Source organism: Microtus oregoni, unplaced genomic scaffold (genome assembly GCF_018167655.1).
Source record: "Microtus oregoni isolate MIOR12 unplaced genomic scaffold, Mior012 000029F_ref0000214, whole genome shotgun sequence".
Lineage (NCBI taxonomy): Eukaryota > Metazoa > Chordata > Mammalia > Rodentia > Cricetidae > Microtus > Microtus oregoni.
The window spans coordinates 14168440-14229387 of record NW_024543088.1 but is presented as its reverse complement, the minus strand read 5'-3'; the positions used below and the strand labels follow the sequence as shown (position 1 = coordinate 14229387).

The following is a 60948-nucleotide window of genomic DNA, read 5'->3' as shown; positions in this document are numbered from 1 at the left end:
AAAGTACTTTGTGTATATTTTAATGATTCCAATAACAAAAATTTTGTAAGATTCTACACAAGGGACATCCATGTAATTGTTTGTTTATTGAGACAAAACTATTTGATTTTTCTTGCACTTTCCTTCCTCCATGTATTTCATTGTATCCCTCTTTATTCTTTTGAAAATTTATTCCTTCTTTTTTCATACATTATTGTTCTATATGTAACATGTATACAAATAATAACAAATTTGATTTATTTTATACTATAATTATCAGTAATATATACCAAAACTCTGAAATATATCAAGGGTATTTCTGATAAGTAGTATTAGAAAAAAGAGGAAGAAATAAAGAGATGAAGTATTATTCTACTATTTATTAGTTGTTTTTTGAATTTTTTGTGGGGGGAGAGGATGTATCAGAGTGCACTAACAGCAGAGTACAGACAATGAGTTTGCTGGTTGGAAACATTAACACCGTGATGGTTGAGGTTAAAAATGATCTTCTATACTTGTCTGGAATGTCCTTACTCATTTCTACATCTTCAGACTTATTGCTACAAGGATGAGAGAGCAGACAAGGTGGTCAAGACAGATGCAAGGTTATTGTGTTTCTGGATAACAGACACTAAAAACTGATATCACCACTTCTTCCTCTTGTGAAACCATTGTATGGAATATTGCAACTGAATGCTTTGTGTGGTCCAGCTATGGCTTTTTCTCACTTTTTCTCATTCTTTTGCTATGGGTCATCCAAAATAGCAATCCAAAACATACAAGCAGAATTTCTGTGACATACAGTTATGTCTCAAGTAATGGTGCTTTCCAAAGTCAACTGTGGTTGATTATGAAATTACAGAGTTGAGGGAATAGGAAAAAAACAAGTATGTTTTTCAAAACATAGAGGGTACAGGTGCAGTGTCCTAGTGCTATGAGATCCCCAGAGCATGAGAGGGAAATATAAGCAAGAAAAGCCAGTGCATTCAGGACAACACTGGTTACATTTAGAGGGGAATCTGAACACTCCAACTTACGCTCAGTTGTCTGGACTTTGTTTCTGTCAGTGCTCATGCCTGGCATGACAACCATAGGCTATGTGCAGCCTGAGAGACTGATGCAACATCGGGAACCATTTGTAGCTAACAGAGTCTTCTGTGATACTGATGAGGTGTTCCATGACCTAAGTCAATAATCTCCTTGGTTCATCCTAACTGCAGGGCATTGTCTCCGTGCAGACCTGACATGTCCATTTCTTTGCTTCTCTTCTTCCTATTCCTGCAGTCTTTGTTTACATTAGCAGAAACATGTCAACGGGACTATTCTGAATACAGGATGTCCAGCACCTTTATGATGGCTGACATAATTCTAGGTGCTTTTATTCCAATTTATTACACAGTAGAACTATTTCGAGAAACCAAGGTATTTTTTGATAGCAAACCGGATCTATTATTCAATATCAATTCGTAAGTACTTGTGTGACTGTGCTGATGGTATTCTGGCTACATGACAGTTCATGCTCCATGTACACATGTAACTCCTTTAAGAATAATGAATTATAAACACAAAAATGTAAAACTCAGTTGCAAATTTTATTCTTTCATTAAGCTACTACAGCCCATTGTATTCCTCTTCTTCATTTTTCTAGTCAGTTAGTGAAAAAAAGAGTGAAATCACTAAATTTTGTGTCTGTCCATGCTGTGATTCTATGGTTAGCTTATATTATTTTTACACACACTGATTCAGATAGGAAAAGGAGAGTTTCCACCCTGTTTACATATATGTAGGGATCTAAATGTCATATGTTTATATGTTTGGTTTTGGTTTTTTTCTACAGACTTGGAGAGTTTCTGTTAAATACCCATGTCTCTAATAGATATCTTAGCATCTCCTATCCCATATGCTCCTATCCCACATGGTTCTATTTAAAGGACATCAGAGTTTGGACACTGTAGTCAGGTTTATTACTTACTAATTTCTCATTAATATTTTAATGCAGTGGTTAGAAAATCACATTCTTCATGCTTGATACTCTGTCTTTTGCTTGGTGAGTTCTACTGGAGTCACTTTCCAGTGTTTTTATTGAAGGTTTTGTAATTTTTATTTCAAGCATTCCTATTTGTTATTCCCTTCTCCAGGAATTTCAATTTCCTATTAGTATTTATATTTTTTTATTTGTCTTCTTGGTACTGAGTGATATACATATATACTGCTTTTTTCCTTTCCCCTCTGACTTTTTCTTCCTGTACAGCATTGTGTTTTGTCTCAATGCCCAGTTGAATTCACTTGCTTGTTTTTATTTTTGTCTAGGTCATTCATCTTTTCACTTTTCGATTTACTCATCTGGCACTTGATCTCTCTGAATACCTTTGACTTCATTTGTTTGTTACCTATGATATTGTGGAGGAGTTATTTAACTTGAGTTTTCAGATTTCCTGTTGTTTTTCCCTGTTGTTCCTATAATTGTTACTCATGTTCTTTTGAACATTGATTCTAAAATAAGAGGGTCCTCTACTGAGAAGTAGTTTCTTGAAAGTTCAAGCCATGTACTTCTCTGTGAGCAGGAATCACCCTTCTAGGCCTCTAGGTATTTGTGGTGTTATAGAGTAAGTGAAAAGAAAATTCTGGAAATGACTGATTTATTTGTCATTGTAAGTACTCTTAGGAATACATTCAGAGCATGGAAACTTTAGTAACCCAGTAAAACAGGAGGTAGAAGGAATGCCAAGACCAGGGGATGTAGAAAGCAAATCCTCAGGAATAGGCAGTAGGCAGAAATGCCTGCACTATTAACTGAAAACAACACTTATCTGGAGTCTGTTTGATCTGTCAGAGGTGGCTAAAAGTCTCCACTCTGAATCTTACATGAATATTTTTAATATTTTCAAGTTCACAGATAGAGATAAAAGTTTTAGATATTTTACCATGACCACTTCCTGTGATCTGCACTGAAATCTTCATTGTAGAAAAAGCAGTTCATCGGTGTCTATGAACAGTTGCAATAGTTTATTCTATATAGCTGTAGGAAAAGCTTAGAACCCAAAGGGGAATACAAACATGAACACTCTTTCCCTGTTTCTTTTGTTCAGACTTTGGATATGAACATCAGAGATTTTTTCACCACAATCAGAACCACTTTTAAATCTACATTCAGAAAACAGTGAAATTAAATTAAAAATGTTGCCCTTTGATATGATGCTTTAGCGAGGCTAGATAAATAAGCTTATCTGATCTCTACTCATTAATATATCTATATTTGTCAAGGATAAATAAATAGCTTATCAGATCTCCATTGATTAATACAATTTCTCCTTTGAAATATTGAAATCTCCTTTTCTCAAGCCTTAAATTACTTCCTCAGACCTTGATGATTTGCATATTTGAAAACTCTCAAAATTTACATCAATGTTAAACCATTTTGCACCATCTCATCTTTTACCAGGGTACATAAATGGTTGATTAATGGAAGCAATAAAAAGAAGTTCTTTTAAATAAAATAATATTAAAAAATTTTTGCTAATAATGTCATGGTAACTTCAGTTTAGTTTTCATTTAAACCTATTTTGTGAGATTGTCTTTCTCAGTGTGATACCTGTCAGCAAGGTAACCCTACCAGTGAGTCTGCCTTCTTGAGCAGATGACCTATTATCTTAAAAAGCAAGACCTGATTTTCAAATATGATATGTACTGACTATGCAGCTACAACCTTGTTGGATTAGCTGAGTAGATCTACCTATTGATGCTAAACTTATAAAGCTACAATTTTTTAGCAACACCATATGAAATCTGAGAAGGATAAATATGAACAGGAAATATAATCTAAGTTGCATTTATATCTGGAAAAATGACAGAGACTTCACCAGATACCTGGGCAGCCAGCCTGGGTTTCTCCATAGTGTTCTCAATGACTTTTTTGGAAGCAGAGGTTGTCACTCTTTGAATATCACTCAAGACACTATTTAAGCTATGGCAGCAAACGGGCAGCATCAGTCTTCAACCATCAGAACTAAGGGGATTTACTATAGAGGAGAAACTTGAGAAAACTAACCTTGTTTGGCCAGGCAGAATATGATGTTCAGTCCAATAGTTCCTACACTCTGGCAAGGACCTGGTGGAGGGTGAAGCATGTGCCAGTTATTAGCCCAGATGTCCAAATTTTCAGAGCTAAGGTAAGATTCAAGTGGAGTCTGTTTCTGCTTTGTTTGTGGATAGTCTCAGCTGCTGATTGTAGAAGCTGGTATTTTTGTCTATCATGGGAAGCCTTTTTCACTGAGTAACTTAAATTCCATTTTCAGCAGATTTCTCTGAGGGCATTGAGGGACATCATATAATTTATTATTTACACCTTGAGATAGACTTTATTTATTATTGGTTATTTGCTTCAGGCTTGCCCTTGATAGAATATCCAGAAGGCTAAAGATTGCCCTCATTTCATTTGTACTCATCATAATGAAGAGCATCACTCTGAGCACATTAAAAAGTTTGATTGTTTATAAAGTGTCCTATCATTAACTTGCATGTCTTTTTTGATTTTTGATTTTTATTAAGCTCTACCATTTTCTCTCTTCCCCTACCTGCCTTTCCCCTTCCTTCAACTTTCTCCCAAGGTCCCCATGCTCCCAATTTACTCAGGAGATCTTGTCTTTTTCTAGTAGCCATGTAGATTAGATCTATGTATGTCTCTTTTAGGGTCCTCATGTTGTTTAGGTTCTCTGGGATTGTGATATGTGGGCTGGTTTTCTTTGCTTTATGTTTAAAAACCACTTATGAGTGAGTACATATGATAATTGTCTTTCTGGGTTGAGGTTATTTCACTCAAAATGATGTTTTCTAGCTCCATCCGTTTGCCTGCAAAATTTAAGATGCCATTATTTTTTTCTGCTGTGTAGTACTCCATTGTGTAAATGTACCACATTTTCCTTATCCATTCTTTTGTCAAAGGGCATTTAGGTTTTGCCAGGTCCTGGCTATGACAAACAATATTAATATGAACATAGCTGAGCACGTGTACTTGTGCCACGACTGAACATCCTTTGGATATATGCCCAAAAGTGATATTACTGGGTCTTGAAGAAGGTTGTTTCCTAATTTTCTGAGAAATCACCACACTGACACCCAAAAGGGCTTTACCAGCTTGCATTTCCACCAGCAATGCAGGAGTGTTCCCTTTGCCCCACAATTTGTCCAGCACAAGTTGTCATCAGTGGTTTTGACCTTGGCCATTCTTATAGGTAAGATGGAATGTCAGAGTTGTTTTGTTTTACATTTCTCTGATGACTAAGGACGTTGAACATTTTCCTAAGTATCTTTCAGTCATTTTAGATTCCTCTGTTAAGAGTTCTCTGTTTAGATCTGTATTTCATATTTTTGTTTGATTGTTTGTTCTTTTGATAACCAATTTCTTGTGTTCTTTGTATATTTAGATCAGACCTCTGTCTGATGTGGGGTTAGTGAAGGTCCTTTTCCCTTTCTGTAGGCTGTCATTTTGTCTTGTTGACTGTGTCCCTTGCTTTACAGAAGCTTTTCAGTTTCAGGAGGTCCCATTTATTAATTGCTTCTCTCAATGTCTGTGATGCTGGAGTTATATTTAGAAAGTGGTCTCCAGTGCCATTGCATTCAAGTGTGCTTTTCACTTTCTCTTCTATAAGGTTCAATGTGGTTGTCTTTATGTTGAGTTCTTTCATACATTTGAACTTGAGTTTTGTGCATGGTGATAGATATGGCTCTATTTTCATTATTATACATGTTGATATCCAGTTATGCAGGCACCATTTGTTAAATATGCTTTCCTTTTTTCATTCGATATTTTTTGCTTCTTTGTCAAAAATCATGTGTTCAAAGGTGTGTGGATTAATATGTAGGTCTTCAATTTGGTTTCATTGGTCCTCCTGCCTGTTTTTATGCCAATACCAGGTTATTTTCTGTATTGTAGCTCTGTAGTAGAGTTTGAAGTAAGGGATTGTAACGTGCATGTCTTAATTATCTTCTATAGTTTACAACTTTGTTTTATTTTTATTTTATTTTTTCATTTTATTTTTATTATAAATTTTCTATTCAGTTTTCATACCAACCACAGATCCCCCTCACTTCCCTCCTCCCACTGCACCTCATCACTACCTCCTCCCGATCCCCCATTCACTCCTCCGGAAAGATAAGTCTTCCTATGCTAAATGTGCTCATATGCAGATTCTAGTTTTGAATTTTCATGTATCTCTACTTAACTGGAGTACACATATATATCAGTCAAATAAAAGGTGCAAAAGAGTTGAGATTTCACTATTTGGGGAATAGAATACATGTGATGCAAAGCAGAAATTGGAAATACTGGAGTAGAAAGTGTTTTGTGAGGAATGATGGGAGAGCCCAGTGGAGAAAGGGTGTTGATGAATAACTAACATTAAGACCTTGCAGAAAACCTAATGGAAATATACGACTGTAGTCTCTTTCCTAAAATATATACACCTAAAACTCATTTAAATGGAGTTATTTTATAGTTGGGGGATAATGCTTCTCCCAGATACCATGGACCATTGAATGCAATGCCTCGTGCTAGGTATGGGTTACCTGTTTTAAATCATTTGTGAATGTTGTCCATGTACACTCAGACACTACAAGCTATTTCCACTATTCTTGGTTACCCTACAGAATTTGACGGTAGGATCTGTTTAATAGAACATCACATAGTCAAGTCATAGGACACGGAGAAATCAAGTTGAGGCTGACGTGAAAACTTTATTTCTACCTGCTAACATTCATGGATGGTGAGAGTTGGTGCATATTTGATAAAAGCACACTCTATGCATGCAAGATAGTCTCATGTAATGAAAACATACCTACTCTACTAAATATAGTGAAGAAAATTTGAATCAAATTTTAAAATACAGAAAGGAAGATGAAGTATAAGAGAAAGGCCTCTCCCTGTTCTCAGTCATTGCAGATTCCAGATGTACATATGGAGGGAGGTCAACTGACAGTGTGGACTCTTCCCTTTTCTTTGGTTGAAGTTGTACCTGAGATTCTATTTTATGGTCTAATGTCGACCAGCCTGTGTTAATAGGACCCATTTTCTCACTTTGAACATCAGAGTTCTGTAGCCATATTGAATTGTGAATTCTGAGTGCTAGATGGATTCTCTCACTCTCTGAGGTAAACCCAGGCCATACTGCTATGGTTGATTTCAGTTGGAGGGTGTCTCCATAGTGGTTTGAGACTGGGAAGATTTGAGAACAGTAAAGGTCCTGACACTTGAAAAGCTTTTGGTTGTTTGTCACCAGACAAGGGGGCTTGTGTGTGGCTCGAAGACAGACCACAGGAAACTCATGGTCATGTGCTTCACTGCAATGACCAACAGATTCACATTTCTGTATTTTTACCTTCCTCCTGGTCTCAGGCTCAGAGGTTTAATTTAAACTCCAGCATAATTCTCTGGTAAGAAGCTTGGTTTGTGGTTGCCCATGGCTGGAATCACTTTCTTATGCCTTCCTAGACTAACTTACCTGCTGCCTGATCCTCTTGTTCATAATTTTCCTGCACTCCTATCCTACGTCCAACTCTATCCTGTCTCCCCAGCTCCATTCCCTCTCGAAGTCATTGTTTTAGAATTATTGCTATGAAGAAAATGCTCATATATATAAATAAATAAATATAACCACCGGAATCAATTGTTTGGTGCTGCACATTTCTTTTGTGCCATAGGAAAAAGATCTCAACCCCTTGCTCAAATAGGAAAAAAGAGAATTTATTCTAGATCCAAATTTGTGTGTCTATGGCAAGTGAACACAAATTTAGTTGATCCCAGATGCCATGTTCTAATGTCGAGGTAGTTTCATGAACTTTTCACTGAAAATTTAAGAAATCTGTCAATCAATTAGTGGAAGCATCAGAGAGGAGGTGACAGGCAAAATGGGAAAAGTTATCTTACAAGTCCAAGATGCTACTTCATCTCAATATTGGCTTTTAGGATGTCAGAAGCCAGTGCTCTACTAAGAGACTAAATTCCAAAAGGGTTTTATTTATTACTTATAGGAGATTTGTTAACCTGCAAAGGTGCCCATAAATGGCTCTTCAGGGTGCTATTATTACCTTGGAATAAGATAACAAGCTTCTAGACCTGCAACATTCCAATCTCCTCAGGTCACTGAAGTTCTAATCAGTCAGTCTGAAGACACAGCACTTTCTAGGAGTTTTCATACCTGCAGTTATGCATAGGTACATGTTTATACACATATGTGCATTTATACACATAGACATTTCTACACTTCAATATATTTACATACATGCATGCATTTTTACTCATGCTTACATTTACACACATATATGCAGCACAAATAACAAAACCCAGAGTCAGATGTTGGAGTTCAACCAGAAAACCAGAAAAGAAAAGCAGCCAAGGCGTTAGAGAATCTTACATCTACCAAGGGTGGGTGACTGCTGACTGAGCACACTAAGCCTCTCTCCTCTCATTTTATATTCCCTCTATTGCTGGATTAAAGGCATATGACTCCCTAGTACTGAGATAAAAGTTGTAGGCCATCTCCACCTGGATTTGTTTCTGCATTGATTATGTATAGACCAGGGTGGCCTTGAACTCACGGAGATCCATCTGCCTCTGTCTAGCAAATCCTGGGCTTAATATTGTGTGCGACCACTGCCTGACCTCTAGTGGTTTAGCTTTGTCTTTCTGATTTTTAGTCTCCATATTTCCTGAATTTGCTAAAGAGTTTTTGAGAATAATGTCCTGAGTGTGCTCATCCTTCTGCTCTTCCTGTTTAGGGAAAGATGGGAGAACTACCAATATTTACTGACCTTTTACTTTGCCATTGAGGAGATCAATAAAGATTCTCACCTGCTTCCCAATGTGACCTTGGGTTTCCACATGTACAACACCTTTGACTCTCACAAAAGAACCTTAGAGGGCTCTCTGATGTGGCTGTCTGAAAGCAGTGAGTTTATTGTGAACTACAAATTCAAAACTCAATACAATGCTCTTGGAATCATTGCAGGAATCAGGCCTGAATTTTCTGCTGCAATTGAAACCCTTTTGGGGCTGTACAAAATTCCACAAGTAAGTTAATATAATTTTGGTGTCCATAGTCAAAGTGGATAACTGATAAAAGAAAATAGAATAGTTGCCTAGGTTTACTACCAGTGATTAACATAGAAATAAATGAATTACCTGTGTCCTGCTATGATCAACAGTAAAGTGTGGCGAAAACATAAACAGTAAATACTGTGGTTTTCTAAGAGGATCACTTAGATCACTTTTGCATTATCTGAAATCATTGTCAAGATGTGTTGTGGCAGCTCAAAGCTGAATGCTGTTCATAAGTCAAAATACATCACAGAAAACAAACTGCCTTAACTGGAGTATAAATATCTCACAGTTCATCCAGTGGCCAATGACTAACAGAAAAAGGAGTAGAAAGTCCAGGACATGTAAATAAATTTGGAACAATTCTCAAGGCCATCACTAGTGAAAATGTTCCAAGAAATTTAATTCTCATTCAAAAAAGTAGATCTCTGAATAGCACTGACAGAAAACAGCTACTTACATAAATATAGACCCACAATTTGCTCTTGCCTGGCACTGCTGAAGCAAAGCAACCATCAGCAGGCACCACTGCAAACAGAGGAAACAGTAGATGAGCCCTATGCTTAGTAATAATCAAGATTAGAAAACCAGACAAAGTAACACTATTATAACTTGGTTAAACAACTCATAAATGCATTGCATCCTAATGTAAGAAAAACAATATACACAATAATTTCCATCTTTCTCAGAGATTTTAATTTTACATTAGTTACTGTGTGATGATTTTGTCATATCTATTATTAGAGAAGGAAGAGGCAACAATACTTGATGATGTTCCTATAGATGCTCTTTTCTAATTGGAGTAGCAAAATCTATGATAAAATTTGTTATTTGCTTTCCTAACACTAGAGGTCCTAGGGTAGATGATGTCATGTGGTCAGAGTGAAGCACTTAGTAATATTTCTGCAGTCTTTCTCTACAGGCAGTACTCTGTTCCATTTCAATTGGAACAATAAAACTCTATCATGTTCTTGAAATACATTGTTAACAGAATACTGTTCATTTCTTAGCTGCTTCATAACTGTTAGTAACTTGGGAGTCCATAGTATTTGACAAAAGCCACATTCCATATTTAAATGAACGAGAGAAGCTATTCACACAGAAGACATTTTCCTAACCAATATTCAGTTCCCTGATTCCCTTATGTGAATATGAACTCATTTCCTTTCTAATGGTGATGATTACAAATACCTACAAATTCAAAATCACTTTTTTTTGTTTTACTTCCTTAGGTCACATATGGAATGTTTGATTCTTTTCTAAGTGACAAAGATACATTCCCATCCCTTTACCAGATATCTCATAAAGACACAGCTCTTACCCAAGGGGTGATTTCTTTATTGCTGCATTTTGGCTGGAAGTGGGTGGGTATCGTTGTGTCTGATGATCTGAAAGGCACAGAGTTCCTCACAGACTTGAAAGCAAAGATGGCATCAAAAGATATTTGTGTGGCCTTTACAGAAAAAATCCCAACTAATTGGAAACCTCAGTTCTCTGAGGTTGGGTTGGTAGATTCCATTCAATATATACAAGTTAATGTAAATGTATTCTATGGTGATATGAATGAATTACAGCTTTTATGCATTGAAAATGGAATCATGTCAATCAGAAGAAAGGTGTGGATCATGGCAAAACCCCATTTGGTTTACTTAGAATCTGGATTCAATAAGCAGAATGAGTTGATGAACTTTTTTGAAGGAAGCTTCTCATTTTCAAAGAAGAGAAATATTCCTGGCTTCAAATACTTTCTTGAGTCACTTACACCATCCCAGTACCCAGGTGATCTTTACTTCCATAAATTCTGGGTTAACACTTTTAATTGCTCACCTCCTCTTTGGCTATCTGGAAATGAAAAACCCTGCCCACTGATTCTATCCCTAAAGAATAAACAAGAGAAAATTGCTGTGATGGTCACTTCTGATCTCAGTTTTTCCATATGGAATGCAGTGTATGCAGTGGCCCATGCTCTCCATAAACTGCTTTTGAAGAAAACAGAAATAGCACCTCACAAAGATGCAAACCAGGACTGGCTTCTGCCTTGGCAGGTAAGCCTACCTACCTAATAAGCAAAAGAAGCATTGGGAACCTACATTGTTAGAAGGTAATTCAGTGAGGTCAAATACACTTAATATTCTCAGTTTATGCTTAAAAGATTAGATAAAATGTAAAGGCGTTCTTTCACAATGGGTGTGTTTGTGTCTGTAACTATGGTGCATCATTTTGGAGTTGGTTGTTTTGAGTTCAAGATACTAAATTTCTACATATTTTAACAATTTTTTTCCTAGTTATGAGGTGAAATTTTGTAAGATATCTAAAAGCAAGTAACATTAAATTTGGCAAGTTTAATAATCAGATTGAAACATAGGGACAATCTCTAACATCAGCTAATTTATATAAATGTAATTTTCATTTAAAGATCCAAGAGTATAGGAAGAAACTCTTATGGGAAATAAAAATAGTCTGCCATAAACTCAAAAGTAGCTGAAAGAGTACTTGCTCTTTGCAGATTATTTACTCTGTTTTGCCTTCTGTGATTATTTTATTTTAATTAGCTCTTTGGGAATTATTCTAAACATTTTCTTTTTAATTTTTTAATCCATTTTACATACCAGCAACAGTTTCCCTTTAACATCTCCAACCCCCAACTCCTACCCACTCCTGAAATAGGGTAAACTGAGGCCACACCTCCATTGCTATTGATAAGTGGATATGGTTGGCTTTAAGACACCCTTATTCAAACTTATGACTCACTTATACTTATGATCCTTGATGTTCACGTTCAAATAGGTTATTAGATAATAACACAACATTAAATGTCAGAATTTGAAGAATTAACCCATTGTGCTAATTTAAATATATAATTAAATCATGTTGAAGGGATGACGCAGTAGTGAGAAGGACTTGCTTTCTCTTCCAGAGAATCCAAATTTGCTTGTTAGCATCCATGATACCTTACAACTATCTGTAATTCCAGAACTAAAAAATATGACACAATCTTTTGTCCTTTTCAGGCATCAGGGATGCAGTTGATATATATAAATGCCTATAGGCATTGCGCAGAAATAAAACTAGAACAAATATAGGGGTCAGAGATGGCTAAGTGGTTAGATATACTTGCTGCAATTAAGAAGACCCAGTTTCAGCTCCTAGTATCTACATAACAGGCTTGCATTATTTCCATTCCTGGAGATCCAGCACCATCTTCTGTCCTCCAGTGCCATCAGTCACATGCATAGTACACATACATATATGAAGTAAGGAAACTCATAAACAAAACTAAACAAAATCTAAAACTACAAAGAAATTATTTTTTTAAATTTAGCTATAGCATGTAACATTTGGATTTTAATTTTGTCTCCATTATTGTTCATATCAAAGTTGAAAGTCAAATGCTGTGGTCCAAATCAAATCAAGGAGGAATGGAGGCAGGCAGGGGGTCTATTTTCTTTTTCCTGAATTATAAAGACACACAAAATTTCTGTACATTTAATATATATATATATATATATATATACATGAACTTGGAGCTTTGCATAAACAGATGCTAATATTATCACATCATGATACTCTTTATACCTACATGGATACTTATATACCCAATCATACATACATATTCAGGTTCAGATGCTCCTACATTAATTTCATGGAGATAAAAGTTCATCTTATTGGAACAACTTGGAGACAATTATTCAAATGAAGCTTCTTCAAACAGAAAGTCAGAGTAGGAAGAGAGAAAGGATTGCTCTTAGGGAACATCAGTGAGAAATTTGTATGCACCATTCATATCCAGATGATTTTTCTCTCCAGATTCATCCATTTCTGAGGAAAATCCAATTTACAAACACTGCAGGAGACCAAATATGCTTTGAAGAGTGCAAGAATCATATGGAAAAGTATGATATACAAAACATTAGGAGAAATGCTAATCATTTTCCATTTCTAGTTAAAGGAGGAGAGTTTGTCTCCAAAAGTCTACAAGATCAAGACTTGTTCATCAATGAAGTTCTGATCAAATGGCCAAGCAACTTCAATCAGGTCTGGCAAAATTTCAGTCATTAATATGTCAAGAAGTATCTGAAGAGTTATGAGATTGGTTGTGTGATGTCTCTTTGAAATTTCAAGTGATGTTTATATTCGAAGTTCTTAGTTCTGCTGTGTACTGTATGAATGTGCTTACATGTTAGTGCATGTGTCTATTGTGGGGACAGTCAGCCCTGATTACCTTCCTCAGTTTTTCTCCATTTTATTATAAACAGAATCTGTAACTGAACTCCCTGATTTCTGACTTAACTGTACTCTGGAGAAATGTGCCCCATGCTTTCTCCCTGTCTTTATGACCTCCATATTGAGATTAGAGCCATAAAGTTCTGTGCCTAAATTTTCTATACTACCCTTCTGTATGATCAAATTCAGGACCTCATACTTATGTGGCAAGCATATTAAATACTGACCCATCTCTTTAGATCTGTTTCATGTCTTTAATTTAGAATTAAATCAGTCTTTTGAGTTTGACCTTGGTATTTATGCATATACTTGTATATGTACCTGTACATAGACATACAAGCACTCACATATTTTTAACTAATTCCTGTAGGTAGAATTAGTTTGAATTGAATTTGAATTTGTGTGTGTTCATTCATGTTGCAATAAATGAATAAGTCACTATTTGTGACTTGCCATTGCCCATGGCAGAGGAGCAGAGAGTTTCAGTTGAAGTTCCAGGGGTCAGTTCACCAGAAATGAATCCTCTGATGGGCCAATCTCATTTAGGCAAGGCCATGGGACTACAGACACTGGAATGATTTTACTTCTGCTATGTATATACACGTTTGCTGCTACTCTCTTTCTCTGGTATCTAGCATGATGTGAGCAGATGTAAGAAATCTCCACTGTCTGTAATATAGTGTGTTTATTTCTTGGAAACCACCTGTTCTAGTGGGCACTTTTACCTGTGGACTGTCAAGAAGATTACCCCTCCCTAAGCTTTACTGCCTAATGTGATGATGATGATGATGATGATGATGATGATGATGATAATAATAACTTATACAGAGTTTTGATGAATGAAAATAAATACAAGGATATGTTTCACAGCCAGGGTCTGTGAATCTCACCTAAGGAGCTGCACAGATTATAGTTCATGTTAATGACTAGCAATTAAGTCCCATTAGCCCAGGTAGTTTAAATAATTTTAATCTTAATATTGGGAGATGTTCATAGGCCTTGAAGTGCATCACAGCTGAAACAAAGCTTTAAAAATAACAAAGTTAGACTAAGATTTTTTTGTTAAATAACTTTGAGGTAAAAACCCCAAGATGACAGTTTAAAGTTTTTGAAAGGCACATACTGGAATAGTTGAATGTGGAACTCTTTAATGTCATGGAGCAAGAACAAAGCAACCCAATTATTACTGGCTGACATACTCTACTTTTTAGGTTTGGTTGATGACCAAAGGTGATGGTTGTGAATTACTTATACACACTTCTGTCCTCAATGTACTGATGTAAAAAAATGATTCCTACATCTTTATATATCCTAAAGATTTTAGGTAAAGCTGACTGATTCTTTTTTATATCTATAAGTTTTCATATCTAATTTCTTTAAGATTTCTTATAAAATTATCTTTCAAGATAAGTAATAAAGTAATTGGCCCTCTATTTGTAACTACAAAATATAGCGTGATAGTAAAAGATCTGACTAAAACACTTTGGTTTCTGCGTGCGCTTAATCTGTAACAAGTTGCTTGAGTATGAATGTATGTGGGTTCTTGGGATGATTTGTTTTTTCTCTGTAATACATAAAATGTTCAATCATGTGAGGGAGATGAAAAGTATGTTTTACTTATAACCATTTACTTAAAAAGTGGAATGTAACTGTTTTGATTCTTGCACTGCCTGGAAGATTCTGTTGGGATATAAGTTCTGTAAAACAACATGAGATAGGAGAGAGAAAATTAAGAGAAACAATAAAGAAGAGAAGGAATAAAGAAGAAAAACACTAAGAGAGCTTGTGAGTGCCTTTTTCTCTAACACCTCTCAGATAGAAAAGGTTAACATCACTGACTCCATGGATTCCTTCAAAGACTTGTGCTTCTTGAAGCTGTTCTCCTAGACAGCAGTAATTGCTATATATAGAAATATGTGTCTGGGTGTTTCTGTGTGAAGTCACACACATGGGCACACAATCATACGCATTTTTATATATGCATGATGATGCTCAATACAGCCCTCTTTTGCTGTTTTTGTTTTCAAAACAGGGTTTCTCTGTAGCTTTGGAGCCAGTTTTGGAACTAGCTCCTGTAGAACAGGCTGATCTGAAACTCACAGAGATCCACTTGCCTCTGTCTCATAAGTGCTGAGATTAAAGACATGTGCCATCACCACCCCATTAAATCCCTCCTTTTAAGATAACATGTCCATAGTTTTCATAAAGAAGAAATTATGGATTTTTTTACAAATCATCTTCATAAGTGATTTTTATGAGCTACCTAATTTGTGCGCTGGGAGCTGAACTCAGGTTTCTCTGTGGAACATATATAAATTCGTAATTGGTGAGCCAAATCTCTACCCCCACATACCTAGATATTTATGAGACAAAAACTGTGTCTAAATCATGGCAAGAAGCATGTCTAAGGGAAGAACAGAAACATATGCTTGAATATACAAAAATTAAAAATATTAATAAACTAAAATTGTGATAGAAGTATAGTGGTTAGTATGATTAATGTGGTTAAATAAGGCAATTGAAGAAAATGCTAAGCAATATTATCACTAACATTTCAAAGAAGAGAACATGGCATTATTCTGAGCATTAGGAGTCAAGGGTGAAAGTCACAGTAATGGATAGTATTTCAGTGTCTATAGAATATCAATATGTGATGGAGCCAGCAGAAGCTGTGACTAGTCATCAATGGCCAAACCCTCTTTCATGGGAAATGTGAATCAGAGTGAATGGTTGTGACCACAAGCTAGGGAAGCAAAAGATAGAAACAGAAGAATTGAGGAAGAGAAGCAGCAGAGCAGATGATTGGAGCAGCTTTTGTTCCTCCCCAAACTGGACTTTTAGTTCATATGTCCACTAGCCAGTGGTTGTGGACAACCATTTCCGTGGTGTAAAGAACTTAATTTCAGTATAAACTGGCCCTGGGCAGCATTGCTGGTGTTGACCCTGAACTGTAGCTGCTGTAATTGTGAATATTAACTGATGTAGTGAAACATGGTTTCCGGTTTTCTGTTGTATTTTTTTTCAAGTGGAAAAGTTAACTAAATGGTTGACACACAAATTGGTGGAGCAATTGTGCATATGCCAATTCTTTTGTTTAAAACCTTTTATTTTGAACTATACTGCTTTTGTGATCTCTTTTCAGAAGAACGGCATGAACAGTCTTCAGCCACAGTTGTGATGGTTGTGAATGTTCACAATTGTGTGTTCCCTGGGGTCTGCAAGTTGTTATCTTAAAACATTCTTTAAAAGGCTGGCTTCTTGTTTGCAAGCCAGCTGATATGGTAGCAACCAAATATTCCAGTGTTTGAGCATTTGATAGACTCTGCCTGCTTACCTGTGCTAGTAATAAAAGCATCTAAAGTGAAGACTTAAGAAAAAAAACAGAGACTACTAGATTATCCTTAGGACTCTGCATTAACTCTATAATGTTCTTGCTACTATAAAAGCCTATTTGTCACAAATTTAGTTACTGTCTTACAACTGAACATGTATGTGTGTTGCTTCGATAAATGTGATCACTGTAAACATCTATATGATCTGGGATTTTGTTTTTATTTGGAAACGGGAGATTATTGTTTACAAGTTCATTAAAAACTAAAAACTGTTAAAAAAAGAGTGACAGGGTATCTTTCTGTTTCTCTGACAATTCAACTGTTGCATAATTCATACAAAGTAGAAGTTCCAGATTGCTGTCTCCCAGGAGAGGGTATATGGTTGTCCTACACATTTTTAAAATGCTAGCATAAGTGAGTCATGGTTTGTCACCTTAAAGAAACTTTGAACATTTACCAATGGGAAGTGTCCAAACTTCAACTCTACACACTATACGCCTATAAGAAAACTACAGAGTACCTCATAAATATGTACAACTGTCATAGTATACTTGCAGTTTAAATTATTTAGCTTAAAAATATTTTAAACCTGTGACTGATATGCAAATTTATGACCAGATTTTCTGTTTTGCCTTTAGAGTCCTCAATCTGTATGTTCACAGAGCTGTGTTCCAGGTTTCTGGAAAATTCTAGAAGAAGAAAGACCGATATGCTGTTTTTCTTGTATGTTTTGTCCAGAAGGGCACATTTCCAACCAGACAGGTAGAAAAATAATCCCTTTCCTCAAACTGCTTAAGTAGAAGAAGAAATAGTCTGGTCATTGATGTGGCTCATAGTTATCATAGAAGAATAGCACTGTTGACTGTCTCCATCATTTGAAAGCTTACATGATGTCTTCTGGAATCTTGAAAGCTAATCCTCAGGGACAGGACATTTATATCAGAGCCACCTCAAGGTTCTCTGGACACTACTTCTGAAGTACATGGTGTCTTCAGCAATAGGGACTCGCTTTTCAACTCTGGATGATAAACAAAGGCAATAGCAATAGGCTGTAGGCTTTGGGTGTCCCTTTATCAACCCTAGCCAACACCTCTAAAGGAAGCTTCCCATGTCTGCTACTGGATTTGTATATGTTGTCTGCTCTTGGAAGGAAAAGCCCAGAAATGAAAAGTTTACTAAAACTACATGTAAGGTGTAAAGAGGATTAACTCTATTCTAGGTGTGATTTTCAGGAAATGGTGATATTATGATTCTTTGTGGGTTATTAGACATCCTTATTGATGTTTTAACACCTCATTCTTCTGTATTTGTGTTTCTTTCACCCCTGCCCCATGTTTCCTTTCTCTCCAGACATCCTTATTGTTATTTCACTCTCTTACTCACTTCAACTGTATTTATCTCCCTCTTCCCTCTATAATTGGAATCTCCATCTTTTGCCTTTCCCGTTTCATGTTATTTGTTCCCTGCAATCTCGTTCTGTTGTTCCTCAAGCTCCTGAAGTTGTCCTGCTCATTTTCCTATCCTCTGCAGTTTCTCCAGTACATGAACTCACACCTGAATATTTGGAACTAGGAGCCTCAGATAAGAAAGTACACCTGACATTTGTCTTTCTGTGCTAGGCTTTCATGACTCAACTTTTCAGGATCTTTTCTGGTTCCACCCACCTTCCCATAAAGTTTATTATTTCATTTACCTTTACAGATAAATGGTATTCAATGGTGTATATGTATCACAATTTTATTACCCTCTTGTCGGAACTAGATACTTAGGTTTTTTTTTTTTCTATTTCCTAAATACAAAAGCAGCATTGCACATGCGAAGCAAATACCTGTGGAGTACAATGGCATGTCATATGGACATATGCCAAGGGGTGGTCATATGACAGAATTAATTTTAGCTTTATAAAATTCCCGATTCTGATTTCCAAGGTGTCTATCTAAACCAGTTACAGTCCCAGCATAAGTTAAATAGTGTTTCCTTTTCCTCTGGGTCAGCTCAAACACTTCTTGATGGCTGTTCTTTGGATCTTTGCTGTATTGGCTCAGGTATGATGAAATCTTAATGTTGTTTTTATTCATGTTTCTATATTGATAAGGTTGGCAACATATTTTGAAATATTTCTTATCCATTTTATTTCAATGAAAATCCACTGTTCAGATCCTAGGATCCTCTCCCCCCCTCCCCCTTCTCTCTCTGGTGTGTCAAGACAGAGTTTCTCTGTACCTGTAGAGCCTGTCCTGGAACTAGTTCTTGTGGACCATACTGACATCGAACTCACAGAGATGTGCTTGCCTCTGTCCCCACCCCCTGAGGGCTGGGATTAAAGGTGTATGTCACTCCAGGGTCATTTTTCTTATGCATTTGACTTTTTAACTCTTTGGGTTTTTTTCAGCTCTCTGTAATTTCAATGTCAGATATATACCTGACAATGAATGTCTCACATTCTGAGGGGTTTCTCTCCACTCGGTAGATTGCTTCTTTGACTGTAACAGAGGCTTTTCGTTTCATGAAGTCCTACTTATCCGTTGTTAGCCTTAATTCTTGGGCAAATGAAGGCTATTTAATAAAGTTTTTTTTTAAATGAAACTAGATCTTAGAGGAATTTGCCTATGTTTTATTCTAAGAGTTTGTTTTAGAGGTTTCAGGCTTAAGACTTTGATCCTTTTGGAGTTAGAATTTGTGAAGGTGATAATCTAGGTTTAACTTCATTGTTCTACTTGTGGACCTCCAGTTTTTCCATCAAAATGTCTTCATAATGCTTTCCATTCTCAAACTTATGCTTTTGGTGTACTTACTGAGTATTAAATGATTGAGCTATCATGTGCTCAAGTTCGGTCTTGGATATGTTTCTGCATTCGTCTACAGATTATTTTCTGCCAATGTCATATAATTTTGTGGTTGTTTATGTGGTTATTATTTAACATTAGCACTGTGATATAACTTTAAATTCAGAATAGTAATCCCTATACTATGGTGCTTTTTCATCCAATATTATTTTGGATTGCCTTGGTGTGTTGAGTGTTGGTATAATATTTTTTTCCTGTCTGCATAGAAAAATATCAGAATTTTTATTGAGTGCCCATTGAATTTATAAATAGATTTTTGTACAATATTTTTCATTAAGTTAATTCTACCCACCTGTAATCTTCAAATGGGATATCTTTTATTTTTTTATGCCTTTCCCAGTTTCTTTGGAGTTTTTATGTTTTCTTGTTAAATTCCTTTGTGTCCTTGCTGAGATTTATTCCTAAATAATGTACTTTATTTCATAGAATTGTGAATGGTAGTGTGTCCAGATTCTCCTTTCTATGTTTGTGCTTTATATATAGAAAGAACATTGATTATGTAGGTTGATTCAGTATTCTGCCACAGAGTTGCATTTGCTGATCACTTGAAGAATTTTTGTGGTAGACTTTTTTGGATCACTAATGCATAGTATTTATAAACTGCAAATAGAGAAAGTTTGAATTCTTTCTCTATTTTTATTCCTTTAATTTACCTGTCTTGACTTACTGCTTCAGCTAAAATTTTGAGCACACTAATGAAAAGGAGTAGTAGTGGTAGATATAGCTGATTAATTCTTCACTTCAGTGGAATTGATTTAAGTTTTTTCTTAATTGAGAATGGTGTTGGCTTGAGTTTCTTATATATAGCGTTTATTGTGCTGGTGTATGTTCCGTCTTTCTGTATATTGTATAGAACATTTATGATAAAGGCAGTTTTATTTTGTCATGCTTTTGTCACATGAACATCTAATGTTTTATACATCCATTTTTGTGGGTTTTACATTTATTGAATTAACTATGTTGAACCACTGCTCTATGTCAAAGAAAAAGCCACTTTAGTCGTTTATACAATAGTTCTGTTGTAAATCTGTATTCTATTTGCAAAAATTTTATTGAGTTTTATGAGCCTACATTTATAAGAAATAATGGTGCATGGTTTTCTTTTTTGTTGTGTCAGTACCTGGTTTTGGTATTAGGATGAAATGGCTTTCTAATGGAACTTGGAAATTATTTTTCTCTTTCTATTATTTTAATATTTTAAGTAGGATTGACTGCACATCTTCTTTGAATCTCTGGTGAAATTCTGCTCTGAATTCATGAGGTCCTAATATTTATATAACTGGAAGACTTTTGTTACTATTTCAATCTCCTGTGTGTTATGGGTTTGTTTAGCTTCTTGACTTAGTGTTTTAATTTTTATGGCATGGCCAAAGGTAGAAATTTATCCATTTCTTGAAGGTTTACACACTTACTGAAATACACATTTTCTTTTCTTTTTTAAAATATTCTCTTACCAAGATCTCCTGGAAAAAAATGGAAACATGGGGATGGGGAAAGAAGGGAAGGCAGAAGAAGAGGAGAGAGGAGAAGGGGAAAGGGGAGAATAATTTGACGTAATAAAATAGTCAGGATGGGGGAAGGACAGAGACAGAAAGCAAGGAAAGAGCTATTTTTATTGAGGGAGTGTTTATGTGGACAGCAAAAAATCTGGCACTAGAGAAATTCCCAGGAATCCACAAGGATGACCCCAGCTAAGACCCTAAGCAATAGTGGAGAGGTCAAGACCATGATGGGGATAGCCACTGAAAAAGTTTACCTAAGCTAATGGGAGCTCACCAACTCCAGATGGACAGTGAAGGAACCAACCTAGGACCAAGCTAGACCCTCAGAATATGGGTTACAGTTGTATAACTGGGGCAGACTATGGGACCACTGTCAGTGGCACTAGGATTTTTTTTTCCTACTGCTCATTCTGGATTTTTGGAACCCATTCTTTTTGAATGGATACCTTGCTCAGCCTGGATATAGTGGGGAGGGCCTTGGTACTTCCTCAGAGTAATATGCCTTACCCTCTCTGGGGAGTGGATGGAGGGTCGGGTGGGAGAGAAGGTAGTAGGAATCAGAGGAGGAGAGGGAGTGGGAACTGGGATTGGTATGTAAAATAAAAAAAATTTGTTTTGCTTTCTTTTTACAAAATAAATAAATAAATATTTTCTAACAATATTCTGAGCTTCTTTCATATTTGCTATAATGTTTCTTTGCCATTTATGATTCTTTTAAATTAAGTCCTCTGTTTCTTTCTTTAGGTTACTTGAGCCAAGTGTCTGACCTTATGGTTTATCTCATCAAAGAGTCCGATATTAGGTTAGCTAATTCTTCCTATTGTTTTCTTTTTTCCCATTTCATTGATATCTACTTTAATTTTATAATGTATTACCATCACCTGGGTTTATATATTCTTCTTTCTGTTTTTCCATTTTTTAATATTAGAATTATTTTTATTTTTAAAATAATCTTATTTTACATACCAAACTCAGTTTCCCCTCCCTTCCCTCTTCTCACTCCCCCCCCCTCCACAATTCTCCCACCCCACCTCCATCTACTCCTCAGAGAAGGTAAGGCCTCCCATGGGGACTAATCAAAGTCTGTTGCTTCATTTGAGGCAGGAACAAGACTTTCCCAACATGACTAGGTATTCCTCCATAGGGAACAGGGTCCAAAAAGCCACTTCATGCCCTAGGAATAAATACGATTTCCAATGTTAGTAGCCCCACAAACTACCCATGCCACATAACTGTCACCCACATTTGGAGGGCCTACTTCAGTCATGTGTAGGTTCCCCACCTCTCAGTCTAGAGTTGGTGAGCTCCCACTAGTTCAGGTTAGCTGTTTCTGTGAGTTTCCCCATCATGGTCTTGACTTCTTTGCTTATGGTATTTCTCCTCCCTCTCTACAACTGGATTTCAGAAGCTTCGCCCAGTGCTTTGTTGTGGATCTCAGCATCTGCTTCCACCAGTTACTGGATGTAGGTTCTGTGATAACAATAAAGGCAGTCCTTTACCTTACAAAAGCTTCTTGGTTTCAGCAAGTCTGATTAATTTATTGTTGCTCTCAGTGTCTGTGCTACTGGTATTATATTCAGAAAGTAGTTTCATGTTCCAATGTGTTCAAAAGCTACTTCCCAGTTTCTCTTCTACGAGGTTCAGTGAGGCTACATTATGTTGTGATCTTTGATCCATTTGGACTTGAGTTTTGTGCATGGCAATAAATAAGTTTATATTTGCATTCTTCTACATGTTGGAATCCAGTTATGCCAGAACCATTTATTGAAGATGCTTTCTTTTTACCATTGTATAATTTTACCTTCTTTGTCAAAAATTAGGTGAGCATATATTTGTGGCTTAGTATGATTCAATTCCATTAATCCACCTGCCAGCTTTTGTGCAAATACTAAGATGTTTTCATTACTATAGCTCTATAGTACAGCTTAAAGTCAGGAATGGTTATGACTCTCGAAGTCCCTTCATTGTACATTGTTTGGGATATTTCCTGTCTTTTTTAATATAAATTTGAATAATGTTCTTTCAAGGTCTGTGAAGAAATGTACTGGAATTTTGATGGGGACTTCATTGAATCTATAGATAGCCTTTGGTAAGCTTGACATTTTTACTATGTTGATTCTCCCTATCCAAGATCATAGGAGATCTTTCCATTTTCTAATATCTACTTCAATTTATTTCCTCAAACACTTAAAGTTCTCATGATATAGGTTTTTCACTTGTTTAGTTAGAGTTACCCCAAGATATCTTATGTTGTTTGTGGTGATTGTGAATGTTTCTCTGGATTTCTTTCTCATTCAAATTATTGTCTGTATATAGGAGGGCTTCTGAATATTTTTGACATAATCTTATATCCTGCCATTCTACTGAAGGTGTTTATCAGATGTAGGAGTTCCTTGATAGAACCTTTTTGGGTCACGATATTGGTATACAATCATATCATTTGCAAAAAGTGGAAGTTTGCCTTGTTCCTTTCCAATTTGTATCTCCTTGATCTCCTCTTTGGTCTTATTCCTTTAGCTATAACTTCAAGTACTATATTCAATAGATATGGATAGAGTGGACAACGCTGATTTTAGTGGAATCAATTTGAGTTTATCTACATTTATTTCAATGTAGCTAACTTTCTTGGGTTGGAGTTTTCTCTCTAATACTTTCTGAAGGGATAGATTTGTGGAGAGGTAGTGTTTAAATCTGGTTTGTCATAGAATATCTTGTTTTTTCCATCTGTGGTGACTGAAAGTATTGATGGGTATAGTAGTTTGGGCTGCCATCTATGACCTCTTAGTGTTTGCAGAACATCTATCTAAGAAGTTCTGGCTTTAAGAGTTTCCATTGAGAAGTTGAATGTAATTCTGATAGGTTTGCCTTTATATGTTACTTGACCATTTTTCATCACAGCTCTTAATATTTTTTCCTTATACTGTATATTTTGTATTTTGATTATTGTGTTGCGAGAGGACTTTTTTTTTTGGTCAGGTCTATTTGGTGTTAAGTAACCTTCTTGTATATTCATAGGCATGTCCTTCTTTCAGTTGGGCAAGTTTTCTTCATTGATTTTTTTGAATATATTTTCTGTGCCTTTGAGCTAGACTTCTTCTACCCCTATTATTCTTAGGTTTGGTATTTTCATGGTGTCCCAGATTTTTTAAATATGTTGTGTCAAGAATTCCTTGACTTTAACATTTTCTTTGTCTGATGAATTTATTTCCTTTATAGTATTTTCAACATTTGAAATTTAATGTTATTTTATCAATGAACCTATTCCTGCTATAGTATCTTCAACACCTGAGATTCTCTCTTCCATATCTTGTATTCTGTTGGTTATGCTTACATCTATCTGCAGTTCCTGAACCTTTACCCAGATTTACCATTTCCAGATTACCTCGATTTGTATTTTCTTTATTGCTTCTATTTCAGTTTTCAAGTCTTGAACCATTTGCTTCACTTGTTTGATTGTGGGGTTTTGGTTCTTTTGTGTGTGGGGGGGGTCTTTTTGGCTTTCTTTGCTTTCTTTAAGGGATTTGCTGATTTCTTCCAATTTCTTTCTTTTCTTCTACTTCTTTAAGGTAATTTTTTTTTTATTTTTAAAGGAGGTCTATCATCTTCATAAAGTTATGTTTTTAAATTTTTATTTTTCCAAACAATTACTTACACTTACTTCCCTCCTCCCAATCCCCTCCCGCTCTCCCACATCCCCTCCTCCCTCTCAAGCCCTGCTTGAGAGAGGGCCAGGAATCCTGCCCTGTGGGAAGTCCAAGGCCTAGGGAGCTGTGCATCCATATAGGCTTGGTTCCCAAAAAGCCAGAACATGCCATAAAAACAAGTCCCATTGCCTTTATCAATGGCTTCTTAGTCAACCTCCATTGTCAGCCACAATCAAAGAGTGAGGTTTGATCACATGCTCATTCAAACCCAGTCCAGCTGTGTTTGGTGAGCACCCATTAGAAGAGGCACACTGCCTCAGTTGGTAGACCAACCCCTCGTGGTCCTGACTTCTTTGCTCATCTTCTCCCTCCTTCTGCCTTTCAACTGGACCTTGGGAGCTCAGTCTGTTGCTCTGATGAGGGTCTCTGTCTCTATCTCCATCTGTCACCTTACGATTATTCTACGGTGATATTCAAGATAATCATCAGCGTGATAGTGGGGCAAGGACAGTTCAGGCCCCTCTCCTCTGCTGTCCAAGGACCTAGGTGGAGACATCCTGTGGACACCTGGGATCCCCTCTAGAGCCAAGTCTCTTGCCAACCCTAAAATGGATCCCTTACTGTAGGTATCTTCTTCCCTGCTCCTATATTCACCCTTCTTCCATCCCCAACCTCCCACTCTCCCAAGCTCTTGCCAGTCCTTCCTTCTCCACTTCTCTTCCCAAACTCACCTCCACTCCTGCCCTACCCCCATGCTCACAGCTTTTGCCAGGAAATCTTGTTTGCTTCCAATTTCCAGGAGGATCTATATATGGTTTTCTTTGGCTTCACCTTGTTATTTGACTTCTCTGGGTTTGTGAATTATGGTCTTAATGACCTTGGTATATGGCTAGAGTCCACAAATGAGTGAGTACATACCATATTCATCTTTTTGGGTCTGGGTAATCTCATTCAGTATAGTGTTTTCTGTTTCAATCCATTTGCATACAAAATTCAAGATGACATTGTTCTTTACTGCTTTGTAGTACTCTAATGTGTATATATTCCACACTATCTTTATCCATTCTTCAATTGAGGAGCATTTAGGCTGTTTCCAGGTTCTTGCTATTACAAAAAATGCTGCTATGAACATAGGTGAGCAAATGTATGTATGTATCATATTGTAGTATGATTGGGCATCTCTTGGGTATATTTCCAAGAGTGGAATTGCTGGATCCTGAGGTAAGCTGATCCCGAATTTCCTGAGAAACTGCCACACTAATTTCCAAAGTGGTTGCACAAGTTTGCATTCCCACCAGCAATGGATGAGTGTACCCATTACACCACATCCTCTCCAGCATAAGCTATCATTGGTGTTTTTGATTTTAGCCATTCTGACAGGTTTTAGATGGTATCTCAAAGTTGTTTTGATTTGCATTTCACTGATCGCTAAGGAAGTTGAACATAACCTTAAGTGTCTCTTGGCCATTTGAACTTCTTCTGTTGAGAATTCTCCGTTCAGCTCAGTGCCCCATTTTATAATTGGGTTAACTAGAATTTTAAAGTCTAGTTTCATGAGTTCTTTATATATTTTGGAGATCAGATCTTTGTCTGATGCGGGGTTGGTGAAGATCTTCTCCCATTCAGTAGGATGCTTTTTTGTCTTAATGACAGTGTCCTTTGCTTTACAAAAGCTTCTCAGTTTCAGGAGGTCCCATTTATTCACTGTTGCCCTATTGTCTGTGCTACTGGAGTTATATGTAGGAAGTGGTCTCCTGTGCCCATGTGTTGCAGTCTACTTCCCACATTCTCTTCTCTCAGGTTCAGTGTGGTCAGATTTATATTGATGTCTTTAAGCCATTTAGACTTGAGTTTTGTGCATGGTGATAGATATGGATCTATTTTCATTCTTCTATAGGTTGATATCCAGTTATGCCAGCACCATTTGCTGAAGATGCTTTCTTTCTTCCATTGTATAATTTTAACTCCTTTGTCAAAAATCAAGTGCTCTTGGGTTTGTAGGTTAATATCCAGGTCTTCTATTCAATTCCTTTGGTCACGTTCTCTGTTTTTATGCCAGTACCACTCTGTTTTCATTACTGTAGCTCTGTAATAGAGTTTAAAGTTAGGGATGGTAATGCCTCCAGAAGTTCCTTTATTGTATAGGATTGCTTTGGCTATGCTGTGTTTTTTGTTTTTCCATATAAAGTTGACTATTGCTATCTCAAGGTCTGTGAAGAATTTTGCTGGGATTTTGATGGGAATTACATTGAATTTATAGATTGCCTTTGGTAGGATTGCCATTTTTACTATGTTGATCTTACCCATCCAAAAGCATGGGAGATCCTTCCATTTTCTGGAGTCCTCTTCAATTTCTTTTTTCAGTGCCTTAAAGTTCTTGTCAAATAGAGCTTTCACTTCCTTGCTCAGAGTTATTCCAAGATACTTTATGCTACTTGTGGCCATTGTAAAAGGTGAAGTTTCTCTGATTTCCTTCTCTGCTTCTCCGTCCTTTGTGTATACGAGGGCTTACTGATTTTTTTTTTTTTTTGGAGTTGATCTTGTAACCTGCCACATCACTGAAGGTATTTATCAGCTGTAGGAGTTCTTTTTTGGTGTTTTTGGGGTCACTAATGTACACTATCATATCATCTGCAAATAATGAATGTTTGACTTCTTCTTTTCCAATCAAATCCCCTTGATCTCCTTATGTTGTCTTATTTCTCTTGCTAAAACTTCAAGCACTATGTTGAAGAGATATGGTGAGAGTGGATAGCCTTGTCTTGTTCCTATTTTAGTGGAATGGCTTTGAGTTTCTCTCCATTTAATTTGATATTAGCTGTTGGCTTGCTATATATTACTTTTATTATATTTAGGTATGAACCTTGTATCCCTAATCTCTCCAAGGCCTTGGTCATACAGGGGTGTTGAATTTTGTCAAATGCTTTTTCAGCATCTAATAAAATGATCATATTTTTTTCCTTTCAGTTTATTTATATGATAGATTACATTGATATTTTCATATGTTAAACCAGCCCTGCATCTCTGGGATGCTGCCTACTGATTGTAATGGATAATTTTTTGACGTATTGTTGGATTCTGTTTGCCAGAATTTTATTGAGAATTTTTGCATCAATGTTCATGAGTGAGATTGGTCTGTAATTCTCTTTCTTGGTTGGTTCTTTGTGTGGCTTTGGAATCAGGGTGACTGTGGCATTATAAAAAGAGTTTGGCAAGGACTCTTCTGTTTCTATTATGTGAAACACATTAAGGAGTATAGGTATCAACTCTTCTTGGAAGTTCTGATAAAATTCTGTATTAAAACCATCTGGTCCTGGGCTTTTGGGGGGGGGTTGGGAGGTTTTTTTTATGACAGCTTCTATTTCCTCACGAATTATAGGTCTATTTAAATTGTTCACCTGGTCTTGATTTAATTTCGGTAAATGGTATTTATCATTGTAGAAGCCTAGACACTGATTGGATTGAAGGTGGTAGTGGCCAAACTAGATTGGGGCACCGGAAGTAGGACTTGGAATAGATTTGGGAATTTGAAAAATGGAAAAATCTTGGAGACTCACCTGATTATACCATAGGGGGAGAGACGGTGGAAGACTATGTAGGTAGCCACATCAAGTACCAATAAGTAAGTTTCAATGTATGAAATACACGTATCACATGGCTGGAATCCAATAATAAAACATATTTTCTTTTTCTATCATGTCTGTACATACCATAACTTTCTATTTTATAAATGAATCAGAATTTCACACATGATACATACACAAACAAACAAATTTTGAACATTTTTTAAATCCTGTGATATTGTATTACTATGGCTTGGAATAAATGAACAAGATCAATAGTTTGAGAGTAGACACAGCACTAACTATTTCTCTGAGTATAATAAAGTGGCAACATCATTGCATTCACCAAACATGTGTTCCACAATATCATCTGTGCTTAAGAGCAGAGCAGTGCCAGTGTTTGTCAGTGTTTGTATTTGACATGATAGTTAATTCTTAAATACGCACTACCTGATTTTACAATAGTAAATGAATAATGATGCTTGAAAACTTATTATTTTGATTTCTATAACATTAGCATAACAAATATTTATACATACATATCACACAAATAGTCTAAATGTCTCTGTGAGCATTTATGAGCTCAGTTTAGATGGTTCCATAGGCGGTCTTTTGGTACCATGACACCAATGTGTCCTATAGTCCTTCCTCTCCCTCTTGTTCAGGATTCCATAAACCCCTCCATAATATTTTTCTTTGTGTGTATGCTTCTGTTTCCATCAATTTCTAGGTTTGGAGTCTCTGATTATTGTTGGACTAGGCATCAGTTTCTCTTTATTTGTGAGATGTAGCATGGTTCTCTTTTACAGCTAACTCATTTTCATTAAGAAGTTGAGTATTGTTTCTTATATGTCTATAACGAATTTTTGTGGAATTTTAAAGAGGATTGCACTGAATCTGTAACTGCTCTTTGTAAGACAGACATTTTTACTATGTTAACCCTGCTGATTCATGAGCATGGGTGATCCTTCCATCTTCTAATATATTCTTAATTTTCTTTCTTTAAAGACTTGAAGTTTTTGTTGTACAGGTTTTAATTTTTTTGGTTAGTTACCTCCAAGATATTTTATATTACTTGTGGCTATTTTTAAGAGTATTGCTTCCCTGATTTCTTCCTCAGTCTCTTTATCATTTGTATAGAGGGGGGATACTTGGGTTTTTCTTTTTACTTAATTTTGTATACAGTCACTTTGCTGAAAGGTGTTTATCATCTATAGCAGCGTCATGGTAGAATTTTTGGGATCCCTTATTATACTATCATATCATCAGCAATAGAAATACTTTGACTTCTTACTTTCCAATTATTATTCCTTTGATCTCCTTTAGTTTTCTTGATGCTCTATCTAGAACATCAAGTTCCATATCAAATACACAGGAAGAAAGTGGACAGTCTTTTCCCTAATTTTTGTGGAATCACTTTGAATTTCCATCTAATTTGATATTGGTTATTGGCTTGCTATATATTGCCTTTTCTATATTTAGGCTTTTTTCTTTTATCTCTGATCTCATAAAGACTTTGATTATGAAGGGACTTAAATTTTCTCACAGGCTTTTTCAGCAACTGGTGAGATCATCTTTAGTATTTTCATTCAGTTTGATTATATGGTGGATTACATTGGCAGATTTTTGCATGTTGAACCATCGCTGCATCTCTGGGATGAAGCCTACTTGACCATGGTGGATGATATTTATGATAATGTTGGATTTACTTTGCAAGTATTTTATTGAGATTTTTTGCATCAATTTTCATGAAGGAAGTTAGCTTGTAAATCTAATTTTGAGTCTTTGTGTGTTTTTTGTATCAGGATGACTGTAGCCTCATAAAATGTATTATTGACAATGTTCCTGCTTTTTTTTATTTTGTGGAGAACTGTTAAGAGTATTGGTATTAGCTTCTCTTTGAGGCCTGGTGGAACATAGCAATAAAACTGGGCTTTTGTTGGTCAGGAAATTTTTAATGATAGGTTCTATTTCCTTGGGGGATATAAGTCTATTTGAATTGTTTATCTGTCTTGATTTAATTTTGGTATGTGGTACCTATCTAGAAAAATTTCCATTTATTTTAGATTTTCCAATTTTGTGGAGTAAAATTTTTGTAATATGATCTAATGATTCTCTGGATTTCTTCATTGTCTGTTGTTATGTTCTCCATTTGGTTTCTGGTATTTTTTAATTTGGATATTATTTTATTGACTTTTAGTTAGTTTGAAAATGGATGGTCTATGATGTTGATTTTCCCAAAAAACCAGCTCACTTATTCTTTTTATTATTTTGTTTCTATTTTATTGAATTTAACCCTCAGTTTGTTTATTCCCTGACATCTATTTCTCTTTTTCTTCTACAGTTTTCAAATATGTTGCTAAGTCTCTCTATGAGAATTCTACAGTTTCTTTATGCAGGTACTTGGTGCTATGAATTTTCCTCTTATCACATCTTTTATTATGTCCCACGAATTTGACTCTGTTGTATATTAATTCTCATTAAATTTTAGGAAGTCTTTTATTTCTTTAATTTTCCTTGACCCATGAATCATTCTTTAGAGAGGTATTCAATTTCCATGAGTCTGTAAGCTTTCTGTTGTTTTTGTTGTTGTTTAATCCCAACTTTATTCTATGGTGGTCTGATAGATGATATGTTATTTCAATTTTTTTTGTATAGTGGAGATTTGCTTTGTAATTGAGTATATGGTTAAATTTGAAGAAGATTTTAAGAGATGCAGAGAAGAAAGTATATTCCTTTGTGTTTGATTAAGATTTTCTGTAAAACAAACCTATTAGGTCCATTTGAGTCATAATGTCTGTTATTTCCATTATTTCTGTTTAGTTTCAGTTTGGATGACCTCTCAATCGATTAGAGTGTGGTGGTAAAGTTTCCCACTATTAACATGTAGACATTGATGTGTGATTTAAGCTTGAGTAATGTTTCATCCACAAATGTGGGTGTCCTTGCATTTGAGGCATAGATGTTTTGAATTGAGATGTTATCCCAGTGGGTTTTCCTTTAATAAGTATGAAATGTCCTTCTGCACCTTTTTTGATTTTTTTTTCGAGACATGTTTTCTTTGTGGCTTTGGAGCCCGTCCTGGAACTAGCTCTTGTAGACCTGGCTGGCATTGAACTCATAGAGGTCTGCCTGCCTCTGCCTCCCAAGTGCTGGGATTAAAGACGTGCACCACCACCTCCCAGATTCTTCTTCTCATTTGATTAACTGTGCTTTGAAGACTATTTTGCTACATATTAGGAAAGTTATACCAGCTTGGTAATTAGGTTCATTTGATTGGAAAACCTTTTTCCAATCCTTTTCAGTAACGTCTATCTTTGATGCTGAGGTGGGTTTCTTGTATGTAACAGAGGATGGATCCTGTTTTCTTTTTTATCAATTCTGTGTTTTAGTTGTCTTCTTGGTCCTATTGACATTGAGAGATATAAAATGACCAGTGTTTGTTATATCTTGTTATTATGTTGTTTGTGAGAGTGGTAGAATGATGTGGTGTGGTATTGTGTAGTGTGGTGTGTGTGTGTGTGTGTGTGTGTGTGTGTGTGTGTGTAGATGGGCAGGTTGTATGTGTATGTTTTCCTTCTTTGGATTTTGCTTTTGTGAGATTATCTATTAATTATGTTTTCACGGGTGTATTTAGTTTCCTTTGTTGAAGTTTCTATTCTTTAGTAGTACCTTTTATAAAGTTGGAATTGTTGATAAACAGTGTTTAAATTTGACTTTGACATTTATCAACTTGTTTTCTCCATCTATGATTGTTGAAAGATTTGCTGGGTGTATTAATCTGGGCTTACATCTTTGAAGTCCTAGAGTCTACAATACATCTCTCTGTTGATGCCCTTTTAGCTTTTAGAGTCTTCAGTGAGAAGTCTGGTGTAATTCTTATAGATCCATCTTTATATGTTATTTTATTGTTATGCCTTACAGCTTTTAAAAGCATTTTTTGTTCTGGACATTTCGTGTTTTGATTCTTATGTGACAGGGGACTTGTTTTTCTGATGTAATCTCTTTGGCATTCTGTAAGTTTCTTAAAAATTTATAGTCATGTTTGCAAGTTAGGAAATTTTCTTCTATTATGTAGTTAAGTGTACTTTCTGTATTTTTATGCTGAGGTTCTTCTCCTTTTCCGATTATTTTTAGATTTTGTCTTTTCATGACGTTACAGATTACCTGGATGTTTATTGTTAGGAGTTTTTATTAGATTTAACATTTTCTTTGCCCAATGAAATTAGTTCTACTACTGCATCTTCAACCCCTGGCACCTTTTGTATTCTGTTAGTACTGCTTGTGTCTGTAGTTCATGTTTGCTCCCCTGGATTGGCTAGTTCCTGAATTCCCTCAGTTTGTGTTCTTTATTGCTTCAATTTCAATTTTCATGTCATGAATGTTTTCCTCTTTGCTTGTTTTTTCTTGTTATTCTTGATATTTTTTAAGGGATTCGTCAATGTCCTCTAATTCTTTGATGAACTTTTCCTCAGCTTCCTCAAAGAAGTTTTTCATTTCCTCTTTAAGGACCTCTATCATCTCCAATAAAGATGTTTTAAGGTAATTTCTTTATGCTTTGACTCTGTTGGAATATCCAGGTTTTTCTGCCATGGGGATAGACAAGTTCTTGTGGCATCCTATTTTTCTGGTTGTTGTTGATTATATTTGAATACTGTCATTTAGGCATCTAACTGTGGGATAATTAATTCTAGTCATGGAATTTTGAATTTCTCTTTGTTGAATGGTGTTTTGTTTCTGGTTTCTGTTTCCACTTTGGTTTCATAGTCTTTGAGGCCTAGATTTCTGGCACCTGACATGACCTCTGGTCTAGCTGGGAGTCTCTGTCCAATAAAGAATTTGTCCTCTGGTGATTAAGTTGAACTTTGTTGTAGCAGAAGATCATTTTTTTTTTTTGGCTTTCAACTGAGCATCTGTAGTCTGATCAGTCTGGTGTGGCACAATTTTAGAATTTCTTATATGATTATATGTCAATTTTACTTTATCCGAATAAGTAGATCATTATTTCATTGCCCAAGACAAACAGTAACAAACTTGTCTGCACGAGGCTTATCATGAGGGATTCATGACAGACAGTAAAAGGGAATTTCTACAGAGTTAGTCCATTAGTGTCCTTCTTGGCACTATAGTAAAGCAGATTGTGACAGGCTATACACAATATCAGTGGAAGTTGCTCTCCAAAACTTAAATATGGAATGAGAAATAACTTTAGAAATTGAAATGTTGGTTCTTTTCCTCCCATAGATCAGCAGGAGTGTATCCCTTGCCCAATTCGAGAGTATCCAAACCCTGAGAGAAACAGCTGCCTACAAAAGTCAGTGACATTCCTGTCCTTTGATGACTCTCTGGGCATGGCTCTGGCCTGCACAGCTCTGTGCATGTCTGTCAGCACAGTTGTAGTTTTTGGAATCTTTCTCAAGCACCAAGACTCACCCATCGTTAAGGCCAATAATCGGACTCTCAGCTTCATCCTGCTCATCTCCCTCCTCCTCTGCTTCCTGTGCCCATTTCTCTTCATTGGCCAGCCAAATACAGCCTCCTGCATATTGCAACAAATTACATTTGCTCTGGTGTTCACTCTGGCTCTTTCCACTGTTTTGACCAAAACTATAACTGTAATTCTGGCCTTTAGAGCCACGGCACCAGGAAGAACAATGAGAAGGCTCTTTGTCTCAGGCATCTATAACTCTGTCATCCCCATCTGTTTCCTGATCCAGCTTATTCTCCTTGGAGTCTGGCTGGGAACCTCGCCTCCCTATATTGAAGCAGATGCACACTCTGAACATAGTCACATCATCATTTTGTGCAACAAGGGTTCAGTTACTGCTTTCTACTGTGTGTTGGCATACTTGGGGATCCTTTCTCTAGTGAGCTTCACTGTGGCTTTCCTGGCCAGGAACCTGCCTGATAGATTCAATGAAGCCAAGTTCCTGACATTCAGCATGCTAGTGTTCTGCAGTGTCTGGGTCACCTTCATCCCTGTCTACTATAGCACCAAAGACAAAGTCATGGTGGCTGTGGAGGTCTTTTCCATCTTGGCATCGACTGCAGGGATGCTTGGGTGCATATTTTTCCCAAAGTGCTACATAATACTCCTAAGGCCTGATAAGAAATATTGAAATGTTTCAAAAACAAAGGACACTCTCAAAAATAATGATCATTTTGATCAATTAACTAACTTCATCATAAACTACTTTAAAATAGTAAAGCAAAAAATTATAATTATTGAACTATTTTTCAGAAAGGTTTTCTGAAGTGCATACTTTATTAATAGTAAAAGATTCCATCACTGTTTATTACAGACAATCTATTCTGTAATATAAGCTACTGCTGAAAATTTATTCTATGTAGTTATTCATGTTACTTTTAAATTTATGGCCAATAGTTATACTCAATATTTAATTACATGATAGTATTCAAGATAAATAATACGAGAACTACTTTCTATCTTAAAGTCTTTTATTTTTAGAGTATAAGGGGCTTTGTGTGATAGTTGAGATTCTTGCATTGGTCAGGCAAAGAACTGGTTCTTTGAGAAAGGGTTCTTGTACAAATATCAAGCCAATCCATAAATTAGCATGTAGAATACTCTAAAAGCTAAAAGGATGTCTGCTACCGGGACCAACTATACCATTTTTTGACATATACACAAAAGAACTGACATCCCACTGCAGAGATTCTTGCTCAGACATTCACATTGCTGTTCTTTCAAAATAGGTAGGAAATGGAAACACTTAGATATCCATCAACTGCCATCTCGATAATGAAAATGTTTTACTCATAAATGGTTGGAAATAGAAAAATCATGTTGAGTTAGGTAACCCAGACCAAGAAAGAAAAATGTCTCATGTTCTATCCACCCTGAGTATCCCCCAGACTAAGTATAGAAACCAGGAAAGAAGGTGAGAATGCAGTGGAGAGCAGAATACCAGGGTACAAGTGATCTTATTGGGGAAATAGTAAAAGGAGCTACTCTAAATAAGAATAGGGTTGATCAATTCAAAAGAGGGAAATATGCATAATTACTACAAATAGATGTAAAAGAATCATGAGCAATAATACTATCAACTACCTATCAAAAGTAACTATAATAAATGTACATCAGGTACGATTATATAATACAGATTAAGTAGAAAATATACAACCATGACTTTAATAAAATAAGATAATATCTAATAAAATATTTATTATTAGCCCTCATATAAGTTTAGTTCACCTCTCACCAAGGAAAATTTTCTTTGCAACAATTCATGAGAAAAAAAATAATGAAACAAATGGCAGAATTCTAGAACAAAGTCATATCTGGCATAACTACAAAACAAGTCCCACATCTAAGGTTCAGAGAACATGCAGAACATAGAGTCCTAAAATTGTAAAGAGCAGAGGATCAGAGTTGTCTCTTTACTGTGTCTTCTAATACGTCAGAAGCTACACCATAAGTCTTACCAATATGACTGCCTAAACATGAACTGAACAAGGGAAATGATAATAGGCATTCAAAAATGATTCAAGAAGAGACCATAAGGCCCTGACCTTACACAAAAATCTACATGGGATAAGTAAAGGCTGAGAGTGGGAGAAATAGTTCTCCCCATGGAAGAACACACCTGTCAGTTATCCACCAGCAAATATAAACCATGAAAACATACAGACATGTAGCATTATAAAGGTTGAGAAAGATATATATGAGTGTATATATGCATAAATATATGCATGTAATAACATTTAATGAAGAAACAGTCCGTAGATTTGAAAGAGCCAGAAAAGCTGTTTGTGAAAGTTTACAATGCAGAAAATGATGGAATTATGTGAGAACTTCAGAAAAAGAAATAATGAATACTCAGTTGTTTTTAAAAAAGGAATTTTTAGATAATTTGATAAAATAAAAAATGATATTGAATAAGGTAACCTGGAGCTAGAAATACAAATTTTTACATTCTTTATCTTCTGACGTTACTAGCTCCAAATTAAATGGTGCACATGTAGTTCTATATGAAGGCTTTTTCCTTGTCTTGTTGTGCCTTGTTTTGTGCAATTGGACTGTTTGACTCTTACAGGCCTGATCTTTTTCTGAAGAGGAAATAGAAGAAGAGTAGATCTGAGGGAGGCTATAGGCAAGGGTGAGCTGCAAGGAGTAGAAATGGGAACCTGTAACCTGGATATATTGTATAAGAGAGGAATGTATTTTCAATTACAATGAAAAATAAAATACAAAAAATGTGCAGGAAAGGGAAAGTCTAATAGTTGTTCTTTCTTCTATTAATTTTAAAAAACCAAGAGTCTATTTTTATATATTTAGTGCTATGTAAATTTCCAAAGGAACAAAGCCACAAAGAGTCTTACTTAGCTATGAACCACCACACGAAATATCAGTATGACAAAATAACCTTAAAGGTGCAATAGTGTCATGCAGATTGTGCAGATAGACAATAATTGTCTAATCTGACCAAAGACCTAATCAACAAGAGTAAACCATGGCTGGAAATGTAAACCTAGCTAACTACCCATGGCTATTGTACTTAGGGAGGTTAGAAGAGAACCTATAATCATTACTTTGCTAAATCAGCATAATTCCTAACTATACTAAAATCTTTTTTTTTCTACTGAAGAGTGTAGCTCTCAATCCTGATGAAGCAAAGACACAGAGACCCCTACAGAAAGCCACAGCCAATAAACATGAAAAGTTGATACAACTACTAACCCTTAAACTTGGGGATCATTACAGGAGAGGACATGGTATCATTCTAAGAACAAAAGCAATAGGTCCTTTGTTGTGACTTTGTGTTGTCCAGAAATTTCAGAAGATCCACTCATAAAATCCCAACAAATGACTGCCTAAACATGAGCTGTACGTGGATGATACCAATTAACATACTAACCTGGATAAGACAAAGCCCACATGGCCTCAAGTCCACTAAAATATTTAGAGACAACTAAGATGCATTGAAAGAAGGAGAAATAGTCTTCTGTTGTGAAATATCGCTTTACACTCTGTGAAGATTTGTCGGTGTTGTTAATTTAATAAAAATGCTAAATGGACAATAGTTTGGCAGAGATATAACAGGAATTCTGGACAGAGGGCATTGGTAAAAAGATAGGCAGGGTTACCAGCCAGATGGGGAGAAAACAGGATGGGTATTAGAGAGTAAAGATAGACAAGTCCCGTATAAGAATGCAGATTAAAAGATATAGGATACTCTAAGTTATAAGAGCTAGTGGTACAAGCTTAAGCTATAGACTGACATTTTATAATTAAGAATGGGTTTCTGTGCCATTTTTGTGAGTTGGTAGTCCAAAAAAATCCACCTACAGATGGAGTCCTATTTCTGGTAATGTATAGTCATATAAGCTCTGAAAAATCTTTTAAAAATAAGTTCAGAACACAGATCAAACATAGCTTCCTGATGACCAGTCTCTATCAAGTAGGCCCTGTGCATACAAAGACACAGCTATTGTCCATTACCTGTGAACTAGAACCTGCATCCAGGGCCATATGCTAAGCTGAGCTAGACCATTGGCTGACATATCAGTTTTAGACTTGTCTCATTTAATCAGAGAATACTCCATATGCTAAAAAAAAGACACATCCTGAGGGGAAAAGAAAACACTAAACAGGTTACAGTGTGTGTAAAAAAAAATATGTGTAGGCTTAAAGAGAAAAAAAGATGGGTATACACAAAGAAAAGAAAAACTAGTTGATAAATAATAAAGTATTTTAAAAGAGATTAAAATAATATAAAAATACAAGCAACCTATATATGGACATACACAGAGTCTGGATCCTATGTAGTGTCCTGTTGACTTTAATTTCTTTTTTCATTTTTATTTATTTATTTATCGAAAAAATTTCTGCCTCCTCCCCGCCTCCCATTTCCCTCCCCCTCTTCTCACTCCTCTTCCCCTCCCCCTCACTTCCCCCTCCCTCTCCAGTCCTAAGAGCAGTCAGGGTTCCCTGCCCTGTAGGAAGTCCAAGGTCCTCCCCCCTCCATCCAGGTCTAGGAAGGTGAGCATCCAAACATGCTAGTCTCCCACAAAGCCAGTACATGCAGTAGGATCAAAACCCAGTGCCATTGTCCTTGGTTTATCATCAGGCCTCCTTGTCCTCCATGTTCAGAGAGTCCGGTTTTATCCCATGATTTTTCAGTCCTAGTCTAGCTGGCCTTGGTGAGCTCCCAATAGATCGGCAGCACTGTCTTAGTGGGTGGGTGCACCTCTCGTGGTCCTGACTTCCTTGCTCATGTTCTCCCCCCTTCTGCTCCTCATTTGGACTTTGGGAGCTCAGTCCAGTGCTCCAATGTGGGTCTCTGTCTCTATCTCCATCCATCGCCAGATGAAGGTTCTATGGTGATATGCAAGATATTCATCAGTATGGCTATAGGATAGGGCCATTTCAGGTTCCCTATCCTCAGCTGCCCAAGGAACTAACTGGGAACATCTCCCTGGACATCTGGGAAGCCCTATAGAGTCAAGTCTCTTGCCAACCCTAAGATGGCTCCCTTAATTAGGATATATACGTCCCTGCTCCCATATCCACCCTTTCTTTATCCCAATCATCCCATTTCCCCAGGCTCCCCCATCCTCCCCTTCTCACTTTTCTCTCCCCGTCTCCTCTTTCCCCCATCCCACCCCACCCCCAAGTTCCCAATTTTTGCCCAGCAATTTTGTCTACTTCCAATATCCAGGAGGACGACTATATGTTTTTCCTTGGGTTCACCTTCTTATTTAGCTTCTCTAGTTTTTGATTTTTGACGAGTGAACAATAGCTATTGAGAGACATTGAATTATAGAAACTCCTAAATTAAACCAAACTATATAATTGTAAAAGCCTTAACTTCAAAGTAGAAGTCAAAAAAATATGTTACAATGGGAAAGATGTCATGCCTTGTTTCCATAAAAACACAAAAGGCTGGGGATTCATTGATGATTGGTGGAGATAAGAATTTATCAAGGGAGACCTTGTAAAACTCCTGGTTACAAATGTAAAGAGATAAACCTGAATATATAACAGCTGACATATATTTTACCTACTCAAACATAACATACTGCACATTCCAAAGTTGTGTTAATGCAAAGTATAGAGAGTTATAAAAGGAAATAGCTTTAAAAATAAAACAAAGTCTTTAAAGAAACAGTAAAAATAATATGAAGAGTACAAACAGCCATAGATTAAAGTAGTAAAGAAAAATAAATCATATAAATATGGAATATACACAGAGTCTGGATTATGTTTATTATTGTGTTTTCTTTTAATTGTTTGACTGCAGACATTTGATTCTGGAAGCTGCTAAGATAAACCAACATAAAAGTATCTTGAGTTCAAAATTTGAGTCTAAGTATATGTTACTGTGGAAAAGAGGTTCTGCTTTTATTTCCACAGAGGATGGACTCCCATGGATTCCTTCCAGGGTAATATGGTTTGATGGACAAAGAACCCTAAAATGGCTCCATGAACCCTATAAATACTTAGTCCAAGAATCAGCAAAAAGTAGTCTAGAGAACAACATTAAAATTCCCAAATATTTTTTTTGTAAGTCATCATTGGTATTTATTATTTGTGAGATAATGTTTCTTTTTTTAAGTTTATTTATTTATTTAAGGATTTCTGCCTCCTCCCCGCCACCGCCTCCAATTTCCCTCCTGCTCCCCCGATCAAGTCCCCCTCCCTCATCAGCTCAAAGAGCAATCAGTGTTCCCTGACCTGTGGGAAGCCCAAGGACCGCCCACCTCTATCCAGGTCTAGTAAAGTGAGCATTCAAACTGCATCTCTATATAATATTCCCCTTTAAATGAAAACAAACATTTACAAACAATATGTGGGAATTTTTAATGGCTTTAGGGGACTAGGCAAATTCCCAAATATTGTTTGTAAATGTTTGTTTTCATTTAAAGGGGAATATTATATAGAGATGACTACTTTACATTGGTATGAACTTTGGTGTATTGATACAAATTTAAGGTCAATATTTTATACTATATATATATGTAATGTATAATTTAAAATTATGGATTAATATATAGTCCATTTATAAAAAAGTCCCATGTGCTGAGCATGCACACCCTCTACAACTAAACTCTATCTCTACTCCCCAGAATATCTCTCACTCACATCCTTCAATGAAAGTCCCTAAAGGATGAATGCCTCAGTCTCTGGAGGACCACATGTTAGGGATTTTCCCCATAATATTTGGCCTCCTAGCCTCCTGACAAACAATTGCTAGTGTCTGTATGTGTCTGCTGAGGCTTGATGCTGAACAGGGCTTTTCAAAGCTGATTTGAACAGTTTGTGGCAAGCTCTGGATGAGGAGAGTGGAATGCAGACAGTATAGATCACTGTACAGTGTCTCTGCATACTCTTATTTCTAAACAGAAGGTGGCTTGTGTTCCATTGAATTCTCCATAGTGGATAGAGAAGCACATTTTCATAGGAGCCAGTGTCTTTAAAGTTAAGGCCCAATTGTCTGAAGTCTTGAGGTTTTTTTTTTTTTCATCAATAATAAGACTATATACATGGTATTTTAGGGCTTGTGCCTTTCTCTTGGAAGATTAATTAGCCAGAAAGTAATTAAGGAAAGAGTGCTCAGTTGCTATTGCTGAAGAACATTTCAGGTCTGGTGGTAGAGGCATATGCCTTTAATCCTAGCACTAGGGAGGCAGAGGCAGGCAGATCTCTGAGTTCAAGGACATTCTGGTTTACCGTGTGTACAGTGTGAGTTCCACAATATCTCCAAAACTACATAGACAAGCCCTGCCTTTAAAAAAATAAGTTTCTGAAAAGCCATAAGTAAGGAAGTTCTTCATCTCCACAAGTGAGGAGGCAGTAGGAAGCTTGCTTTGAATAGTGACCACTTTGTGGGTCATGACTCTTCAAGGACTATATCTACTAGTGGGAAATATGGGACTTTAAGGGGCAGAACGGGACAGTTTTCTCAGTGGCCTAGATCTTAAGCTACAGCATAAGATCTATTTCTGTTAGGCTGCTTTACTATTGAAAATTACCATCATTTAGAGAATTCTAAAACAACTATGCAATTTGAAGTTGTTTCTTTGAGGGAACGGAAGAACTCAGCACCTGGCCCAGCAATAACTGACCCAGTTCTCTGGTGTTCTTCTTCCATAAACCATCCCACCTAGCATAGAAGCTCAAGTGGTGGGTTCTCTTGCCTTCCTAAAGATTCTCCACAGGGAATCTTAGAACAGACTCAGAAAGAAAACCAGAATCGCATGCTCTGTCGTGTTTTCTCCAGTTTAGATAAACTAAGATCTTCAGCCTCATCCTCTGATGTTAGTGTGAGTGGTACCTCCTAACTGGTCCCAGGAATACTTGGCACCAAAGGGCTCTGATCACCAAATCAGCTTCAGATTCAGTTTTTTGCTGAAATCTGACCGGATGGTTCTTGTCCTCTGTGCTTGGAATCCTTTTAGATAATTTTCTTTGTTGATGGCTGTGTGCTGTGGGACAATGGTCTGTGCCCCGTCAATTATATTTTAACAAAATGCTGATTGGCCAGTAGCCAGGCAGGAAGTATAGGCAGGGTGACCACACAGGAGGTAGAAATGGGGCAATGAGGACAGGAGAGTTCTGGGAAGAGGATTCTGCAGTCTGCCTTTGTGATCCAGACACAGAGGAAGCAAGATGTGACTTCCTTACCGAAAAAGGTACCAAGCCACATGGTTAACACAGAAAAGAATTATGGTCTGATATAAGTTATTAAGAATTAATTAATAAGAAGCCTGAGCTACTGGGCCAATCAGTTTACAATTAATGTAGACCTCTGTGTGATTCTTTGGGGCTGAATGACTGCAAGACTGGGCAGGACAGAAACACCCAGCAAAAACTGTGTCTTACAATACGTTTTGGTTTTGTCACTTCACTGGGTATGTTTTAGCTAAACCTTTCACTATTAAGATAAGAATTTCTGCCATAGCAAGCTGATGGCAGGACATGCTGGCCTTACTTTCAGGGGAAGAGGCTAATACCTTTTGGATTAGCCTGTGGAAAAATGATCTGCCATAAATCAAACAGTGGAGAGGAAGATATTGGAATCACATTTACACAGCATAAGTAAAGCATAGCTCACAGAACAAATGAAGTTAGGTTTCTCCTATATCCCAGAATCTAAACATTATATATATATATACGTATATATATATACATATATATACGTATATATATATACATATATATATATTCTGCCGTTGTTTGCTTTAAATGGGTGAATTGGGAAATGTTATCATTTTTAATATTTTCTACAGAGAAAATATTTTCCAGTTTCAGATAACCCTGGATTTTGAATTTATCTGTTTTTATGTTGAGGATGTCTGTGTACTGTTTCTTCTGCAGTTGTACATAAACTATTTTTATCTTCAGATGACACACTGTATAAAGTACTGCCTTATGCCATAATAAAGATAATAATGCTTTATAAAAAATATACTTTTACAAATATAACAAATTTATCTTTAAGATAAATGAGGTTGGAAAAGTAATGATAAAGACCTCTGCAGGATATGCAATTGAATGGAAGGACTCATATGCTTTCTATGCACAGAACATCATAAGCCAAATATAATGACCTGGAAATTCAGTCTTACACATGTGCTTAAGTCCAGTCTGTGGTTCCCATAACTCAAAGATAATAATCATGTGACTTTACAAACAGTATGCAATTCTAATGGAAATCCTGATATCACTGGACAACTGGATTCCCTGGCTTTCCTACCTGTGATTTTCTAATTTAAATATTTCAGAATTCTGTGTAAGCTTATATTTTAGGGCTAAATTATATTCATGAATGTTTATCTCTTGAATCCGCATGCTTCTTCACAGACCATTTTCTTTATATTTGTCCATGCAGCTATATCTTCTGAGGCCTCTGTGTGCCTAAATTTCAAATTAAAAATGTAAAATTGTCCTTCACCATTGCCTGAATCTTGGATGACCATGACTTTGTCTGCTATTGTCTCCACTCTAGTAAATAGCAGCAGGGAAATTTTATTGCAACACTGAAGAAGGAAAGGCCTGGATTGTAACATGAGAGTCTATTTTTCACCCTGGCTGCTCAGCTAGCTGAGCCCTGAAATAATCACACGAAAACTGTATTCGTTAAAACTCTGCTTAGCCCATTAGCTCAGGCTTCTTCTTGCCTCTTAAAACTTACATTAATCCATTATTCTTATCTATGTTAGTCACATGGCTCAGTACCTTTTTCAGAGAGGCAGGTCATATTTTGCTTCTTCTGTGTCTGGACAGGACTGGGGAGAGAGCTTCCCTCTTCCCAGAATTCTCCTGTTCTCATTGACCCACCTCTACTTCCTGTCTGGTTGTCCCGCCTATACTTCTTGCCTGGCTACTGGCCAATTAGCATTTATTGAAAATGTAATAGAACACAGAATTGTCCCACACCACTATCAGCATTTATTTAAACCATAATTGACAGAATATAGAATTGTTCCACACCACTGGACTCCAGTCCTCCTTCAAAACCCTTAACAGCCACTAAGTTCTGTTTCCAACATGTGTCTCTTTCTGCAAAGAACAGATTCATTTAATGTTAGGAATCACATAGGAGCATTTTACTTATTTTATTGTACCTGAACAGTCCAAGAATAAGAATATAGAAATGTAGGTTTGATGTAGGAAGCCCTTCTGTATTTGTGTTGCTTTCATTGGTTGAATAAAGAAACTGCCTTGACCTTCTGATAGGGTAGTACTTAGGTAGGCTGAGTGGATAGGATGGAATGCTGGGAGGAAGAAGGGCAGAGTCGAGAGGCCATGGTTCTCCTGCCCAAGATGGACGCTGTGGTTAGACTCATGCTGATAAGCCTCAAGTGTACTACTGGGGCTCAATGATTTTAAGTAGGGAAAAGTAATCTTTACACAAGGAATCCTATGTGATGTTAAAGATTATGTGATTATTTGTTGGAAGATATAACAAGTAAGGTATGTTTATTGTAAATCAACACTGTAATCAATTCTATTGTAAGAAAGTTGGTTCATGTTTTTCTCCTACTCTAAGCAAAGTGAACTGATTTCACTTCTATTTTTTATTTATTGAGAAAAGGAAAAAAAAGTTTCAGCCTCCTCCCAGCCTCCCATTTCCCTCCCCCTCCTCCCACCCTCCTCACCTTCCCCCCACTCCTCTCTCCCTCCCTCTCCAGTCCAAAAAGCAAACAGGGTTCCCTGCCCTGTGGAAAGTCCAAGGTCCTCCCCCCTCTGTCCATATCTACGAAGGTGAACATACAAACTCTTTTGACAATTTGAATATTAAGTATGTCCAGTGTTGCTTCTGGGAGTTTGGTATGGCCTGGTCACATAATTAGCACAAAGATAATATGTATGGGCTATTATCCACCACCAGCTCCAGCTGTCAGAGTAGAAAATAGAGTATACATATTTTCATTGAATTGACAACCGTGTGTGTCTAACATTCCTGACTTCCCCAGTGCTATCTATGAGCACATGAACCTTGTACTCCCTATAAATTACAGCATTTTGTACCTTCAGTTTTCTCCCTCCAACTCTCCTATATACCACACATCTCTGTTCTCCTTCAAGTTGGCCCTTTTTTCATGCATTGATATTTTTATACATAAATTTTATATGCATATATTCCTAAATACAAGGAGACCAACCAATACAATGTTACTATTATTGGACAAGCAGTTTATGTGTTCTTTGGGGAATGGCACCTCTCCTACTCCCTGCTTTCCTAAATGACTAGAGTTCTTTGTTTGATATTGGTGCCTTGTAGCTTTTCTTTGGCCAGCTTTGCATGCCCATTGGTATCATTCAACTACCTCACACTGATTTGAACCTCAATTATACAAAGTTTAAAGTAATCTATGTAGTGTGTCATTCTCTGTCCTACCAGTTCCCAAATGACAGGGAGACTACTTATTATGAATGCTTGGCCTTAAGATAGGCTTGTTTCCAATATTAGGTCTAATAACCTAAACTAATCCATAGTTTTAGCCTACACTCTGCCACACACCTCACAAGCTCCTTCCTCCCTGTTTACTAGCAACTCACCTGCAGGACTCAATTTTTCCTCCTACTTTCTCTCTCTGCCCAGAAGTCCTGTCTATACCACATGCCTAAATATTGTCCATCCAATCTTCCTATTAAATCAATCCCACCAATCCATTTCTACTGTACACACATCCCGTGACAAATCTACATCTATTTTATGACATATTTTCATTGTTGCTGTCACTATTGGAAGAGTTCACACTTATGATACCCAGCCATTAGAGAACAGACTATCAGAACAAAAAAAATACAATAAAAATTAGTCAAAATGCTTAACAGTTTTATTGCAAAGGCACAGAATATAATACAAGCTGATATTTATTTAATATCACAAAAATCACAGGAAAATAATCTTTACATAGAGCATAATCTCATTACATAGGCAACCATATACCAAGAAAGTAAATACGCATCAAAATCTGAAATAGTATGACACTGGATTTTTTTAAAGACTTATTTATTTATTTATACAGTATCCTGACCATAGGCCAGAAGAGGGCACCAGATTGCATTATAGATGATTGTGAGCCACCATGTAGTTGCTGGGAATTGAACTCAGGACTTCTAGAAGAGCAGTCATTGCTCTTAACCGCTGAGCCATCTCTCCAGCCCCCAACTGGATGTTTTTTAACACATTTCTAAACATACAGTCAAGAAATGTTATTGCTTAATTTACTCCTACTAGAAATATTTACTTATTTATAATAGTTAATGCTTGAATGGTATGTTTACAACAATGATGCATAAACTCAGTTTACAACAAATGTTTAATGAAAATAAAGTTCAAATTTGGATACAATGTTTCTAAATTTATAAGAACTTAAAGCTGTCTAAGTATTCACTAAGCTTTAAAAATTAATTGAAGGATATGAGTCTCTGTAATATCTTGGTTAATGTATGAAGAACTGTACAATGAATTATTGTGAGGTATACTAAGAAATTTTATGAAATGTACATCATATATGAATTTTGTGATGCTTTCTAAGACTTGATTTTGTGTTAAAGGACTTGCCACATTTTTTTACATTTGTAAGATTTGTCACCATTATGAAGTCTACTGTGAGCATGAAGAGCTAAGATCTCGGTAAAGGACTTGCCACATGCTTGACATCTGTAAGGTTACTCACCAGTATGAATTCTCTGATGATTATGAAGTGTTGAGACATGGCCAAAAGACTTGCCACATTTTTGACATCTGTACGGTTTCTCACCAGTATGAATTCTGTGATGACTGTGAAGATTTGAGACCCTGGTAAAGGACTTGCCACATGCTTGACATCTGTAAGGTTTCTCACCAGTATGGATTCTGTGATGACTGTGAAGAGTTGAGGCCCTGGTTAATGACTTGCCACATTCTTGGCACGTGTAAGGTTTCTCACCAGTCTGGACTCTGTGATGTCTGTGAAGAACTGACACCTGGGTAAAGGACTTGAGACATGCTTGACATATGCAAGGTTTCTCACCAGTATGGATTCTCTGGTGAGCTTGGAGATTTGCATGATGGGTAAATGATTTGCTACAATCTTTACATTTGTATTCCTTCTCTTTGGGATTAATTCTCTTATGCATAGTGAGGCATACACATCTGTATAAGCACCTTCCACATTCCATAGTGTTGTTTTGACTTTCTTCATTTTGATTGCTTATATAATGCTTCTCTTGTTTCTGTTCATGCTGGAACAAAAATAAAGGTGTATGTTATAATAAAAAAATTCTCCTTACAATTATTGTGTATGTATTGGCTCTTAGGAAAAACAGACTTATTCTATGTGTTTAAATAATGATAAAGCCATATTGTGAATTGGTGTTTTGGGAATTTGTTCCTTCAAGATGGAGGAGGGTCATCTGTCTATCTGTTGCTTTCATTGCTTAATTTATAAAGAAAGCTGCTTGGCCTGATAGGGCAGAACTTAGATAGGCGGAGTGACCGAACAGAATGTTGGGAAGAAGGGAAGTGAAGCAGTCGCCATGACTCTCCTCTCTGAGATGGATGCAGATTAAGAATATTCCTGGTAAGACACCACCTCGTGGTGCTGCACTCATTAGAAATGGGTTAATCAAGATGTGAGAGATAGCCAGGAAAAAGCTAGAGTTAATGGGCCAAGCAGTGTTTAAAAGAATACAATTTGTGTGTTATTATTTCCAGGGCTAAGCTAGCCATGCGGGATCCAGGCAGGAATGCAGCCCGCAGCTCCTACTACAGATACCATAAGGTCAAAAAATAAATATAAATAAATTCCCAAACTAAACATTATTGGCAAAAAGAATGTATAAATATTCCACTGAGTTGTATCTTTGGTATCCATCAACTACTGGGTATGGGGATTTCTTGTAAGAGTGACTCTTATCCCAGTTCATAAACTAATTTTTCTTGGGGACCTGTGGTCTATTGGAAATAGCTTAGGAAAACTATAATAGCTTGAAGAAGATCAAGAAGTGATGAATAGTAAAGGAAGAGATTAAAGGAACTTTATATGCAGATGCAATGAATTTAGGTTTACAGACTCTAGGAACTCCACCAAGAATCTACTACAACTGAGACAAACTTAATCAAAATTAAGGGGTGCAAAATTAGGTAAAGATTAGAATTAAATGCTTTCTTTTTGTTAAATTTATCTTTCTTGATTCTTTGACAAGTTGGAATAGATGAGTTAACTTATGTTAGTATCTACAATTTGATTTTATTCATCAATATATCAGTTTTTCAACCATATAATTACAGTACAAATTCTGATTATATAACTGTGGAATAATTTAAAATTGTGGATAATACCCCACACATATAGTTTTACTTTTCATGATTGTTTAAACTATAGTGAGTTTTCTGTTTGTTTGTATCTATATGATGTTGAAGACTGTCTTTTTGAAATCTTCAAGAATTGTGTTAGAAATTTGATGGGATTTTCACTGAATTAGTACATTACTTTCAATAAGATATTCATTTTTACTACATCAATTGACCAATCCTTGAGCAGGGGAATTTTTTCTATCTTCTGATATCATGTTCAATTCATTTCTTCAATCCTTAAGGTTTTTATAAGGGTCTTTCACTTTTTTATTTCAAATTACCCCAAACTATTTTCTGAGGCTATTGTAAAAGACATCATTTCACTGACTTCTATTTAAGTCTTTTCTCATTTTTATATAGGAGCGCTACTGCTTTTCTTAGTTAATTTTGCATCCCTTAATTTTGATTAAGTTTATCTCAGTTGTAGGAGATTTTTGGTAGAGTTCTTAGAGTCTGTAAACCTAAATCATAGCATTTGTTACTTTGATCTCTTCCTTTACTATTCATCAATTCTTGATCTTCTTCATCCATGTTACTGTTCTAGCTAAGATTTCAAGTGCTGTATTGAATACATATGGAGAGAGTGAGTACCATTTAAATGGTTCCCTATTTTAGTGGAAAGGTTTGAATATCTCTCGGTTTAGTTTGATGTGGGATACAGGCTTGCTGTAAATTGTGTCTTTCATTTGGAGGTAAGTCTCTTGCATCCCTAATCTCTCCAGGACTTTTATCAAAATGGGTTGTTAATTTTGTCAAAGGCTTTTCTGCATCTAATAAGATAAACATCTGGAATTTGACTTTCAGTTTGTTAAGTGGTAGATTACATATATTGGTTTTAAATTGTTGACCTACTATATGTCTTGAGATGAAGCCTACAATAGATCACCTTTTATGATATGCTATTGGATTCAGGATGAAAATATTTTATTGAGGACTTTCATAAATGTTTACAATGAAATTGGCATATCTTTCAGTTACTTTTTGTGTGTATATATGGTTTAGGTATCAGGGTAACTATCTTCACAAAAGAATTCAGTGTTCTGCTGCTTTAATTTTGTAAAATAGTTTGAGGAATGCTCATGCTAAGTCAAGAAGAATTATTAAGAGATAAAAAGTACCTCCTACTACCATTATTCTGCTGCTTGGATATAGTATTTAATTATTCCTGATGTCTTATTGGTTTACCCACAGAGATTTACATCTCTAGTCCTTCATTCCCATTGCTTCTGGTGAATTTTGATAACTAAAATTGACTCACAGGTGGACATGGTAGAAACAATAAGAAAACTTTTAGTTCTAACTAGTATGTTTATGTCAAACCCATTCCATGGAATGTTCAGAGCTCATTCAGGACAGAGTGATAATGTTAAGGCCAGGAAGGCATGAATGACTATAAAAATAGTAGTGCTTTCTATACTACATGACAGTTGCCCATATGAACTCAGGTGATTAGGATAGCATGCATCATCCCAAGCAAGCTTAAGCCAGATTAAAATTCTAAGAAGAAAGCCTGAGGGGATTTGAAGACGTAAAATTTCCTGGGAAGTTCCTATCATCTGAAAGATGTTTGGAGAAAGGGCATAAAGTTTATTTTAAAAATGTATAATTCCTGATAGTTCAACCATATTGCAAGTCATATTCAATATCCAGGACTGTATGGGAATTACAGACTGAACTCAGTATAAATAAAGATGAGAAAAAAATCAAAGATATCTGCTGTAGGAAATCCCACAGCCAGTAGCCTTTAGTTACCCACCCACTTGGGCGTGGCCTCTTATACTATTTTTGCAGACGTAAAGAGTGCTTCTGGCCTCGGTTGCTGTTCTTCATTCCAGCAGAGGATTCTGATTTGTGAGTCTATCCCTAAATAATTAAACATCTATTATTCTTAATTCTGAGCTAGTGTGGGATTTCTTTTGAGTATCCTTCATCTGGCGCCCAACATGGGACACAAACCATAGACCCTAAAATTAAGAGTCTCATGCTCTACCAACTAAGAAAGGGCATTAAGTCAAAAATGTGCAACTCCTGATACTTCAACCATATGCAGGCCATTCTCCACACCCAGGATTGTATGGAAATTACAGATCGAACTCTGAGTATAAATAAAGATGAGAAAAAAATCAAAGATATCTGGAGGAAGCAGAACATGGGAAGAGTTGGGAAGCTGAATATGATCGAAAGTCATTGTGAGGCATTCAAAATAATAAAAGTATATATGAATAATAAAAGTATATACAAATTTACTTCTCCAAGAAAACTCAAATATAGGTAGAGATGAAACACAAAAGAAAACACAACCTTTATGTGGAAAGTAACATTATAAATTTTGATATTAAGAGATTTTCAGATGATATTAAAATAGACCAATAACATGTATGGATAAACAACTCTTAGTTTCTAAAGAATATTTTGCAGAAGTAGAAAAAGTTATCTTTTAAATTCTGTAGATTCTAACATAAAGTACAAATTCTACAATTTTCCAAAATGAGTTTAACTATAAAATTTGTATTTTCTGATTTTATGTGATACTACACAATAGTGAAAACCATGTAATACTATCATGAGTGCAAACAAACACACATGAACTTAAACAGAGAAATATTCTTTGAAACAGCATGACAAGTTTTTATGCTAATTTTCATCTCAATATTGTTCATTTCAGGGCCTGGTGGCATTTGAGGATATGACAACAAATCATATTACTTCTGATTTATACCATAATTTAAGTATTCAAAGTGAATTTTTAGGTCATTTCATATGAATGAGGCTTATAAAGTAATTTGGGACAATTATTCACTGTGAAGTTTTATACCATTTCAGGTAAAGATCTTTGCAAACCCTACTTCACAACAGAATTCCTCCATGTGCAAATACTTTGTTGTGGCTTACCTTTTTCATTGCCTTCTTTCTTTCCTGTGTTCACATTCCAGGGCTCTTTGCTTTGTTCAAGGGAGCTGATCAGGTCTGGTTTTGACACTGAAATACCTGAATATTGGAAGAGACACATGAGCAAACTTGGAATAATAGTAAAACACTTGGGTTTCTAATGAACCACAATACTATATAAGATGGCATGTAACATAAAATTCGAAATATGATTACCTAGTTGCTATCACCCTATATTTTAAAATACTCAAAAGCACTTTTTAAATGTTCTGCACTTTGAGTTTCTTTGTAAATTACTACTGAATCTAAATGCAAATATGTTGTGAATCATTAAGTTACAAATCAATATATAATCTATGGTGTTTCTGAAAAGTAAAATGTATTATAAATGTTTGAATGATGAATGCCATCTCCAGGAGTCAGGAGTATATTGACAAGATAAAGTTACACAAATCATTGTGTTCTAAATGATGAACTCTAAGATTTTTATTAAACTGACATATGAAAGTGAGGCAGACAATTCAGACATAGATGTAAAACACACTTGTAGGAAACAATTATGATAAAGAAGGAATCATGAAAGAAAAAAATCTCACCCACAGAGACCATGTTACTGTAGTTCCCCAACATGATTTCCCTGTACAAAGCCCTCTGTGCAAAGTCGAGGCAGTCCCACTCATCTGGAGAGAAATCAATTGCCACATCCCGGAATGTCAAGATTCCCTGTCATGAAAGAAAAGATTTATCAAGTGCCCAGGTACAAATTTCATTACTTAGACTAAGGATATAGGAATTTATTTCAAAACTTTAAGTGTTCTTGATTAGCATTATTCTAAAAGACATGCTCCAAAATATAGTCTACACTAAAAATCTTTGTGCTGAAAATATTAAGCCAAGGACAAACTTAAGCTGTAGATGTACAGGCAGAAAAGGGGTATGTGAATGGGAGCCAGACTATCTTCATGTGAAGTTCCAGCCTTCACCATTTAATGGCATCTATTATTATTGCAAACTGTCTCTTTCGGAATCACATGTTAAATAAACATGAGCTGTAAAGTTGCAACCATGCATGCATGAAGAGCTGTCAAATGAAAATATGCTAAAAGTAAGATGTGGAGCCAGGGATAGAATTGTCATATCCAAGAATTAAGCAGATATTCTTACTGCAAAATACTTCAATGACAACAGTGGGAAAGGCCATGCATGATAGAGCTGATACCTGTGTGTGGCAAGCTGGGAAGACACTGACTTCTAATGCCTTAATAAGTATTGGGAACACTGTGGGCAGATTAATAAAGGACAAATGAGGTCGATTGCATAGCTGATGCATGACTCGGATCAGCTGACGTCCAAAGCTGACGCTCCCCTGAAGCTACAAGGCTCCATCATTGCTTCAAGAACACAGTATGAGTATGAGACCTAAAGTACAATAAGTTACTCATCAAAATTTACTAAGGAAACAAAAAAAATGTTGATTCAACAACTCTGGGAACAGCAGTCCCATAAATTTGATTTTTCTACATTAGAGCTAACATTACAAACTGCACCTTGCCCTTCATATATTTTTCTACAAGAAATCTGATGGGGAAGATAGGAAGAAAAGGACAAACCACCAAGGACATGCCCTGTTTGACAGTGTAGTTATATTACTCATTATACAGTTCCTTCTTGTCTTTCTCACATTCTAGTTCTTGAACATACCCACTCTCAGTTAACTACATCGTAATTATTTTCTTTAATGTTTCATATTGTTTTACTAGGTTTTATGTTTTTTCTGTATGTTTCTGTAGTAAACAATTTTCTTCCACTCTTTCAGTTAAAATCTGTGTAATTTACTCTCATTCCTAAATTATTTTCTCTGCCACCTTCCAACCTTCTCCTCTCACATTATTACTGCAGTCCTTCATAGTTTTACTGATTTTTAAACACTGTGGATACTATAATACAGCTATAGTTTTCATCAATGTGCATTTTTCCCTTGATTTATCATTAGTTGGTTTAATACTGATTTCTATTTTAAACTAAATGATATTAGTTTCTAATAATAGCAGTAAATTTAATAAGACATGATCTAATATCATTATTTTTGGTCAATTCACAGTGTCAGAAACTACAACATTGATTGCAAGTGTTTATTGTAAAAAGTCACTTGTTTGGTTCAAGGCCTTTGCTTTCTTCTATACTATGCATGCTAAGCCCTCACTGTGACTCTTCTTGTATACCCTGATGTTGCCATGTGTTGTAGCAACCTTGCTTTAAAAGAATACATAGGTATTTTCACAATGGGTATATTCAGCATTTGGGGTTGTTCTATAACTTATTAATCTACACTTAGATTATCTTGAAAAAGCCTCGTGTCACAGAGAAAGTGATTTTGGAAAGAGATCTGGAAAGCTCATACCTATGTGAGACATCTATATTACCTCCAAAGACGAGGGAACCTTGCAAGAGAGATATGGGAAAGCACAAAGGAGCAAGAGGATTTGGAGGAGTAAACATAAATGCTGTGTTCTGGATATGACAGTCAATAAAATATGAACTTTAAACCAACAGACACAAAATACCTGTAGAAAACTGAAGTTTTAAATATTCCCTTCTGGATAGAAGAGGGGCTTATGAGGGCTTATAGAGTATACAGAGTCATAAAATAAAGTTAATGCTTTTTAAAAAAGGGTAAAGTCTTTTAAGAGACAGAGTACAGATAATCATAGATTAAAGGAAGTAAAAAAATAAGACACATAAAATGGCAAATTTACAGAGTCTGGATTCTATATATCATTGTGTTTTCTTTAAATTTTTTGACTGTGAAGTAACTAAGTACAGAGAGACTTTTCATTGTATGTGCTGCTAAGCTAATCCAGCATGTATATTATAAAGGTATCATGACTTTCAAATCTGGGTCTAAGAATATGGTGCTTTGGAAAAGAGGTTCTTCTTTTGTTTTCACAGAAGGTGAGAACCTGTGGATTGCTTCTACACCAATATGGTTTTATGAACCAAGGCCTCCTGAAAGGTTGCTATGAACATCGTCAAAATATTATTTCATCCAACTGCTAGCACACATGATATACAATAAAAGATCTGATTAACAGTGCCCCCATACAGCATGAAGCAATTTGGAGAGAAAAAACTATGCCCATATTCCCAAATATTGTTTATAAATGCTCTTTTACATTTTAAAAGGGATATGATATAGATATGAATAATTTACACTGGTATAAATCTTGATTTATGTATACAAATTTAAGGTCAATTTTGTTATATGTATTTGTGATCTTGATTAAGGTATTGTGATTGTGTAGCTCATTTATTAATGTAATAGATAATTAAGAAATATAAGATAATAGATAATCTCTATATTAGTGAAGTTTGTTGTTAGATTTTCTAGATGTGCATTTCAGATAGATAGACATTCTTCATATCTTTCAAAGACTACAGAATATGGCATTTAAAATGTTTTAATAACTTAGGACTTTTTATGACAGTGAGACATGTCTGCTCCTGGCAGCACTAAGCTACTTCCTGAGGAAGATGGGCATCAAAGAGGCTCCTCATGGAGTTGGTTATCCATTTGGGCAGGAAACTGCTCTTGCCTGAACTGCTTCAAAGGACATAAAGTACCCACAGAGAGATGACTGCTGAACTTGCCTAAAGGTGAGATGATCCTTTGGGGTTCCTGCTTCATGAAAGAGTCTGCGAGACATTCTGCAGGACACAAAAGAAAGTGACTTGAACTGTCTTTAAATTTTACGGCTTTATGGAAATGTCTGCTGGATACTATGGGCCTGTGGGCTGAAGATGGATGCCCCAACAGTACAGGAGAACTTTGGGTGAATATCCAGGCAGCGAGATGTCTCAGTCAATTCTAGAGTTTTGGAAGTTGTTTATAATGCACTTCCTGTTTACTTAGGTAATATTACATCCTTCTGGAGTCTTTGATGGAGTAGAAGAATTTATAGTTCTCCTTAGTTATAATAAAAGATAAAGTAAATATAAATACTATAACTGTAATTCTTATTTGATACCTGTTTTGTTATATGTAATTTGTATGTTAAAGTTAAAGCCTAATTTCCCTTTTAAACAGAAAAGGGAAAATGGTGTAGGAGGTCTTTCTATTTATGTGTTGCTTTCATTGGTTAATCAATAAAGAAACTGCTTGGCTTGATAGGGCAGAACTTAGGTAGGTGAGGAGACAGAACTGAATTCTGGGAGGAAGAAAGCAGAGTCAGAGAGAAAGCCGCCATGAAGACGCCAAGTCAGACATGCTGAATCTTTTCCGATAAGACACAACCTCGTGGTAATAAACAGATTATTAGAAATGGGTTAAATCAAGATGGGAGAGTTAGCCGATAAGAGGCTAGAGATAATGGGCCAGGCAGTGATTTAATTAATACAAATCTGGGTGGTTATTTTGGGTGTGTGCTAGCCAGGTGGCCAGGACCAAAAGCAGGCCTTCTCTCCTTCAACAGATTCATACCTACCACCATGCACAAAACTCAAGTCCAAATGGATTAAAGACCTCAATATAAATCTGAATACACTAAACCTGACAGAATAGAAAGTGGGAATTAACCTTCAATGCATGGGTATATGAGATCACTTCCCAAATATAAATATAACATCATGAACACAGACAATGAGATAAAAACTAAATAAAATGGACCTCTGAAACTGAGAAGCTTCTCTAAAGCAAAGGAGTCAATAAAACAAAAAGCCAGCCTACTGAACAGTGAAAGATCTTTATCAATCCCACATCAGAGTACTGATCTCCAGAATACATAATGAACTCAAAAAATTAGATATCAAAATATCACATAATCTGGTTAAAAATGGGGTACAGAACTAAACATTGAATTCTCAACAGAAGAATCTCAAATAGTTGAAAGACGCTTAAGGAAATTTTCAATGTCCTTAGCCATCAGGAAAATGCAAATCAAAACCATCTTACACTGGTCAGAATGGCTAAGATCATAAACACCAAAAATTGCTTATGCTAGTGCGGATGTAGAGTAAGGGAAACACTTGTCCATTTCTGCTGGGAATGTAAACTTGTACAACCACTCTGGAAATCAGTACGGCGGTTTCTCAGAAAATTGTGAATCAACCTACCACAAGACCCAGCATCACTACTCTTGGGCATATACCCAAATAATGCTCAACCATACTACAAAGACATTTGTTAAACTATGTTAATAGCTGCATTATTCATAATAGGCAAAACCTGGAAATAACCTACATGCTCCTCAACTGAAATATGGATAAAGAAAATGTGATACATTTACATAATGAAATACTACTCAGCCATAAAAAACAATGACATATTGAAATTTGCATTTTAATGGTAGAACTAGAAATATGTGTGTGTGTGTATTCATGTATATATATATATATATATATATATATATATATATATATATATAACCCTGGAAGGGGAAATAGACAAGATCTCCTGATAAAAATGGAAGCATGAGTCTAGGGGAAGAAAGGAAGGCAGAAGGGAAGGAGAGGGGAGAAGAATGGATGAGGAGAATTTGAGGGAACTGCATGTTCAAGAAGGGAGGACAGAGATGGAAAACAATGAGATAGATAGCTTAATTGAGGGAGCCATTATGGGGCTAGAAAGATAACTAGCTCTAGAGAAATACCCAGGAATCCACAACAATTACCCCAGCTAAGACCCTAAGCAACAGTAGAGAGGATGCCTACACTGGCATTGCCTTGTAGTCAGATTGATGACTATCTTAAACGTCATCAAAGAACCTACATACATCAACTAATGGAAACAGATGCAGAGAACCACAGCAGAGCATTGGGCTGACTTTCCAAAGTCCAGTTGAAGAGAGGGAAGAGTGAGAATATAAGCTAAGAGGTCAAGGCTATGATGGGGATACCCACTGAAACAGCTTACCAGAGATAATGGAAGGCGTCTAACTCTCGCCTGGCAGCAAAGGAACCAGCATAGGACCAAACTATGCCCTCTGAATGTGGGTGACAGTTGTAATGGCTGGGGCAGATTGTGGGGCTACTGGCAGTGAGAGAAGGATTTAGTCCTGCTGCTTGTTCTGGCTGTTTGGAACCTATTCTCTTTGGAGGGATACCTTGCTCAACCTAGACATATCGGGGAAAGCCTTGGTCCTGCCTCAAAGCAATGTGCTAGTTTTCGTTGACTCCCCATGGGAAAATGTTTTACCCTCTGTGAGGAGTAGATGAGGGGTAAGATGGGGAGATAGGAGGGTGGAAGATGGAGGGAGAACAGGGCAGGGTTCCCTGGCCTCTCTTAAGGTGGGAGAGGGAGGGAGGAGGGTGAGTGGGTGAGCAGGGGGGAATGAGAGGAGGGAAGGAAGTATAAATTTTTGAATGAAAAAAAATTAAAAATTGAAAAAAAAAAGAGGAAGATAACCACATGCCCATCCCCCCCCACAAACATACACAGTCCTCTACCTCTACTGGATTGAAGCATATATTAACAAGTAAAAACCGAGGCAGCATATACAGGTCATGTACAGTTCTACACCAAATTTAGTACTGGAACTGAAATGAAGTAAGAGGTGGACACATGCCCAGATCCCTAGCCCAGAAGCAATCTCTGACTGATAACCCCTTGCAAATGAAAATTTGGTTTGCTTCAAGGAACTGTCACTAGGATAAAAATCTACTCTCAAAGGAAGACTGCATGCTGAAACTCAGAAAACTCAACAGCATCTTGGAAGTTCCTTGTGTCATAATGTCATCTCAGAACTTTACGTCTTTTCTTTCCCTTATAATTTATTTTATTTATAAATTTTCTTGTCACATGTTACCCTAAATGATATACATATATTACAATTTCAATTGAGTGTTTTAGGGAATTCATGACCTTAAGAAGTCGTGGATCTCTGAATCCATATCTGTTTTTGTGATTTTTCTTGGGCTACTTTTCAACTGATTGTTTGGTTTTTCCTATTATTCTCTGTTAGTTCTGTTTTATCTTACTACATCATATTATATTATTATATTATATTATGTTATATTTTGTGTCATTATTCTACCTTAGTTTGTTTTCTATTGAGAGACAGAAAGGGGGATGATCTGGATGGAAAAAGGTATGGGGATTAATTGGGAGTCGTAGAGGGAGAGAAAATCATAATCATGAAATTAAGTGAGGAAAAATATCTATTTTCAATAGAAGGAAAATTAAAAATAACAAACCTATAAATACATACCTATTTTTCTGAAATCTAGACATGAAAACAATTGTGTTCATGGGGGGAAATATGGGGAGATCTCATGCAAGGGAGCCTCCAATGCAAGGGAACAAATCAAAATAATTAGGGACAGGTTCAGTTTCTGCATAAAATTTGATATTTATGTTCATCAATTGGCAATGCTTCAAAATAATTACTACTGATAACGTGAATCCAATGCATCCTGGCTACAGAATGAAACACTATAAACAACACCAGAAACACAAAAGCTAAACTATTGATCTCTGAAGTGGTAGACATTGTAGCAGAGAACCAAGTACAGGTGAATGAAGTCAACATCAATACATTAAGATGAACTGATGGCAGCTTTTCACACAGAGTCACATCATTATTGTAGTGACAGTGATTGCCCATGAAAGAAAGCATGGAAACTGTAGTGTGAATATAACAGCACCAGTTTTATGTAACTATAAGCTACATGTGTCATTCACATTCTAGATTCTCAAGGGAATGCTGTATATGTAGTTTTGTTTTCCATAAGAATATGACATTTCCCTCTTTGGGCACATAACATCACCCAGCTCAGCCTGTCTGGGCACTGGGTCAGAATCCTCAGGGCAACCAAGCGGGTGGAAGTTCCTTTGTTTCACTAGCCTGCCTGCACCAAGCAAGGTAGGCACTTTGTTTACGACCTACCCAAGAAGCAAGGAGACCTGATCTCGGCCTCAGGATAGCCAGCATTGGGGAGAGCCATCATTGGGCACGGAGATCTGATCTCGGCACAAGGAGAGACATCACTGGGGAGAGCCATCACTGGGAAGGTACATCAGTAGGCAAGGAGACCTGATCCTGGAAAAGAAGATCCATACGGGAGCATTCAGAGGAAGAGATGGGCAGGCGCCAATGCAAGAATTCACCCAACAATCTGAAAAGCAACATGAAGCCACCAGAAACAAGCGACCTCACAACAGGAGGACATGAACACCTTAATCTAGAAGAAGTAGAAAAGATTGACTTATGAAAGTGATTGACGCCCTTAAACAGCATGTAAAGAACGCCCTTATAGAAATGGATGAGAAATATAACAGAAAGTTTGAAGAATTGAATAAATCAGTGAATGATACCTTAGAAAACCAAGGAAAAACAATCAAACAGATAATGGAAACAGTTCAAGGCTTGAAAACTGAAATGGAGGCAAGAAGAAAACACAAACAGAGGGCCGGCTGGACAAGGAAACTTTAACTAAACAAACAGAGTCTACAGAAACAAGCATAACCAACAGAATACAAGAGATAGAAGAAAGAATCTCAGATTCTGAAGATACCATAGAGAAAATAAACACACTGATCAAAGAAAACAGCAAGTCCAATAAACTCTCATCACAAAACATTCTGGAAATATGGGACACAATTAAAAGACCAAACCTAAGAATAATTGGAGTAGAAGAAGGAGAAGTGTAGCTCAATGGTCCAGAATATATATTTAATAAAATTATAGAAGAAAACTTTCCCAAATTTAAGAAAGATATACCTATGAAGGTTCAAGAAGCATACATAAAAACGAATAGGCTGGATTAAAAAAAAATCCCCTCGCCATATAATATTCAAAACACAAAACATAAAGAATAAAGAAAGAATATTAAGAGCTGCAAAGGAAAAAGGCCAAGTCACTTATAAAGGTAAACCTATCAGACTTACACCTGACTTCTCCATGGAAACCATGAAAGCCACAGGGTCCTGGATTGATGTACTGCAGAAACTGAGAGACCATGGATACAAGCCCAGACTACTATACCCAGCCAAGCTTTCGTTCACTATAAATGGAGAAAATAAAATTTTCCAGGATAAAAACAAATTTAAACAATACGTAGCCACAAATCCAGCCTTAGAGAAAGTAACAGAAAGAAAATCACAAACCAAGGAGTCCAACAATGACCACAATAACTCAGACATCTAGAAACCGTTAACCAACACAACTCAAAAAAGGGAAACACGAAACTCTACTACTAAAAAAGTGACCGGAGTTAACAACCACTGGTCATTAATATCACTTAATGTCAATGGGCTCAACTCACCGATAAAAAGGCACAGGCTAAGAGATTGGATAAGAAAACAGGATCCAACATTCTGCTGTCTACAAGAAACACACCTCAACCACAAAGACAGGCACCTACTCAGAGTAAAGGGCTGGGAAAAGGCTTATCAAGCAAATGGACCTAAGAAACAAGCAGGTGTGGCCATACTAATTTCTAACAAAGTTGACTTCAAACTCAAATCAATCAGAAGAGATGGAGAGGGACATTTTATACTCATAACAGGAACAATTCATCAGGATGAAGTCTCAATCCTGAAAATCAATGCCCCACGTCCGTAAAAGAAACATTACTAAAACTCAAGGCTGCCATCAAACCTCACACACGAATAGTAGGAGACTTCAACACTCCTCTCTCACCAATGGACAGGTCAATCAGACAGAAACCTAACAGAGAAATTAGAGAATTAAGGGAGGTAATGAATCAAATGGACTTAACAGACATCTATAGAACATTCCACCCAAATAGGAAAGAATATACTTTCTTCTCTGCAGCTCATGGAAACTTCTCGAAAATTGACCACATAGTCGGTAACAAAGGAAACATCCACCGTTACAAAAAAATATTAGTAACCACCTGTGTCTTATCAGATCACCATGGATTAAAGTTAGAATTCAACAACAATGCTACCCCCAGAAAGCCTACAAATTCATGGAAACTGAACAGTCAACTACTGAACCACACCTGGATCAAGGAAGAAATAAAGGAAGAAATTAAAGTCTTCCTTGAATTCAATGAAAATAAAGAAACTGCCTACTCAAACTTATGGGACACTATGAAAGCAG

At 36.3% G+C, this 60948-nt stretch overlaps 1 protein-coding gene and 1 long non-coding RNA gene across 2 annotated transcripts; one reads left to right on the top strand and one right to left on the bottom strand.

The window, feature by feature from the left end:
* The first annotated feature begins 1060 nt into the window (after positions 1 to 1060).
* On the top strand, positions 1061 to 34335 carry LOC121464677 (vomeronasal type-2 receptor 116-like). The gene is given in 8 exon segments (XM_041677700.1): positions 1061 to 1150; positions 1264 to 1457; positions 8758 to 9043; positions 10303 to 11115; positions 12878 to 13105; positions 17265 to 17388; positions 33426 to 34292; positions 34295 to 34335. Coding segments are annotated over 8 exon segments (2643 nt in total).
* A 12518-nt stretch (positions 34336 to 46853) lies between these two features.
* On the bottom strand, positions 46854 to 51611 carry LOC121464610. The gene is made up of 3 exons (XR_005976544.1): positions 51484 to 51611; positions 50891 to 50986; positions 46854 to 46884 (listed from the first exon to the last, which is right to left on the bottom strand). It is a non-coding gene; the product is annotated as an uncharacterized LOC121464610 (long non-coding RNA).
* Positions 51612 to 60948: the final 9337 nt, after the last annotated feature.